Below are 68,458 nucleotides of genomic sequence, written 5' to 3'. Positions count from 1 at the left end.
ATATTTGCAAATGACATATCAGATAAAGGACTAGTGTCCAGAATCTATAAAGAACTTAGCAAACTCAACACCCAAAGAACAAATAATCCAATTAAGAAATGGGCAGAGGACATGAACAGACATTTCTGCAAAGAAGACATCCAGATGGCCAACAGACACATGAAAAGGTGCTCCATATCACTCAGCATCAGGGAAATACAAATCAAAGCCACAATGAGATATCATCTCACACTAGTCAGAATGGCAAAATTAACAAGTCAGAAATGACAGATGCTGCCTAGGATGTGGAGAAAGGGGAGCCCTCCTACACTGTTGGTGGGAGTGCAACTTGGTGCAACCACTCTGGAAAACAGCTTGGAGGTTCCTCAAAATGTTGAAAATGAAACTACTCTATTACCCAGCAATTGCGCTACTGGGTATTTACCCTAAAGATTCAAACGTAGTGATCTGACGGGACACGTGCACCCAAATGTTTATAGCAGCAATGGCCACAATAGCCAAACTATGGAAAGAACCTAGATGTCCATCAACAGATGAATGGATCAAGAAGAGGTGGTATATATACACAATGGAATACTATGCAGCCTTCAAAAGAAATGAAATCTAGGCATTTGCCACGACGTGGATAGAACTAGAGGGTATCATGCTTAGCAAAATATGTCAATCCGAGAAAGAGAACTATCATATGATCTCCCTGATATGAGGAAGTGGAGATGCAACATGGGGGGTTAAGGGGGTAGGAGAAGAATAAATGAAACAAGATGGGATTGGGAGGGAGACAAACCATAAGTGACTCTTAATCTCACAAAACAAACTGAGGGTTGCTTGGGGCCATGGGGTTGGGAGAAGGGGGATGGGGTTATGGACATTGGGGAGCCTATGTGCTATAATGACTGCTGTGAAGTGTCTAAACCTGGCGATTCACAGACCTGCAGCCCTGGGGATAAAAATATATGTTTATAAAAATTAAAAATAAAAATAAAAGACTTGTGATATGTGCTGCCACTTTATAAATTTAATTCGGCTTACTACTCTACTCAAGGGATCTTTTTCATTTTTGATGTTGTAATCTTGCACCATGACCACCAGATGGCACCACCACACAGACCAAGCTCTAAAATCAAGGCACTTAAATTTAGAGAAGTCTTTCATCTAAGAATGAAGTAACATCTATTCTCATAAACTGCCATTGGGAACGTTAGTAGACCCTTAGTGCAAATAAACTTAGGAAAATATATTTTATTTTATTTTATTTATTTTTAAAAAAAAGATTTTATTTATTTATTTGACAGAGACAAAGGGAGAGAAGGAACACAAGCAGGTGGAGAGGGAGAGGGAAAAGCCGGCTCCCCGGTGAGTAGAGCTCCCAGTATGGGGCTTGATCCCAGTACCCTGGGATCATGACCTGAGCCAAAGGCAGATGCTTAATGGCTGAGCCACCCAGGTGCCCCAGCAAAATATAGTATAGTATTAAAAAGTGGTAGTACTTTTTTTTTTCCTCAACACAGTACCAACACACAGTACTGATAGAACTGTTTCTTTCTTTCTCTTTTTAAATTAAATTTATATATTTTCAGCATAACAGTATTCATTATTTTTTCACCACACCCAGTGCTCCATGCAATCCGTGCCCTCTATAATACCCACCACCTGGTACCCCAACCTCCCACTCCCCTCCCCCACCACTTCAAACCCCTCAGATTGTTTTTCAGAGTCCATAGTCTCTCATGGTTCACCTCCCCTTCCAATTTCTCCCAACTCCCTTCTCCTTACTCCCCATGTCCTCCATACTATTTGTTATGCTCCACAAATAAGTGAAACCATATGATAATTGACTCTCTCTGCTTGACTTATTTCACTCAGCATAATCTCTTCCAGTCCCGTCCATGTTGCTACAAAAGTTGGGTATTCATCCTTTCTGATGGAGGCACAATACTCCATAGTGTATATGGACCACATCTTCCTTATCCATTCATCCGTTGAAGGGCTTTTTTAGCTAATGATTCTATTTCTAGAAATCTGTCTTCAGAAAATGATATATGTGAACCAAATGCTACACACTTAGATTTTTATCCCAGCATTATTTGAATTGCCAAATACCAAGGAAAAATCTCATGTCCAACAATAGTGGGAGGGTTGATATATATGATACAACCTTCCAATTGAAAAATATGAAAACCTGAAAATTATTTTTATGATGTATTCAATGATATGACAAATACTTTTGACATAATAGTAATTGAAAAAATTGGATTGCAAAATACTGTGTGATCCCTATCATGTATAAAATATACATGGAAAATATGGAAAAGAAATGTATATTATCAGGGACACCTTGGTGGCTCAGTGGATTTAGCCTCTGCCTTTGGCTCAGGTCATGATCTCAGGGGATCAAGCCCTGCATTGGGCTCCCTCCTAAGCAGAGAGCCTGCTTTTCTCTCTCCCTCTGCCTGTTGCTCTACCTACTTGTGATCTCTCTGTGTCAAATAATTAAAAAAAAATATATATATATATAAAATCAGGCAATTAAAATTTTTTTCCTTCATATTTTCCTTATTGCCCCAATTTTTAACAATGACTAGCTAGAAATAATATTACATATTATCAAGAAGAAGAACTCAAGTGTGAGGACAACAAAACAATGGAATGGAAGTTTTTTTTTCACTTATCATAACTTAAAATTCTTTGTCCTCTACTATGTTAAACCATAAAAATATTTACTTGTTCAGTAATTATCTGGTGTTTTTATATGCCAGATATTGCACTGTGTGCTGGTTATACAGAAGTGAGTAAATCACAATTTCTGCCTTTAGTGAACATATCATCAACTCAGAGAGAGAGAGAGAAAGAGAGAGAGAGAGAAGCAGATATTCTGTAAGGAAAGGTGACAGATGCAAAAAATAACTAATAATGGTATAGTATATTTTTCATAGTTTCAATTCTCCCAAATTGAACTGTCAAATATTCTATTTATGAATGTGACACAGTGAACTTTGTACATATTTTTCATTGACTAAAGATTTCCAAGAGTAGACATGAGTGAATAATACTTGCAAGTATTTATCTGCTGGAAAAGATATTAAGTACCTGTGAGAAAGAGATTATTGGCACTGTTATTCAGGTAGATTACAATACAGAACACTGTTACTAAAAATTCTTGGTTTGAGTTTACCAACATTTGGATTGTGGGACTGTACTCAGTTTCTCTAATGCAGATTTCCACAAGATTGAAAGAAGACCAAAAATACAACAAGATAAAAACAAATTCTGGGTTCAAACACTACATTTTCAAGCATCAGACACTTTAATACAATATCGGATTTTTATATGGATGCTTGTTACTGACCATACTGGAAGAAACCATACCCAAGAAACCAAATTTAAAATAAGCAAAGGATTTAAAGGTAAATATTGAATCAATATTATTTTAAAAATCTAACTTCTGCCTTGTTTTTGGACCTTGCATGCAAATGAGGAAAGAGAGGAGGCCCTTGTCAGGGTCACCACACACTGAAACCTTCTTGTACTGGGCCCTGTGGTACACAGTGAGCATCTTGAGTTTGAGACTTCCTGTGTGGTTTTAGCTCAAATAACTGAGGTAACCCCAGATGCTGGGCTAGATATGTTGATAATCTCTCAGGAAGCATCTGAGTCTATTTTTATATTTTATTTTCATAGAGTATTGTATAGTGCCTTTTATAGTGGGCTTTCATCTATCCTTATAATGGTGGAGGGTTGAGTTGGCAGAGACAAGTAGCAGGTGATTGAAAACTCACTTATGTGTTAATTATATTTTATATTTTACTATTGGGTTGAATACACTTTGACAAAGTAATATCAAATCATGATATTTCTGAGCCTTAACTCTTTGGTAATTAGTGAAGGTAGGCCAAGAAGGACGAGGTGCTGGTAGGAAACCAGGTGAGCATGAAAAAATGCAAATGTCAATCCACTCAGTGGATAAGTCTTTGGGATGCGACACTGAGAGGTGAGTTCAGAGCTACTTCTCTGTAAGCTGTGAATTGAACGCCTCCTGGCATAGTGCTTGCTCTTGGTGTATTACCATTAAGTGAGGGAGGATTCTCTGTTAGCTTGGACCTGGAGGTGACCTATTTTGGTCGTCAAAATTTGGGCATGGAGGCAGAAGCATAAAGTGTAATTGAGCCTGGTTGTTAATTTATAAAAATATAATGAGATGCCACATAGATCATTCAACATAGTCCCATTTTGTGCTAAGTTAAGAAAGAATTTTATGTTCAGGGACATCTTTACTTTCAAACTATAGTCAACCTCTTTGACTTTTTAGTTTCTCTTTGTTATTTATCCCATTCATGGGCTTAAGGTTAGGGACTTTTCACAGCTATGATTCACTTGCTTCTGATGTCAGTACCAGTAGATTTCAAACTTTAGTTTTCCTCAGAATCATCTGGAGAACTTGTTAAAATACAGATCATTGGGCCCCCCTCAGTTCCTGGTTCATTGATTCAGAAACGAGGGCCAAGAATGCATTTAAATAGTAGAGCAGGGAGCCTGAGGTGGGGCTTGATCCCAGAACCCTGGGATCATGACCTGAGCTGAAGGCAGGCGCTTAACCAACTGAGCCACCCAAGCATCCCTGCTCTTGTTTTTTAAAAATTATTTTAAACTGCTGTTAATTTCTTCAAAAAAGTCTCAATTAGCCTTTCCATTTCAGAGCCATATTTTCTGATTAAATGCTGTTTCCCCAACTACAGAAGGAAGGAGTGAATTTTAATGAAGTTTTAAAAAAAATGTAAGCCTTTATTCTGAGATCAGATTCTATTGGGGAAATAGCATTTAATCAGAAAATATGGCTCTGAAATGGAAAGGCTAAGTGAGAATTTTTTTTTGAAGAAATGAACAGCAGTTTCTCTTGTAGAGGAAGCAATTCCAAGGAAGGAATTCAGAGACTAACCACAGGGTATTGGTAAATATAATTAAGGCTTAAACCTCATTAAAGTTCACTCCTTCCTTCTGTAGCTGCCTTGTTCTCAAGGGAATCCCATTTGTGAACAAGTTTAGTTCCATCTCATTTAATGGTCAAAATTATCCCTTTGTGGTTCCAACCCCCTTATATGATGTCCAAGTTCCCTACCTTCTCTGGAGGAGAACTTAGAAGTGACTAGAACTGTTGAGATATGAAATCACCCAAAGACAACAGGTAGGTGGTAGAAAATGCATGACCCAGGCCAGCTGGGTTATTTCCTGCTTTCTTTACCTTTATGTTCAAAAGTTCTCTTGTTGGAATTCATCTCCACATCATCTTGTACTCTGCTTTCCCATCTCCAGTGCCTGGGGGAAAACATCAGTTTCAACAAGCACACTTCTGCTTTAGTCTCTTAGAGTATTTTCCTCATATATTAGTTTCATTTTTGTCCTGGGCTGAGTGAGAAAGAGTGTCTTTCAGGGTATGAGTGAGAGGAAGAGAAGAATTCAGAGGACATGAGAACAGCTAGGGAAATCTTGTAACTCTGTCTCTCTGTATTTATGTATTCACTCATATATTAGTTCATTTATATATTCTTTCTTCATTCAGCAAATGACTCCTGTGTGCCTTCAGTTAACATTACCCACCACTTAAAAAAATTAACATATAATGTATTATTTGCTCCGGGGTAAATAATAATCTGTGATTATTATCTGTGAATCATCAGGTTTACACATTTCACAGCACTCACCACTTTCTACACTTCTTAAGAGACTATTTTCCTTCCCCATATATCATTTTCTAACTAAATTAAGATGGTACATAATTAAAAATATGTGAAATGTGTATATGCAATTTTTTTCCAAGATTTTCTTTATTTATTTGAGAGAGAGAATGAGAGATAGCATGAAAAGGGAGAAGGTCAGAGGGAGAAGCAGACTCCCTATGGAGCTGAGAGCCTGATGCGGGACTCAATCCTCGGACTCTGGGATCATGACCTGAGCTGAAGGCAGTTGCCTAACCAACTGAGCCACCTAGGCGCCTGTGTATATGCACTTTAAATATACATTTAAATGTATAGTATTTAACATATGTCTATCAAGTGTGTAAACACATATGTGTCATGGTCTTTATTTTAAGCTCTAATCAAAGGTACAGAATTGATGATCTGTGGTACAAATGTACATTTCTTTATCTCCTAATCACCAAGAGTCAAAATATATTTTTTCTGCTTTAAAGTACTATATTTATTTATTTAATTAAAATTTTTTTTTTCTCAGCATAGCACATACCCTCCCCACTGTCCATCACCCAACCACTCCATCTCTCCCGCCCTCCTTCCTTCCAACAACTCTCAGTTTGTTTCCTGAGATTAAGAATCTTTTATGGTTTGTCTCCCTCTGTTTTCATCTTGTTTCATTTTTCCCTCCCTTCCCTTATGATCCTCTGTCTCATTTCTCAAATTCCTCATATCAGTGAGATCATATGATAATTGTCTTTCTCTGATTGACTTCTTTCACTTAGCATAATACCCTCTGGTTCCATCCATGATATTGTTTTTTTTTTTTTTTTTTTGGCTGGCTGAGTAATATTCCAGTGTGTGTGTGTGTGCCACATCTTTTTTATCTGTTCATCTGTTGATGAACATCTAAGCTTTTTCCATAGTTTGGCTATTGTGGACATTGTTGCTATGAACATTCAGGCGCATGTGTCCCATCAGATCACTACATTTGTATCTTTGGGTTAAAAACCCAGTAGTGAAATTGCTGGGTTTTAGGGTAGCTCTATTTTCAACTTTTTGAGGAACCTCCATACTATTTTCCAGAGTGGCTGCACAAGCTTGCATTCCCACAAACAGTGTAGGAGGGTTCCCCTTTCCCCGCATACTCACCAACATCTGTCATTTCCTGACTGGTTAACTTTAGCCAGTCTGACTGGTGTGAGGTGGTATATCACTGTAGTTTTGATTTCTGTTTCCCTGATGTCAAGTGATTCTGAGCACTTTTTCCCATGTCTCTTGGCCATTTGGATGTCTTCTTTACAGAAATGTCTGTTTCTGCCTGTTTCTTGATTGGATTATTTATTCTTTGGGTGTTGAGTTTGATAAGTTCTTTGTAGATTTTGGATACTAGCCCTTTATCTGATATGTTATTTGCAAATATCTTCCCTCAATATCTCAGTTGTCTTTTGGTTTTGTTGACCGTTTGTCAACACTTCTAAAATGTATCTGTTCAGTGCTTGCTTTGGCAGCACATATAATAAAATGTATCTGTTCAAATAACTTCTACTGACCCACAATCAGAAGATATTTATTAGTTGATAACATGTGTGCACATCCACAATTTTCTCACTGGAGCTTCACTAAAGTCCCCACATTAGGAATAGCCACAGCTATTACACAGAAGGGAATATAATCACAAACATCTATTGAAGAATGCTAATCAAGTGTTATTTCTTGAAATGTCCTCAAATGAATCAGTAGTGAAATCAGGAGATTCACAATTGTTTCCAAACAAATTGAGAAGAAGTAATTTTCATACTCGACTCAGTTATGAATGAATGATGAGAGGATTCAAACTAATTTTCTGTAATATATAACTAAGGATATTTGTTTTTCAACACTGCTTTATCATGTAGATGATAAGACATGGAATAAGCAACTTAATGAACCTGGGCAAGCTGACTCTTATTTGGAACAGTGACTTCTCTTTTAAGTTGTCTGAATCATATACACAGAGGTTAAGCAATTGGAGGAAAGTATGCTAGGTGTTCTACATGAACTTTATTTTTTTCTATAGATGATAGAGTTTTTGTTGTCTTTGTCTGATTGGAATTTGAAGTATGTGTTTTTACATCTGAGTAAACTGAATGATCTTTTATCTCTGAAGATTATATGTGCTGCCGAAGCGAGCACATTATCTCTGAAGATTAAAAGGAGATGGGTTAGTGTTTCTTTTTCATACTATTTCTGAGAAAGCATGTAAGTTATTCATGTGCATGAAGAGAGATGGCAGAATAGGATTTTCCCAAATATTGGAGATCCGTGGAATTGTTTTCTGCTTGATAAAGTCCAGGTAAATCTTTTAAATGACAGAATCTTGAAAATAAGTTAGATATAATATGTCCTATGCTAAATTATAATGAAATCCTTTAGAAAAATTATTTAACAAGGAACAGAAAATGACATCAGGATTCAGTGAGGATTGGGGAAAAGTACTCACTTTCTTTTTGCATCAGCTTCTTGGAAGGAAGTTGTTTGACCTCTGTATGTGTTCTATGTTTTCAATCATCTTGAAGAAATTTTAATATACAATTCTAGAAGTCAGAGAAAGTGACAGTTTTTATTTTTAAAACTAAGTTTTGAGTTTCAGTCCTTCCTGGGTTTTCTGTATATCACTGAAACTTGTATTTCATGCCGTTAGACTACTAAAATATGATTTTACCTTTGCAATTTATTTCCAACAAAGATTTTTTTTAATCATCACTGACTCTTTTTAAAATTAATTTTTAAAATTTTTAATAAACGTATAATGTATTTTTATATCCAGGGGTACAGGTTTGTGAATTGCCAGGTTTACACATTTCACAGCACTCACCATAGTCCAACAAGATTTTGCCTCAGATTATTTTCTCTTATCAGTGATCAGCATATCTCTTTACTTGCTGAGGTATTGTCATTCACTAACCTTCTCGAGTTTTCTAGATGTGGTCTTTAAATTGATTTTAAAAGAGCAGCAGTCTTATGATCTATGAAGTATTTAAACTACACTTAAAAATTATTCCTATCCAGAACGATGTCAAACAATTTGTATGAGTCATTTGTATTGTAAAGATAAATATGTTACCTAACATATTATTCTAAAATTTTCCCCTCATGACTTTTCCTGATACATTGTTTTCCATTTTCTTTTCTGTTTCTTTCTCAAGACTTAATGACAGTTTTTTTTCACCTTAATCTCCTAAAGGATCATTGTCACCTCTTCCAAATTGTTGTTAAAAAATGAATTCCCTAGGGGCTCCTGGGTGGCTTAGTCATTAAGCATCTACCTTAGGCCTCAGGTGGTGATCCCAGGGTCCTGGGATTGAGCCTCACATAGGGCTCCCTGCTTGGCAGGAAGTCTGCTTCTACCTCTCCCGTCCCCTACACCCAACCCCTGCTTGTGTTTCTTTTCTCACTGTCAAATAACTAAATAAAATCTAAAAAAAAGGTGAATGTCCTATGATTAGGACCAGTATGGTTTAGCTGTGCTTCTGGGGGGTGTGTTGTATTATTTCTATAATATTTTTTCCAGGGCTAGTTTTCTGTTTTTTTTTTCTTTCCTTTTAAAAAAAATTTATTTATTTTTAAAAATAAACATATAACGTACTTTTATCCCCCAGGGTACAGGTCTGTGAATTTCCAGGTTTACACATTTCACAGCACTCATCATAGCACATACCCTCCCCAATGTCCATATTCCCACCACCCTCTTCCCCCCCCTCCCCCCAGCAACCCTCAGTCTGTTTTTTGAGATTGATTCTTTTATGGTTTGTCTCTCTCCCAATCCCATCTTCTTTCATTATTTCTTTTCCTATCCCCTAATCCCCCCACATTGCATCTCCACTTCGTAATGTCAGGGAGATCATATGATAGTTGTCTTTCTCCGATTGGCTTATTTTGCTAAGCATTATACCCTCTAGTTCCATCCACGTCGTCGCAAATGGCAAGATTTCATTTCTTTTGATGGCTTCATAGTATTCCATTGTGTATATATATACCACATCTTCTTTATTCATTCATCTGTTGATGGACATCTAGGTTCTTTCCGTAGTTTGGCTATTGTGGACATTGCTGCTATAAACATTTGGGTGCACTAGCCCCTTTGGAGCACCACGTTTGTATCTTTAGGATATATACCCAGTAGTGCAATCGCTAGGTAGCTCTATTTTCAGTTTTTTGAGGAACCTCCACACTGTTTTCCAGAGTGGTTGCACCAGCTTGCATTCCCACCAACAGTGCAGGAGGGTTCCCCTCTCTCCACATCCTTGCCAGCATCTGTCATTTCTTGACTTGTTAATTTTAGCCAGTCTGACTGGTGTGAGGTAGTATCTCATTGTGGTTTTGATTTGTATTTCCCTGATGCCGAGTGATATGGAGCACTTTTTCATGTGTCTGTTGGCCATCTGGATGTCTTCTTTGCAGAAATGTCTGTTCATGTCCTCTGCCCATTTCTTGATTGGATTATTTGTTCTTTGGGTGTTGAGTTTGCTAAGTTCTTTATAGATTTTGGACACTAGCCCTTTATCTGATATGTCGTTTGCAAATATCTTCTCCCATTCTGTCAATTGTCTTTTGGATTTGTTAACTATTTCCTTTGCTGTGCAAAAGCTTTTGATCTTGATGAAATTCCAATAGTTCATTTTTGCCCTTGCTTCTGTTGTCTTTGGCGATGTTCCTAGGAAGAAGTTGCTGCAGTTGAGGTCAAAGAGGTTGCTGCCTGTGTTTTCCTCAAGGATTTTGATGGATTCCTTTCTCACATTGAGGTCCTTCATCCATTTTGAGTCTATTTTCATGTGTGGTGTAAGGAAATGGTCCAATTTCATTTTTCTGCATGTGGCTGTCCAATTTTCCCAGCACCATTTGTTGAAGAGCCTGTCTTTTTTCCATTGGACATTCCTTCTTGCTTTGTTGAAGATTAGTTGGCCATAGAGTTGAGGGTCTATTTCTGGGCTCTCTATTCTTTTCCATTGATCTATGTGTCTGTTTTTGTGCCAGTACCATGCTGTCTTGATGATGACAGCTTTGTAATAGAGCTTGAAGTCTGGAATTGTGATGCCACCAACTTTGGCTTTCTTTTTCAATATTCTTTTGGCTATTCGAGATCTTTTCTGGTACCATATAAATTTTGGGATTGTTTGTTTTATTTCTTTGAAAAAAGTGGATAGGATTTTGATAGGGATTGCATTAAATGTGTAGATTGCTTAAGGTAGAATAGACATTTCACAATATTTGTTCTTCCAATCCATGAGCATGAAACATTTTTCCATTTCTTTGTGTCTTCCTCAATTTCTTTCATGAGTACTTTATAGTTTTCTGAGTACGGATTCTTTGCCTCTTTGGTTAGGTTTATTCCTAGGTATCTTATGGTTTTGGGTGCAATTGTAAATGGGACTGACTCCTTAATTTCTCTTTCTTCTGTCTTGTTGTTGGTGTAGAGAAATTCAACTGATTTCTGTGCATTGACTTTATATCCTGACACTTTACTGAATTCCTGTACAAGTTGTAGTAGTTTGGGAGTGGAGCCTTTTGGGTTTTCCACATATAGTATCATATCATCTGTAAAGAGTGATAGTTTGACTTCTTCTTTGCTGATTTGGATGCCTTTAATTTCTTTTTGTTGTCGGATTGCTGAGGCTAGGACTTCTAGTACTATGTTGAACAGCAGTGGTGATAATGGACATCTTTGCCATGTTCCTGACCTTAGCAGAAAAGCTTTCAGTTTTTCTCCATTGAGAATGATATTTGTGGTGGGTGTTTCATAGATGGCTTTGAATATATTGAGTTATGTGCTCTCTATCCCTACACTTTTTGAAGAGTTTTGATCAGGAAGGGCTGCTGCACTTTGTCAAATGCTTTTTCAGCATCTATTGAGAGTAACATATGGTTCTTATTCTTTCTTTTATTAATGTATTGTATTACATTGATTGATTTGTGGATGTTGAACCCACCTTGCAGCCCTGGAATAAATCCCACTTGGTTGTGGTGAATAATCCTTTTAATGTACTGTTGGATCCTATTGGCTAGTATTTTGGTAAGAATTTTCGCATCTCTGTTCAGCAAGGATATTGATCTGTAATTCTCTTTTTTGATGGGATCCTTGTCTGGTTTTGGGATCAAGGTGATGCTGGCTTCATAAAATGAGTTTGGAAGTTTTCCTTCCATTTCTATTTTTTGGAACAGTTTCAGGAGAATAGGAATTAGTTCTTCTTTAAATGTTTGGTAGAATTCCCATGGGAAGCCGTCTGGACTTTTGTTTTTTGGAGATTTTTGATGACTGTTTCAATCTCCTTACTGGTTATGGGTCTGTTCAAGTATTCTATTTCTTCCTGGTTCAGTTGTGGTAGTTTACATGTCTCTAGAAATGTATCCATTTCTGCCAGATTGTCAAATTTGTTGGCGTAGAGTTGCTCATAGTATGTTCTTAAAATTTTTTGTATTTCTTTGGTGTTAGTTGTGATCTCTCCTCTTTCATTCATGATTTTATTTATTTGGGTCCTTTCTCTTTTCTTTTTGATAAGTCTGGCCAGGGTTTTATCAATGTTATTAATTCTTTCAAAGAACTAGCTCCTAGTTTTGTTGATTTGTTCTATTTTTTTTTTTTTTTGTTTCTATTTCATTGATTTCTGCTCTGATCTTTATGATTTCTCTTGTCCTGCTGGGTTTAGGCTTTCTTTGTTGTTCTTTCTCCAGCTCCTTAAGTGTAGCGTTAGGTTGTGTAATTGAGACCTTTCTTATTTCTTGAGAAAGGCTTGTACCGCTATATATTGTCCTCTCAGGACTGCCTTTGTTGTGTCCCACAGATTTTGAACCGTTGTGTTTTCATTATCATTTGTTTCCCTGAATTTTTTCAATTCTTCTTTAATTTCCTGGTTGACCCACTCATTCTTTAGAAGGATGCTGTTTAGTCTCCATGTATTTGGGTTCTTTCCAAATTTCCTCTTGTGATTGGGTTCTAGCTTTAGAGCATTGTGGTCTAAAAATATGCAGGGAATGATCCCAATCTTTTGATACCAGTTGAGGCCTGATTTAGGACCAAGGATGTGATCTATTCTGGAGAATGTTCCATGTGCACCAGAGAAGAATGTGCATTCTGTTGCTTTGGGATAAAATGTTCTGAATATATCTATGATGTCCATCTGGTCCAGTATGTCAGTTAAGGCCTTTATTTCCTTATTGATCTTTTGCTTAGATGATCTGTCCATTTCCGTGAGGGGAGTGTTAAAGTCCCCTACTATTATTATATTATTGTCGATGTATTTCTTTGATTTTGTTATTAATTGGTTTATATAGTTGGCTGCTCCCATGTTAGGGACATAGATATTTAAAATTGTTAGATCCTCTTTTTGGACAGACACTTTGAGTATGATATAGTGTCCTTCTTCATCACTTTTCATAGTCTTTGGCTTAAAATGTAATTGATCTGATACAAGGATTGCCACCCCAGCTTTCTTCTTTTTTTTTTTTATTTTTTTTTATAAAGATTTTTTAATTATTTATTTATTTGACAGAGAGAAATCACAAGTAGTCGGAGAGGCAGGCAGAGAGAGAGAGAGGGAAGCAGGCTCCCTGCTGAGCAGAGAGCCCAATGTGGGACTCGATCCCAGGACCCTGAGATCATGACCTGAGCCGAAGGCAGCGGCTTAACCCACTGAGCCACCCAGGCGCCCCCCCCAGCTTTCTTCTGATGTCCATTAGCATGGTAAATTGTTTTCTACCCCCTTACTTTAAATCTGGAGGTGTCTTTGGGTTTAAAATGAGTTTCTTGTAGGCAGCATATTGATGGGTTTTGTTTTTTTTATCCATTCTGATACTCTGTGTCTTTTGATTGGGGCATTGAACCCATTAACATTCAGGGTAACTATTGAGAGATATGAATTTAGTGCCATTGTATTACTTGTAAGGTGACTGTTACTGTATATTGTCTCTGTTTCTTTCTGATATACTACTTTTAGGCTCTCTCTCTGCTTAGAGGACCCCTTTCAATATTTCCTGTAGAGCTGGTTTGGTGTTTGCAAATTCTTTCAGTTTTTGTTTGTCCTGGAAGCTTTTTATCTCTCCTTCTATTTTCAATGATAGCCTAGCTGGAGATAGTATTCTTGGCTGCATGTTTTTCTCGTTTAGTGCTCTGAATATATCCTGCCAGTTCTTTCTGGCCTTCCAGGTCTCTGTGGATAGTTCCGCTGCCAATCTAATATTTTTACCCTTGTATGTTACAGACTTCTTTTCCCGGGCTGCTTTCAGGATTTTCTCTTACAAGTCTTAGTAAGACTTGTAAATTTTACTATCAGTTGATGAGGTGTGGACCTATTTTTATTGATTTTGAGGGGCGTTCTGTGCATCTCCTGGATTTTGGTGTTTGTTCCCTTTGCCATATTAGGAAAATTCTCTTCAATAATTCTCTCCAATATACCTTCTGCTCCCCTCTCTCTTTTTTCTTCTTCTGGAATCCCAGTTATTCTAATGTTTCGTCTTATGGTGTCACTTATCTCTCAAATTCTCCCCTCGTGGTCCAGTAATTATTTGTCCCTCTTTTGCTCAGCTTCTTTATTTTCTGTCATTTGGTCTTCTATGTCACTAATTCTTTCTTCTGCCTCATTTATCCTAGCAGTAAGAGCTTCCATTTTTGATTGCACATCATTAAGAGCTTTTTTTTCAACTTGGTTAGATTTTAGTTCTTTTATTTCTCCAGAAAGGGCTTTTATCTCTCTGGAGAGGATTTCTCTAATATCTCCTATACCTTTTTCAAGCCTGGCTAGAACCTTGAGAATTGTCATTCTGAACTCTAGATCTGTCATATTACCAATGTCTGTATTGATTAGGTCCCCAGCCTTCGGTACTTCCTCTTGTTCTTTTTTTGTGGGGAGTTTTTTTGCCTTGTCATTTTGTCCAGATAAGATTTTCTTTCTCCTCCTCTGGAATTCTGCTGTTCTTCTTGGTGAGTGAAGTTTCTTGGTTTCTTGTTGATCTTCTGAGGGAGGGGCCTGTTGTAGTGATTCTCAAGCGTCTTTGCCCCAGGCAGAAGTGTACCACCCTTACCAAGGGCCAGGCTAAGTAATCCGCTTGGGTTTGCTTTCGGGAGCTTTTGTTCCCTGAGCGCTTTCCGTAGATTCCAGAGGACGGGAATGCAGATGGCAGCCTCCCAATCTCTGGCCCTGAGGAACCAAGAGCTCAGGGTCCCGCTCTTCAGTGTGCCCTTAGAGAAAAGTGCCCAACTGCCCCCATCTCCCTGGCTTCTGGGTGTGCTTGGAGGAAAGCGCTCAATCTGTCACACTTGGAGACAAGCGCCTGGTCGCTTCCATCTCCATGGCCTCCGTCCGTGCTCTGAGCTCACCCAGCCTGGGACTGGTTCCAGGTAAGCCCGAGTTGACAGCTCACTCCTCGACTTTGTTTCTGTAGCTGGCTTCCCTGCTCCAATACCTGCAAACTTTGCGACACTCAGACACCCTCAGTCCTTCTGTGACCCCGTGGGACCTGGGGTTATGCTGACCCCGTGTGGGCTTCCCCCTGGTTTAGCCTCTGGAGCAATGTCCCTCCATGGAGCAGATTTTTAAAACTCCTGATTTTGTGCTCCATTGCTCTGCTGCTTGCCGGGAGCTGGCCCTTCCCCCCGAGGTCTATCTTCCCATCACTTTGGATTCACTTCTCCACAGGTCCTACCTTCCAGAAAGTGATCGATTTTTTGTTTCTAGAATTGTTGCTCTTCTTCTCTTTGATGTCCCGTTGGATTTGTAGGTGTTCACAATGGTTAGATAAGCTATCTAGCTGATCTCCTGCTACCTGATGTGGTCTCAGCCTGCTACTTCTCTGCCATCTTGACTCCTGTCTTTTTGTTTTTTTTTTAACACGTTTTGCCTCCTCCCCCATAACATTTGAAGGCATAGCCTAAAAACAACCAGTTCTCCCTACAATTTTTTTTTCAAGATTTTATTTATTTATTTGACAGAGAGAGATCACAAGTAGGCAGAAAGGCAGGCAGAGAGAGAGAGAGGAGGAAGCAGACTTCCCACTGAGCAGAGAGCCCGATGCGGGACTCGATCCCAGGACCCTGAGATCATGACCTGAGCCGAAGGCAGCGGCTTAACCCACTGAGCCACCCAGGTGTCCCTCCCTACAAATTTTTGAGGAGTTAATTTGTATCAAGTATTTTAAATATTTTAAAATCAAACAAGGAAATTTATTTTTTATTTTTGTATTAAAGATTTTATTTATTTGATAGAGAGTCCAAGCAGTCAAGGGAGAAGGAGAAGCAGGCACCCTACTGAGCAGAGAGCCAGATGTGTGGATTGAGCCCAGGTTTCTGGGATCATGACCTGAGCCTAAAGCAGACACTTAAGGAACTGAGCCACCCAGGTGCCCAAACAAAGAAATTTATATGAAATAGAATTCTTATTCTACAAAAAATTTAAAATCTTATGCTCCCTAGTTTGCCAGTGTACCATCAAATTAAACACTTTTTATATATTTTAATATTTTCAGGGGTTATGCTCTCTTGTTAGCTTTTATAATATAATTAGAACTATATAAGCCTCTATGTGCATAACATTTATTTATGATATTTATGATATTTATTTATCATATTTATGATATTTAATAATTTCTCATTTTAATCATTGATTAAATAGTTAATTACTCATATTCTTCCTTCATTGATGTGATCATTTGCTCTGTTAACTCATGTAGTTAATCCAGGGGATCCAAGAAATATTTGCTAACAAAACCATCAGTTATATTCAGTGGTAAACCATGAAAAATTACAGGAAGTAATTCACCTTGTAACATAATTGTTAAATCAGAATTCATTAGCTTGTCTGCCTGCAAGTCTAATTTGACTGGATTGTATTTAAAAATCTCTATTCTTTGTGTTCTGTATACACAATCAAGCAGCACTAGTACCAGTGAGATGGGCTGAGAGCAAGAACTGCAGATAGAGTTGGTGATACCTGTGTCCGTGGGCTGCAGTTTCTGCAGGCTCTCTCTGATCCAAACAGAAGAGAGGAGCCCCAGCAGGTGGATGGAATAGACGTGGGAACTGGGACCCAGGACAACTCTCCTGGGCTTTATATGTCCTCTGTTCTTGTAACCCAAGAGGCCTTAGTATTTGTAGGCTACATGTAAAAATGTGAGAAAGCAGCTCATACTGAGTTTCTGGTTTCTCATTTGCATCTTTTATTACAGAAGTGGACAGGTTTTTTTTTTTTTTTAAACAGAGAAGATGAAAGGGCACAATAATTTCAAGGGCCATGTCCATTTGTCCATTTTGCACAGAATCCAACACAGCTTATTTAAAAAAAAAACAAAAAAAAAGAACCATTAACATCACTATGACCGTTACCACCAAATACAAAGATTTGAGGTATAATTACTATAATAGACACTCATGTTTGGGGTTCTAAATGGAAACTTTAATGAGATATTTAAATCCATCTTCTAAACTAGTATAGTATCAGTTAACTGAAACTCCATGAACATTTTTTGTTTTTCCTTACAATTATCCGAAAGAGATTTTTGAATAATAAATTCTTCAATCTTAAGGTTTATTAGATTGAGAGCCACACAGTCTCTGGTTTGAAGGCATATAACTAGAGGTGCCTCCACAGGGTGCGGCCCAGAATAAAGATGGCACCGGCTTGCCGTCCCTTCCGGCCAACAAGGCGCCAATTTCACAGTTTCGGTTCCTGAAACCTATGGCACTTCCTCCTCTCGCCCGACACGCCTTACTGCTACTTGGCATAATCTTATTGGCTCTTCCCCCTCTGTCTTCACTTCCCTTCTGCTGCTCTATATAAGGTGTGCCCCCGCACAATAAAGTGAGATCCTGCTTCGACAGATCCCCCGAGCCCGGTGTCTTCTGTGGGTGCGTTCCGGGTTCGCGACACTCGCCATCCCGCTCAGCCCCAAGGAGAGGCCTCCGGCTGGCCCGGGCGCCTCCTCCCCTCGGCGGGGAGCCCAACACTGGTTCCTTTAAAATACATCTGAATTCAATTGCTTTACCTTTTGAAACATTTTCCCCCCATAACATGATCTCTTTGCAGTCTGCTTTTCAGCTCATTCTAGCAATATAGAGTATTACTGAAACTGTATTTCAAGTCTTGATGATTTTTGGTGTCCTTCCCCTGCAGTCTTAATTATAATTATAGTCTTAATTATAAAGGACAGAAATATGTTAGGTTTCTTCTCTGTAGTCTGAGGAAGCATTGCCTGTGGGATCATACGTAGATGGTCACAATGCAGGTGGAATATATGCATTAAAATAGCTTTATCTCTTTTCACATTTAATAATCATAGAAAAACACTGTAAAGGGTTATATTTCAATTGTGGATTTCATGCACACAGAAAAACATTTGGGAGTGGCACATTTGCAGACATCTTTTGTCTAGTTCTAGTCTGGAGAAATCATGTAATGGGAAATCCATTTTCATATTAGAAACAAGGGTTTACAGATATGTTCAAACAGAATGAGTGCAACCTGTGAAACAGTAATCCTAGTTCTGTTCTGGCTGTACATCTTTGTTTTCTATCAGCCATTTTTCATTTGTGTCCTGCTCTCTCCAACTGCTAAAGACCTCACCACAACAACCATCTGGCAAGCTCAGACTCAACACCGATGTGATGGGAATATTAGACCCTGAAATTATTTGGTTAGGCCTCAGCTTCTCACATTTGTAAGTCCGTCAAGTCTTTCTGTTGTGGAACCTGGACTGGATCCTGGCAGAAGAACCAAGTGGCACTCAGAGACTTTGAAGGATTGGAGGTTTATTTAACACTGGTCGGCTCAGACAAGGTTGTTCTCCAAAGGTCTGAGCCCCAAGCACAAGCAGGGAGGGGGTTTATACACTTTTACTTCCACATACTTGGTACTTTTGGCTTGCACAGGGAAGGGGGTAGGAAAGAAGACCTGGAAGGGCTTTGAGACAGGGACTGGAATTCCCTTGCTGGCTTGGTCAGCCATCTTAGAGTATGGTTTTTCCCTATTTCCATTCTTCTTAATTATTACTTTCCTCGACTTAATCAAAAGTCAATTCTCTGCCGCACTTCTTGATCATTTCCTTTTCACCGTTACCCCTTTTTATAGCACTTCATCTTTTTAAACAAATGATAATATTGTAATATTTTCATCATACAACGCATGCCCCATTATTTCTAAATATTCCACTAATTCTTTAATCTTTCTTATTCAACATGGTTCTTTCAGTCTTCACTCTGATTATGTTTCACCTTACAGTGTCCTCAAATTTTTAGATATTAATTCACCAAGATTACTGAACACTTCACAAGAAGTCAGAACAGTACTAAGCACTTTGCAGGTGTTATTTCACTTAAACCTGAAATAATTTCAAATTTCTAAAAAATAAGTGTTGGGTTGGCAGGCTTCAGGAGTGCAGGAGGAGCAATGGAAATGACGGCCATCTTCCAGCCTACCCCCCCCCCCACCCCCCCGCAACCCTTGACTCTCCTGCCAAAAGGATGTATGCCCAGGTCACGTCTCCATAGGTAACCCAATACCTATGCAGGAGACAGATAAAAGACCCCCACCAACTCCCTCCCAGTGAGACTTCCCCCACTCCCCTTTCTGGAGTCGAGGAACCTCAACCGAGGGTGCCCACCTCCTCCTGGTGCAAATTCCAGGCTCCCCTTCTTCTGAGCCCTGAAACTTCGCAGGAGAGTGCCTTTAATAAATCTTGCCTTGCACCCACTTTGCCTGGTGTCATGTTTATCTCGCCTATAAAACCTTACAATAAGTATCAAATTTTTTATTAGTAGGTGATAATACAACCTGTGAGGCATTGTTAGCCCTTTGTTGGTTTTCCTTTCTGTCTGCAAGAATAAGCACATGTAGATAAACACAATACTATCCCAAGCTCACAGTCCTCTTAAGAACCTGCTGTCATGAAAGCCTCAAGTAGCTTTTGTTTGGCATCAAGTTCCCAAATAAGAACTTTAAATAACTCAACATTTGAAATATGGAAAACAGGAGAGTGTTCAGGAAATGTTAACATGGGAACACAATGTTTATCATCTATGAAGTATACTTACCCAGTTGGTGCTACATTTTACAAACTATTCTTTGTGCTTAATTTCTCTGATTACAAAAATTAAGAATCAGAAATAATCAGTTTTATATTTCTGACTGCACTTATACACTAAATATAGTACAGGTCTATTTTAATTTCTCTCTCATTTGATAGTTGAATATGAGCTAAATGGTTACAACCATTAGCAACAAATGTTTTGCTTTTAGAAGAAAGAAAAACTTTTACTATGTAAGTGGGGTTAAAACAAAATTTTAACAAGAAAATAACCTCTCAATAAAACATTTAAATAGTGGACAACAGAAAGATCTTTGTCATGATTTTTTGCACAATTAGTGACAGATTTTCTATCTTCTGTTTTCTTCCAGTGAATAATAGGCCTAAGTATTACATGTTGTTTCACAGGAGCATTTTTTTAAATGTAATTTTTAAAAAAAATAAATTATTTATTTTAGAACAAATTTAGCTTTACAGAAAAGTGGCAGATGTAATACAGAGTTTACTTATAGTACTTATCTCATTTCCTTTAATGTAATTCTCTTGTTTCCACAATCAGAACTCTAACTATGGAACATTGATGCATTACATTATGATAAAGAATCTCCAGATTGTATTAAATTTCATCACTTCTCCATTCCTCTTTTCTGCCTTCCCTTCTGTTCCCTTTCCTTCCCTTTTCTTTATTAAGTTTCAGTTCAGGATACAATGACATTAATCATTACCTTTCCTTTGTTCTGTGACACTTGCTGGCTTTTCTTGTGGTCCATTTTTATGTAAAATGCCTCTCAATTTTCATTCCTTTCATATTTTTCTCAGGCTTGGACTGGAGTTACAGGTTTCTAGAAAAGCTGCTCTAAAGGTCAATTACCCTAATCATCAAACCTCATCAGGGATACATGTTCTCCACATGACATTACTGGGATATTAACTTTATCGCTTGGTTAATTTAGTGTTTTCCAGGCATGCCCAATGTAAAGTTACCATTTTCTGCTTTCCATTCTGTGATCTTTGTACAAAGTCATCCAATCCTGACCACTCTACGGGGCATTAAACCTCCTGGAAAGGGAGTCGTTGTAATTTTTCTGTAAAGAGTTGTCTTTCCCTCTCCCATTTATTTCCCTCCAGTTATTAAATCATAGTAGCATAGGCTCATGGGTATTAATTTTATACTTCAGTTATGATCAAATACTGCTTTGTTTATTTTCTTGTAAATTGTTCCAGTTTTGGCCATTGGGAGGTTTTCAGGTTAGCTTCTGGGTGCCTTTGATTTGCCCCAATCTGTATATTTTTTGAGCTCTTTTAAAACTGTCTAGCCTTATAAGATGGTCTGAGCTTACTTACTCTGTATTTTCTCTACTTTCATCCTTAGAATCAGGATTCCTCCTGGAGTTCTAGTTCTTCAAGGAAATCTAGTTCCTCTCACTGGTGAACAGTATTTAGAAACCACTATCTGGTGCTGGGTCTGTGCCCACTTGTGGGGTTGCATTGCTTCTATGTTGTTTAAGTGGACAGAGCTACATGATATACTAACCCATGTATACACATATATATGAATATTTGTTTATGTGTCAATTGTTTGTATGTATACTAAGCAAAACATGAGTACATACTGATGGCTCTGATTCTGAGCTAGTGGCCAGGATTCATTCTCACCTTCCTTTGTTGCTTACCTGTAACTTGCTTCTGAAAGCGGGGAGCTTGTTTTCTACCAGCCACCACTTAAGTATTTTTTTTCCATGCCTGAGTGGGTCAGCAGTTTGTTTTTTATTTGCTATTCCAACTTTTTATCTACATTTGAGTGAGTTAACTTATAGTGTAATATTAGTTTCAGGAATACAATTTAGTGTTTCATCACTTACATATAACACCCAGTGCTCAGTACAAGTCCTCTCCGTAATACCCATCACCTATCTGACCCGTCCCCCTGACAGCCTCCCCCTTGGTAAACATCAGTTTTTTCTCTATTATTGAGAGTCTGTTCTTGATTTGCTTCTTTTCGCCCCCATGATGTTCATTTGTTTTGTTTCATAAATTCCACTATGAGTGAAAACATATGGTGTTTCACTTTCTCTGACTTATATCTTAGTCTGGTACTCTCTAGCTCCATGCATGTTACTGCATATGGCGAGTTTCAAACTATTTTATGGCTAATATTCCAGTGTTTGTGGTGTGTGTGTGTGTGTGTGTGTGTGTTACATCTTTATTTATTCATCAGTCAATGGTCATCTGGGCTTTTGCCACAATTTGGCCATTGTTCATACAATGTTTATACATATATACATTGTTTATATGTATATATTTGTATAAACAAATGCGCATGTTTTATATTTGTATAAACAAATATATACATATAAACAAATATATACATATATATGTTTATTTGTATAAACATGTATATATGTAATCCCTTCAAATTAGTATTTTTGTATCTGGGTTATATATATCCCTTCAAATTAGTATTTTTGTATCTTTTAAGTAAACACCTACTAGTGCAATTGCTGGATCATAAGGTTGTTCTATTTTTAACCTTTTGAGGAGTCTCCATACTGTTTTCCAGAGTGGCTGCACCAGTCTGCTTTTCCACCAAGAGTATAAGAGGGTTTCCCTTTCTCTCACTATATCTGTGCTCCCTGTGTTGCTCATTTTAGTCATTGCGACTGGTGTGAGGGGATATCTCATTGTAGTTTTGATTTGTGTTTCCCTGAATGAGTGATGTTGAACATCTTTTCATGTGTCTGTTGGCCATCTTTATATCTTTTGTGGAAAAATGTCTATTCATGGCTTCTGTTCATTTTTAAGTGGATTAATTGTTTTTTTGTTGTTGAGTTTTAGAAGTTGTTTATAAATTTTGGATAATAACCCTTTATCAGATATGTCATTTTAAAAATATCTTCTCATATTCTGTAGGTTGCCTGTTAGTTTTGTTGACTGTTTCCTTTGCTATGCAGAAGGTTTTATTTTGATGAAGTCCAAAGAGTTTATTTTTCTTTGGTCCATTGCCTCAGAAGACATACCTAGTAAAAAGTTGCTATGGCCCATGTCAAGGAGGTCATTGCCTGTGTTCTCCTCTAGGATTTTGATGGTTTCCTGTGTCACAATAAGGTCTTTCATCTGTTTTGGATACAGTTTTGGTGTATGATGTAAAAAAATGATCCAGTATTATTCTTTTTCATGTTGTTGTCTAGTTTTCCCAGCAATATTATTGAAGAAACTGTCTTTTTCCCATTGGATACTCTTTCATGCTTTGCCAATGATTAATTGACTGTATAGTTGTGCATTCATTTCTGGGTTTTCTCTTTTAATTCATTGATCTATTAGTCTACTGTGTGCTGGTACCATGTTGTATTCATGGTTACAACATGTAATATAACTTGAAGTCTGGAATTGTGATGCCTCCAGTTTTGTTTTTCTTTTTCATGGTTGCTTTGGTCCCATAAAAAATTTAGGGTTGCTTGTTCTAGCTCTGTGAAAAATGTCATTGGTATTTTGATAGGGATTGCATTAAATGTGTAGGTTGCTTTGAGAAATATAGACATTTTAACAACATTTATTCTTTCAATCATTGAGCATGAAATGTCTTTCCATTACTTTGTGTCATTTCCAATGTCTTTAATCAGTGTTTTATTGTTTTCACAGTACAGATCTTGCACCTCTTTGGTTAAGTTTATTTCTACGTATCTTTTGGATTTTGGTACAATTGTAAATGAGATTGATTCCTTGATTTCTCTTTTTGCTTCTTCATTATTTGTGAACAACAATACAAAGTATTTCTGTGTGTTGATTTTATATTCTGCAATTTTACTGAATTTATGTATCAATTTGAGCTCCTGTCAAAATCTAGTAATTTTTTGGTGGAGTCTTTCAGGTTTTCTTTATAGAGTACCATGTCATCTGCAAAGAGTGAAAGTTTGAGTTCTTTCTTGTTAATTTGGATGTCTTTTCTTTTTTGTTGTTTGGTGGTTGTGGCTAGGATTTCCAGTGCTATGTTAGGTAACAGTGGTGAGAGTGGACTTCCCTGTCTTTTTCATGACCATAGAGGAAAATCTCTCAGTTTTACTCATTGAAGATGATATTACCTGTGGGTCTTTCATATGTGGCCTTCATGATGTTGAGGTATGTTCCCTCTATCCTTACTTTGTTCGGAGTTTTTATTATGAATCGATGTTATACTTTGTCAAATGCTCTTTCTGCGTCTGTTGAAAGGATCATATGGTTCATATCCTTTCTTTTTTTTTTTTTTAATTTTTATTTATTTATTTGATAGAGATCACAAGTAGGCAGAGAGGCAGGCAGAGAGAGAGGGGGAAGCAGGCTCCCCACTGAGCAGAGAGAGCCCGATGTGGGGCTCGATCCCAGGACCCTGAGATCATGACCTGAGTTGAAGGCAGAGGCTTAAACCACTGAGCCACCCAGGCGCCCCTCCTTTCTTTTATTAATATGAATCATCCTTGCAGCCCAGGAATAAATTCCACGTGATTGTGGTGAGTCATTTTTATAATACTGTTGGATTCAATTTGTCATGTATTTTATTGAGAATTTTGAATCCCTGTTCATCAGGGATATTGTTGTGGAGTTCTATATTTTAGTACCTTTGTCTGGTTTGTAATCAGGGTAATGCTGGCCTTATTTAATGAATTTGGACATTTTCCTTTCACTTGTATTTTTCAGAATAGTTGGAAGAATGGGAATTAAGTCATTTTTTTTAAATGTTTGGTAGAGTTCACGTGGGAAGCCATTTGGCCCTGGACATTAGTTTGATGGGAGATTTTTGTTTACTGAATCGGTTTCTTTGCTGGGTATCCATCTGCTCATGTTTTCTACTTCATCCTGTTTCAGTTTTGGTAGTTTACATATTTCTAGATGTTTGTCCATTTCTTCCAGATTGTCCAGTTTGTTGGCCTGTTGTTTTCTGTAACATTCTCTTAATAATTGTTTTTCTGTGGTGTTGATGTTCTCCTCTCTTACTTGTCGACTATTTTTTTTTTTTTTTTTTGGTTCCTTTCTCTTTTCTTTTTCATAAGTCTGGCTAGAGGTTTACCAATTTTATTACTTTTTTCAAAGAACCAATTCCTGGTTTCAGTATTCTATTCTATTATTTTAGTCTCTATATCATTTATTTCTGCTCTAATCTTTATTATTTTACTTCCTTATTTTAATTCTTTCATCACTGCAGTAAGGGCCTTCCTACAGCCTTCTAGTCTTTTCTCAAACCTAGCAAGTGTCCTCATGATTATTTATATTCTCCATTAGGCACACTACTTATATCTATTTCACTTAGATATCTGGCCTGACCTTATTGTGTCATTTTATTTGGGATGAATTCCTTTGTCTTGGAATTAATTTTTTTCTAAGTCTCTCTCTTCTGTGTTTAGGAAAGCCTGTTATGTTTCCTGTTCCTGAGAGGAAAGAAGGCTCTTCCCCTTGGTTGTGAACAGTGTTTGGTCCTTGGCCACAGTCTGGGGAGTTGTAAGTAGGTGTGTTCTTTTGAGTTTGTTAAATGAGACCGGGTGATACTTCCACTAGAACTGAAGCTATGCAGAGCTCTCTGGTTGGGAGATATGGTTTGGACACTTGGCTGGGACTGGGGCAAACTAGGCCAATAAGGACAGTAATCCTTGAAGGCAGGAATGTGGGATATGTGTAAGCTGATGGGCAGTGTTGGAGCTGTGCTGTTTACTGTAGGTGTTAGGTGTTTCTGTGCTTATGCCGACAGGCAGATGTTGGCAATGATGCCAGTTAACTCCTTTGTCCCTGGAGAAGGGTCTCCATGCTTGCTGCACTCAGGGAAGCACTCTGAGCAGAATGAATAAATTCCTCCTGTACGCTCCAGGTATTTTTCAGATCATAGTTCCGAAGCAGTTTTTCTCCAGATTCTTTGCCTGTCTTCTCTCTGGGAGGAAGGCAGTGCCCTCTGGGCTCTATCTCAACAAAGGCTCTGAAGTTTAACACTGTAGGATTTTGTGGTCTGATGTATGAAGTGGCCTGTGCTGGTCTTCTGGGAGTGAGTCTTCCAGTGCTGGGACTGAGGGAGGTTTGACTGAGAAGGGCAGTTGTACCTGAGCACAGTGGAGAAGGACTTGGAACAAAACAGGCTAGGCAGTCAGGGTAGGGGTGAGCCACCCTAAGCAGCTGTCCTTGTGCCTATGGTGAGGGGCAGGGAGGGAAATAACATCTATTGGTTCCTTTTCAATGGAGAAGTGAGTCTGCAAACATCACCTCTCACAGATACACACCAAGAGGGAACAGTTTCTTCCCGTGCACCTTAGGCAAGCCTCAGATTGTGCCATCTGCCCCAGGTTGTTTGCCTGCCTTCTCCCCAGGAGTTGGGCAGTGCACTCAGGGCTCTAACCCAGCCAAGCCCACTGACCTCTAAGGCCCCGGACTTTAAGTCCCATGAGTAGTAAAAACTCATGAAATCCACCCCCTCTTGTTTTCCCTGTCAATGGCTTTGGGGGAGTGTTCTCCTTGGGAATTCCCCTGTGTGGGTCTGTCTCTCACATGTCTCTGTGATCAGGCTCCCAGCCCCCTGCGCCACCCTGAACCATTTCTCTCCCAAACTAGGTCCCATCCCTTCCTAACTTCCTTGCTGTGGCTTCCTGTCTCCCTCTCGTTGTGGAGTTTGTTCTGTCAGTCCTCAGGCCAATTTCTTGGGTTTCAGAATGATTGGATAGTTATCTAGTTGTGTTCAAGAGAGGAGAGGAGCCTCGGGTGTCTTAGCTCCCCCAGCCCTGGCCAGACCATCTTTCTTCTGATTTAAGTCTCAATTGATAATGAGCTCAGTCCCTTTCACATTTTTAGATAAATCGAATATTTAAAAAGGTCTGTTTTGCCTTACTGCCTCTACCAAAATGGCATTAAAATAGGTGACTGGAAAACAAGAGTCTATTTTGATATTTCCTGTAAAAACAACTATTATACGTAATTCTTCTAGATGAGACATATGACAGGAGCACAGCAAAAATGGAAAGTATGAGAGGAAATAACCTTTTTAAAAAAATGATAGTGCTATTTCTGCTGGCAACTTTACTAAACTGAAGAAACTTCTTGAAACTAAATTAACAAAAATGCCAAGAGAAGCAGCACCCGGAGAAGACAAATCAAGGCCTGAGTCTTTAACTACTAAAGGCAAGAGTGTAACCTGAATCCTCCAAAATAATTTGAGATTTATTGTACCAAAGTGTTTTATTGAGCCAAAATTACACATGGAAATATTAAGGATGACAAGTAAAGCAAACTGTTTCCCTTCATCGTTTTTATTTCTGTTTACACAAACTCCTCCTACTTATGGTCAAATTTTATCACTCTTCCCTTTTTCTTGCCTTGTAATATAACCATGAATTTTGGACTCACGATTTCTTCACACTCAACTTTTCCCAATTTTATGATAAAAAAAGCACATAAATGAAAGTAGTATATAAGAAGTACATGATATGAAAAATAAAAATGAAAACCTGTTTTCTCATGGACATTTGTTTTTGGAATATTATTTCAGTATTTCATGTATTCTACCTGCTTTATTATTAATTTCATACAAGTTTATTAGATCCTGCTATCATTCTGGTTTGATCTGTTTATGGATGTTAGCATGAACATCTCTCTCCCTCCCTCTTATTTACAGTTATTTCATTTTGGGGTTAGTTCTTGGTTTCTTCATCTTACAGTCTTTTCCATTAATGTCATTATAGTTTTACTTTTCTTTGACAAAGACCAAGTTTGCTGAATGTAAAAACAGTGAACACGGCTGATGTTTTAGTGAAACCTTACAGGATAAATGAAAGTTGAGGTAGAAGAGAGGTATAGCAAATATTTTAAGATGGACTAAAAATACATTGATATCAATTACAAAATGTGTGGGTTTTTTTTTTTTTTTTAAAGATTTTATTTAGTTATTTGACAGGCAGAGATCACAAGTAGGCAGAGAGGCAGGCAGAGAGAGGAGAGGAAGCGGGCTCCCTGCAGAGCAGAGAGCCCAATGTGGGGCTCCATCCCAGAACACGGATCACGACCTGAGCCGAAGGCAGAAGCTTAACCCACGGAGCCACCCAGGCGCCCCGGGACAGAAGTCCTTTGGGGATAATGTCCTTAAAATGAATTGGTTAATAATAGCCTCATTCTTCAAATTATTTAGAAAATCAAAAGTAAATTTTAAAAAACATAGTCATACACCCATACTCTGATAATGGTACTTTATATTTTTACTTCTTGTAAATATTGTTGATAAAAATATTTAAAGTTATATAATTTGATAGGTTTTAGAACTTATATCTATTTTAGTTATAACACGCTTGGCATCTTATTTAAAAAGCCCTAATAAATAAAATTGCTAGTATATCCTTTTCATTGGTAGTTTGTCCCAAATTTTTAGGGATACATATGTACCAGCTGATCTATTAATATTAAACAATGATAAACATAATCTATACAACTTTAAAAAAGATCAGAGACAATGCATTTCCGTGAATGCATGCAAACTTTAATCAATTTTCTACATGGTCCTTAACATATGCAAATGTTATTCAGTACCACCTACTGGGTTCTGATCCTAAGGCTCAGTCTCCCAGCACACTCATTTGCATGGGAGGTATTCTGGATGCTGCTGAAGAGGCTGGACTTCCAAAGTCAGTCACTTCACTCAGCTGCTGCTTCAGAAGCAGACAAGGGTAAACTACAGTCAGGTCTTCATGCCCCACACCCCAGAAGTCAGCACTGCTCTGAGAGTTTAGAAGTCATACTGTTCACCCTCTCAAACAAACATTCACAGTCAGTCTGATGGTTTAACCATCCTTTATTTGACACAAGGCATAGACAGAGATGTGCAGCTGCCACGTGGAGTCATTACACCAGGACCAGCAAGATCTCAGTTCACAGGCATGCCTAAAGACCATGTTTGCCTTTAAGAGGAAGCCCTGTTGCATGGAGAATTTGCAGACTGCTTTCTTTCTTTATGTCAGAAACCTACTTCCTGAAAACTATTCGTTAGATCTTAGCAAATAAACTGTATGCGAAAAAGGCAAACTGACAAGAAAAAGAGCTAGAGACTCTCACAAGTGCTACTATCATTATTTAGAGGAGGATAAGCCATTTGTGTTTGAGAGTGATGCAAAAGAAAGCTCAAACCATGGGGAGAGCGCTTTTGAATAGACTTTACCTGGTGTAGCTGACATAGAGGTGGATTTCCATTGTTCTTACTACACAGTTCTAAGGATTTTGAAACATCAGAGCATTGGGACCCTGTGGTGCACAGATCAATGTGGTTCATATGAAAAAACAAAACAAAACTTCTTTTGTTCCTGCCTAACTCTGACTTCTAGGGTTAATTAGGGCATAGAGCTGGTCACTGAATTAAATAATCTCTTTTAAAAAATGCTCTGATAGTTTTTGTTTCAATTACTGGGACTGTAATTGTGAATTTGAGTTTCAGAATTATGGGGACAGTAATTGAGTAATTATGAATTATGAAGTAAATGAATTGAGTAATTCATTACTGTCCCGATTACTGGGACAGTAATTGAGAATTTGAGTTTGATGCATTAAAAGGACTGCATATAAACTTATTCAATATTTTAAATATTTCTCTATATTTCTGTCTTCATTTTATTATTTGAAGAGCTGGCTTTTTCAGGCAACTTAAAGAAATAACAGGAAATAAGAGAAAATCACTCATATATCAAATTCTTAAAATCACTCATATATCAGTTTTTAGGTATTTAGATTTACTGTAATATATTAAGCAATATGGCTATCCTTAGGATGTTTGTTAAAAATAGAATCTAAAATTTGAACATATTTTGACAGTCTCTGTTTTTACTATAGGTATGTAACAAGTGGGAACTAACTTTCATTCCATAAAAAGAAAGCATATGAATCATGTCAGGTAGAATACAGACATTTCATTTTTTATTTTCATAATTTTTAAATTTTATTGTTAATTACTTCCTAATCTCATGAGATTTTGAAAAGGCCATTTCCCCCAATCTTCAAGGTACCTACTAAATCCCGGGTTTAAACTGATCCAGAAAATATGTATAAGATTTAGCATTTGAGTTTTCTATGAGTTTTGTCTGACACAGAGTAGAGTACAGGAGTTAATGAGATACTGACACCAGTGGAAACTATGTGGGGGGATATCTAATGTCACATGATCATTGGCTATCTTTCCTCTGACATGGTCTCTCTGAGAGTCAGTGAATCATATCAGCAGGTACCTCCTAGATCAAAGCAGAGGTGAAAGGCCCCAGAGCCGGGACATCGCAGCTGTGTTCCTGACCAAGCTATTTGTCCGGTGGTGAAATCCCAGGTCCTGGAAGCAGGTATTGCAGCCAGAGAGCTTGTGTGCCCCATGCCTGTGCTGTCCCATTGTGGAGCAAAGAGGGATAAAGTAGAATCTGCTACAGGAAAGCTATGTGTGAAGTTGGGAGGGTTTTGGAATGTTGCAGAAAACAATTGACTTTGGGATCCACGTTAATTCATATGTAATGTTAACTTTATTCTACTAGTGAAGACAGGAATGGATCAGAATGAGAGTGGGTCAAAATATTTCCTAGGCAGAATATGATATTTTTAAATTCTTAGATGCTTTAAGAATGATTTAATTCTTTTTTTAGACAATATAAAATGTGTTTTTCCCCTCATCTCTCTAGATATTACTTAACTGGTTAGCAATAAATTATCTAATGGTTAAGTTCTTTCATCTTTCAGTTAAGTGTAATTAAAAATGTTTGATGCTTTGATAACATGATTATTTTATCAAAATAAATCCAGGTTTATATCTGCAAATTTATTTTCTTATTATTTTGTTATACAGACATTCAGGTAAAATACAACTAAAGAAATCCAAGTAGGGAAGAACATATGACCTTAACACAAAATTTAGCTTATAATTTGGCACTTTTATTGAACACCAAATGGAAGTGTGTTTATAAATTTTATCAATATTTGGTAATTGTTCAATCATGTTTCCTGACATTCTAAAGTAAATGAATGTTGAAATATTAAGGTATTTTAAAAACCTGAGTTTCAAATCTGTTTAAGAACAGTTATTTAGTTCTTTCTACACTTACCAAAAATATTTTCTGCACTTTAATCACTATATATATGTATTTTTTTAATTCTACAGGAGAGAATTTATTAGGTAATCTTTGGAAGGTATTGTTCATATGAGTTACGTGTAGGTGAAGGATCATATAGTTGGATAAATATAAATTAGCTATATATAATATACACACTTGAACTAAATATATATTTATATAAATTATATTTAAGTATAGTATTTTAATAATTTATTTATCTGAATCAGGCTATATTTAACATATTATATACCCATTTATTTACTATATTTATAAGATTTATATTTATTTTATTATTTTTTTATTTAAAGATTTTTCTTTATTTATTTGACAGACAAAGATCACAAGTAGACAGAGAGGCAGGCAGAGAGAGAGGAGGAAGCAGGCTTCCTGCTAAGCAGAGAGCCCAATGTGGGGCTCGATCCCAGGACACTGGGATCATGACCTGAGCTGAAGGCAGAGGCTTAACCCTCTGAGCCACCCAGGCGTCCCAGATTCATATCTATTTTAATTAAAGACTATCATTTACTTGCTGTTCTGACCTTGGGAGTGCTGTTTATGTTCTTGGAGCCTCAGTGTTCCTCATCTACAAATAGAAAGGGCCACTGTGCAGCACTGCTGTTAGAGTTACAAGTTATGCCTCCCTCGTGTAATATTACTTCTGTAACTCCCTTTCCTTGGACCCCATGACTTCTGCATGCCCATAAACAGTAGTGGACCATTATTTAATAGTGTAGAATCTCTGTTTAAGTCATTATAAAGAGAAATGTTAAAAAAAAAAATTCCCTAACAGTCCCAGATATTTACTTTAACTTGTTTATTTCAGATGCTCAATGCTTGTCATTTGTTTAGCTGTCAGTGTTACTTCATGATAAATAATGTTATTTTCATGCCTCATGAAACATTGCATAGGACTTGAGCTGTGTTCTTTGCTGCGGCCCTCAAAAATGAGTGAGGAGAGAGTGACATATGCAGAGCTGAATTTACCCAATTCAAGGAAACAGAAGGGCAAAAGACGTCCAAGGAATAAAAAGAGAGGTAAAGGTTTTTCAGTTTATTTTGTTTTCTGAAAACATGATGATGTCAAATAAGAAAAAGTGCAGTCATAATAATCAAGTCTATGCTTATTTGATATTTTATGTCTGGTTTTTTATATATCAATAGGCATATTTAAATGTCATATTCAATGAGTTTTATTATCACAGTGAATAGGGACATTCATTTTAGTTCCAGAATGAATTTCCATTTTCTTCTAATTCTGCGGGTGTTTTTATGCTCAATGCTTACTGTATATTTTGTCTTCTGATTTGTACAGGATTTCCATGGCATATTGTTGCATTATCCCTGGGAGTTATGTGTGTTATCCTCCTGTTGGCAATCATAGGCTTAATATCTATATGTAAGTATCAGACATACATAGTTCTTATGAGAGCGATGAGCCAGAGTGATAAATGATATGTTATAACTACTGGGTTTCTGCAGAGCCCGTGAAAATCATAAAGTCCTATACAGATGTTAATAATGGTGTTGATGATAATATTGATGATGATGATTTTATTATTTGGCTATCAGTTTTTATGCTACACAAAAGAGGGTACGTAATAGTTGTAATAGCACAGAATTTGGCTGAAATGTACAGTGAAGCTTACATATGTATTCATCCTTACATTTTGTGTAGAAGAGGTTTTCTATATAATCAAAGAATTGGAAAAAATCTTTACTTGAATATTACATTCCTTATCATACTGTAATACTGCTTAAATCACAGAGGAATATAAGGTTGATCTATTTTCTATATCACTTATATATTTCATATGAGTTCCTTTTTAAAAAGATTTTGTTTATTTAACACAGAGAGAGAGAGAGTACAAGTAGGGGGAGCAGCAGGCAGAGGGAGAGGGAGAAGCAGGCCTCTGGCTGAGCCTGGAGCCCCCATGACAGGGCTTGATCCCAGGATCCTGGAATCATGACCTGAACTGAAGGGAGAAGTTTAACCTACTGAGCCACCCAGAAGACCCTATTGCATGTCAATTTGTATATCTATACAATATCTATACAACACCTGCTTTTAATATCTTAATATCTTTTCCTTGATGTTTATTAAATCTTTGGTTCATTCATTCAACACAATTATGGCTCAGGAACTATGTACACTAAAGACACAGGAATTTTAAAAGTCAGTTCACAATGAGCTTAGTTTAAAGGGGAAGACTTTTTAAGTGAAGCAGTTTTTAAAATAAATATTATCAGTGCTGGGGTAATGGCACGAAGATATCAGAGCGATGGGATAGTCCCGGAGGTCAAGAAAGTTTTTCTCCAGGAGATAATAATTGATATGATAAGAAGGTTAGGTAGGACTTAATCAGGAAGGTCAGCGAAGAGAAGACTCATCTAGGCAGAGAACAAGATGAACAAAAGAAGCATTACTGTGTGAGATTTAAGTTTCTGGGCAAATAAAAGAAGTAGCTAGAAACAGGATGGCTAGGTATATAATTTATGATAACTTTAATATCATGTTAAGCAATTTTAGACTTGTTCTAAAAACAAAAAGGAGCTTTTGGAAGATATTACAGAGGGAAAACATGATTCATGTCTCATGAACATATAGAGATTTGGGAAAAGTCAATTTGAATAGCCTGGAAAGTGGGTAGAGGGACAAGACAGGAGGATATTTCAGGAATTAGGGTTAGTTAGAATGACTGAATTAGTATCTTAAAAAAAGTGATGTAGAATTGGGAACGTTTATGAGAAATATTTACTATGTAGAATTGTTAGGGTATGTCTTTTATTGATTGTATGAGGGAGAGAAATGAATTAGTGATACCATTTGACGTCAGGTTATATACCTTGACAAATATATTCTACTAAATGTTACGGAAAAAATTAGGCTATGAAGTGTGTGTGTGTGCGTGTGTGTGTGTGTGTGTGTGTGTGAGAAAGAGAGAGAGAGAGAGAGTAATGGTGAGGAGTGAGGAGTTGTGGCATATCAGTGTAGAGGACCAGAAAGAATTAGATTGGTTTGAGTCTCTTAGAGTGAGCATTTGATAGTCCTCGCAGACCATCAGCATGCATATGGTAGGATTAAAAGTCTGGAGATCAAGAGAGATACCTAGATTAGAGATATAAATTGGGCTTTCATCAATTAATGTAACAAGTATTGGTAAACATAATAGAGGAAAGCAGAAGCTAGACCATGCTTTACCTTATGAAACTAGAGAATAGATTTTCTAGAAGGAAAAGGGTGAGGAGGATGATTCTTAGGAAAATTTACATTTAGAATAGGTGGAAGGTGGGTAAACGGTGAAAAACAGTGATGCTTTGGTTAAAGAAGTAGGAGGGAATCCAAAACATTATGGCATCATATGGAAGGAAGGTAAAGATAGTCATGGGTTCCGACTGGTATCAGAAGATCAAGTAAAATAATGGCCAACAGTATGCTTACTATATTTGGCAAGAGAGAGGTCACTGAAGACAATTTGCTAGAGTAGATTCAGTTGAATGGTGGGTATCATCAAAGCCTGATTGCAATGGCTTATACTTCACACATTAGGAAGCAGAGACAATGAACACAGAAAATTATTTTTTTAATTATGGCAAAGCAAAATCTTTACAAAGTTTTGAAAGTATGTGGATCTACATGATCTCATACATTGTAAAGGGACTAGAAACTGATACAACTCTGTTTGGTATTAGCTTCTAAAACTGAACATGAGGTTCACCTGGGTGGCTCAGTTGTTAATATGTCTGTCTTAGACTCAGGTCATGATCCTAGCATCCTGGGACTGGGTCCCATACTGGGCTCCCTGCTCCTCAGGAGGCCTGCTTCTCCCCCTCTTACTCCCCCTGCTTGTGTTCCCTTTCTTGTTGTCTCTCTCGGTCTCTGTGAAATAAACAAATAAAATCTTTAAAAAAAATAAAGCTTAACATGATGAGTCACTCATTCTCACTGATGATTGGTAGTAGCAGAATTGGAAATTAAGATTCTCAGTTGTGTAACAAACTTTAAAGGATTTTTCCTTTAATATTCACACACTTACAGAGAAGTATATTTTATGCTTTTATATTTTTTTTATTTGTGACTTTTGGGAAGATATTGTTATTTCTGCAGAGTTGTTTAACTTTCCTTTTGCATACTGGAAGTAACTAAGTTCTTGGTCTAGGTAAATTCAATGAATCAATTACAAGCTTATTCTAGTAGAGAGTCAGTTGCTAAATAAGTACTAAATACAAAATCTCACCAATGTTGAAATCTTTATTTGAAGAGTGGATGACATAGAAACTGGTTAATGTTTTATTTCAAATTTATATTTTCCAATATATATGTTTGTACGTTTTATATTTTGTGTTGTATAAGTTTTATATAATTGATAGCAAGTTAAAATTTTATTTAAGAGATCTGTTTCATTTTTGATACTTCCAACTATTTTAAACTACCATTTTCTCTGGTTGTATTTTCAATTAGTCAACAACATTCACTATGCCATTTAGAATTAGAGCAAGCAGCAAGTATAATAATGTGATCTATGAAAGGCATTCACAACCATAATTTTATAATATGGATTGAAGTTTTTCAGAAATGTCCTGCACACACGATGCAGAATAAGAATGACACAAAGGAAAAAGATGCTTCCTTAGGAGAGGTTGAAGATGACTCAATTTTACCACCTATTATAGGTATGTACTGAATATGTATGATTTACAATTTTTAATGGCATTATCCAGTCTGTCCCATTTCAATACAGAATTTAAAAACTTTATGTTGTGCTTTGACAGGTCCTTTAATTTTGATCACCCTTTGATTTCTTCTTTTCTTTGTTTTTTGAAATCAAATCCATTTTCTTTATTATAGCTAATTTAACTCTTGACTTTCACAAAGTCATGTGATTTGATTATTTGAGTAACTAATGCTTAAGGAAGAATTTTCCCCAGTACAGATATCTTGGAATGAACATCATCTCTGTGTATTCACTTTATGGATTTTGTCTTGTCAGGATATCTGCTCCACATGGCTGCAGCTTATTTGTCCCGTGAAGGCAAAATTTCTCAGTGCAATTCTAAAAATGGTCTGAGGTCTGTCAGAGACAGTCCCAGGACCCACGGTTTGGCTAAAGAGCTATTACCAGCATTAGACTTTTGGGAAATGGGAAAACCACCTATTTTTTTGGTCATTCAGCCTGAAGTAAGCCAGAAATATGTGTAAAGTGCAGGTCTCTAAGAGGTCTTGTGGTTGAAGATCATGGTGGCTTTTGTTTTCAAGATGAAGACTATGAGTCATTTCAAGGAAATTGGCTCTGCTGTGGAAAAAGCTGTTACTATTTTTCAGAAGAAGAGAAAAGTTGGGACGAGAGTAAGAAGTCATGTGAAGATATGAATTCTAATCTCATGAAGATTGATAATAAAGCAGAGCAGGTATGTCTGCTTTATTAAACTTGATTAAATGCTTTATGAAAAGTCCTATGTCTTGAGTTAGGATCATTGTTTTGACTTTCCTCGCATATTATTTGGCCACTTTGTTTTGAAGCACTTGTTAATCAGTGTAGATTTCTCTAAAGAGGAGATGAAGGTGTAGCATGGACCTAGAAGAACCCCTGTTTTATTTACTTATTTTTTTAAGTAGGCTCCAGCCCAGCCTGGAGCCCACATGAGGCTTTAACTCATGACCCTGAGATCAAGACCCAAGATGAGATCAAAGGTCAGGTACTTAACCAACGAAGCCACCTATGCACCCAAGATCCTTTGTTTTAAAAAACGAACAAGAGAGTCATTTCACTGTTAGTCTTTTTATTGTAAGTGTTGCATCTTCAACATTGTAATGTGCATTAGAGAGTTAGTTTTTACCTTCTCAGGGCTACTACAGGGCAAAAGAAAACTACCTTTAATGGTATGAGCAATGTAAAGTGATAATTCTCATGATCTGAGTTCTGTTGTTCCTTCTTGTTCAGTATTTGGAAGGAGTCACACTTGTAAAGGATGATGAGTCTCTCGCTTTCATGAGTGGCCATGAGAAAAAGGATGAAAAATAGACTGAATATACTGGCATGATTCTTTAAAAATGAACTTTTATTTTAATTTAATTTAATTTTATTTCTTGTCAGTGTTCCAGAATTCATCATTTATGCACCACCCCTAGTACTCACGCAATATGTGCCCTCAATAATACCCACCACCATTGGGGAGGGTATGTGCCATGGTGAGTGCTGTGAAGTGTGTAAACCTGGCAATTCACAGACCTGTACCCCTGGGGATAAACATATATTATATGTTTATAAAAACACAATTAAAAAAATGTAAAAAAAAATAATACCCACCACCAGGCTCACCTCCCAACCTCCCCCCGGACAAAAAAAAAAGCCCTGTTTGTTTCTCAGAGTCCACAGTCTCTCATGGTTTGTCTGCCCTTCCGATTTCCCCCAACTCACTTCTCCTCTCCATCTCCCAATGTCCTCCGTGTTATTCCTGATGCTCTACAAGTAATTGAAACCATATGATAATTGACTCTCTCTGCTTGACTTATTTTACTTTTAATCCAGAATGCCAGAGGAAACATCTTTTTTCTAGAAGAGACAATCTAGATCAAATTTGCCATTCCTTATAAAGTTTAGGACTATAAAGTCAATTGAATGGATTCTGTGGATTTCCTTCTAATAATTCCATTTAGGCACCAAATTCTAGTTACACTGTTTAGTCTTAGCAATGTTACTTCTGATAGTATCTTGTGAAGGATGAGTGAAAAGCCCTGTGTTTGAAAAACAGCAACATCACTCAGGGGTGCCTGGCTGGCTCAGTCAGTGGGGCATGTGACTCTTGATCTCAAGAGTTGTGAGTTCAAGCACCATGTTGGGTGTAGAGCTTACCTAAAAAAAAAATAATAATGATGATGATGATGATGATGATGATGATGATAGTAATAGTATAATGATTAAATAAATAAAACAAAAAGCCTTGTGTTTTCTTGTTCCTAAAATTCTTATTAAAATAAAAATATGGGGGCGCCTGGGTGGCTCCGTGGGTTCAAGCCTCGGCCTTCGGCTCAGGTCATGTTCTCGGGGTCCTAGGATCAAGCCCAGCATCGGGCTCTCTGCTCAGTGGGGAGCCTGTTTCCCTTCCTCTGTCTCTGCCTGCCTCTCTGCCTACTCGTGATCTGTCTGTCAAATAAATAAATAAATAAATAAATAAATTTTTTAAAAAATATGAAGAAATCACTTTTACCTATAAGAAACAGATGAACTAAGAAATCATATTAAGGAGTCAAATTTTAAAAATGCAGCTACATCTTTTTAATACCTTGATTCATTTCAACCTCAATGGTTATCAGTCTGTTTTGAAGTGAATGTTTTTTTCTCTCAGAAATTTACTTTATTTGTAATCTTACTCTCCCTGTAATCTGTAATTTCCAATTCAGTGTTCTTCAGTTTTAGTCCTAGCATTGAAGTTTCTAGGCTTCAAAGTTTCAGTGAAACTTCTTCTACTTGTTGCCCCTGTATCTCCGTGCACTATTCTAGAGCCCTTGAAATTCCTTGTGACTTTTGTCGTGGGTTAGAGCAAAGCTCTGTTGCATAGTTTATAATCTGTCCCTTGGTGTCGGGACCTACCCTGGAATACTGATGCACTGTAGAAACCAGAGACAGACCTTGCTGCAGAGCAGCATTGCTCTGACAGTAATGGTTTTGGATTTTAGTCTTTTGCTATTTTCCAAAGTCTAGAAGTATAATGAAAGCCGTGCCTTAAATCCATTGATGCAGAAAAATGAGATTGGCTTTTATACAAGTAGTTATACCTGTAAATCTAACAAAAATATGTGAGTGAAAGAATCAATGAACATTTACTTTTAGTGTTTCTTCAGAGACCTAGAAATGATAAAGTATATTATATTTTATATAATACTCATCTATCTTCCCTAGTCTAAAAGGGAAACTATTGAGATTTTTTCTTATACAATTTAATTATAGTGAAAAGAATATTGAAGTCTGTGTGTGAGAGAGAGAGAGGGAGAGAGAGAGAGGGAGGAGAGAAAGAAAGAGTGGGAGAGAGACAGGAATAGGATATGAGAGAGAGAGAGAGAGAGAGAGAGAGAGAGAGAGACCAAGAGGCAATAAATACATTGCTTTTAGGAAAGAACATTAACTTGTTGCTTTACATTTGTATCCATAAGGGAACATTCCCACCCCTTTTAAATAATTTTTTAATTTCTTATTTACATGTAATTTATTATTTAGCCCCAGGGGTACAGGTCTGTGAATCGCCAGGTTTATACACTTCACAACACTCACCATAGTACATACCTTCCCCAATGTCCATAACCCAACCACCTCCCAATTCACCTCCCCATGCCAACCCTCAGTTTGTTTTGTGAAATTAAGTGTCTTATGGTTTGTCTCCCTCCCACTCCCATCTTGTTTCATTTATTCCATAAGGGAAAATTTGAAGTGAATAAAATATGCCAATTGGAATAATGATGTTAAAGATATTTTTGACACTGCTTTCATTACTCAGTGCAGAATATTTTCAAAACTAAGATTAGGATTCCCACTTCAGTTATGGAAAATACTATAGGAAGGTTTTTTGTGTTTTTTGTTAGAGCATACATAGCAAATGAATGGCATAAACTGTTTCAACTGTCATAGGCATCGTTTCATCATTTTCACTGCTGTGTATCATTCCACAGTGTGCATATGCTTCGTCCATTCTCTAGATGATGGAATTTGGGTTGTTTCCAGCTCTTGTTGTTATGAATGGTCCTTCATGAAACATTCTGAGACATGTCTCCCATGTGTCTTCTCTCTCTCTTTTTTTTTTTATGATAAATCATCCTAGAGTGGAATCATCGGTCAGTAGGATTTGTACAAGTTCAATTATCTAAAAATTTCTTTTCAGTGTAACAGAATTCATTGTTTTTGCACCACACACAGTGCTTCATGCAATACATGCCTTCCTTAATACCCACCACCTGGCTCTCCCCACCTCCCACCCCTAGCCCCTTCAAAACCCTCAGGTTGTTTTTCAGAGTCCGTAGTCTCTCATGGTTCACCTCCCCTTCCAATTTCCCTCAACTCCCTTCTCCTCTCCATCTACTTATGTCCTCCATGACAAGTTCAATTTTATATGACAATTCCAGATCATTTTTAATATGATTTTAACATCGGTTTTAAAGATATCTTTGATCTCTACTATCCCACAATCTTGATATTGAATATTTTTACTTTCTGCCAATTAAAAAGTTGTAAAATATCTCCTGATCTATATTGAGCTTGGCTCTCTCCTATTTATTGGTTGTATGATATATTTATTTGAAATATGTTCTTATGTTTTATCCATTTTTTTCTTATTGGATAATTTTATTTTGATATTGCTTGATAGAAATATGTGTTTGTACTTTAAGTTACTGCAGATGTCTCCAGATTTGAAGCTTGTATTTTCACATTCTTTAAGGTAGAGAGAAGTTCTAGGTTTAGTGCAATCCTATTTACCTATTTACTTTATCACATGTGAAATTTTTTAAGTCCATCATGTCCCTTTCTGGGTATCTTTCATTCAGTCATAAAGAGTTGAGTGATTTGTTCATTAAATCCTTTCAGTATCCATTTCTTCTGTGCACATGGAGAAATTAGTCTGCCTTCTTCATTGATCAGAGTGGCATTGGAAGATAAATGTGCCAGGTATTTTACAAGTCCTCTGTGGGTGATGTATTTTCAGTGATGTTATGAATAATACCTAATTCTTCTTTCCCACAGAACTTGATTCAATCAAAAATAAGATACAATTACTGGATTGGATTATGTAAAGTAAGAGATAAGCATCCCTGGAAGTGGCTGGATGGTACATCCCTATCTCAGACGGTGTAAGTTTTCATGTCACTGTTTCCCATTTCCTCTCTTGCTCAGGAACTGCCTGGTGGATCATAGGTCAAGAAGAGGAGAGGATCCTTGGGGACTTAGAGAATATCTTGAATTCCATGTGATCTCACTTCTCAGCTAGGCAACCAAATGCAAATCTCAGGCCTCCAATAGACCAAAAGAGCATTATTTATTCTCATGTTCCTCAATGAAGGGTCCTTCCAAACATGGGAAAGAGACATTTTGCTTTTATATCGTTCTCTTGTATGTTCTGTGATACTAGCATGTTCACTAGTTTGGGTGCAGGAAATGGTAAAAGTATAATGAGGAAAGAAAAGTTGTATCTAAACCCAGCTCTCTCTGTGAGTGCTACTTGTACCTATTTAGTTGGTGTCATTCAAGAACTAAAAAGAAAAGAGCTTTTTCCATTAAGTGACTTGGTAATCTTGCATCTCTAATGTGGTCCCTTAGTGTCTTTCTTGCTATTATTTCACAGAAGTCTGCATAATTTCTGGCAATCCTGTCTCATTGGTAAATCCCATCCATTTGTTGGTTGATGTCCCGGAAACTAGTTTAGAAAAGGAAGCAAATGATCTTACTAAATCTAAGTAACATGGGGGACAGTATGAGAGACATTGGGTTATTTAACATGTTTATTGATTGCCTGTAATATGTCAGGCACTGCTCTAGGTATTGAAACTACAGTGATGAAGAAAACAGGCCACAGTATCCTCCCCTTATGGATATTACAGTCTAATGCAGGCATGATAGTGTTAGTGGGACGAATGAGGACAATACAAAAAGGCTGAGTAAATGATGTGGCACATTAGATAAATGCTATGGAATGTTGTGAAGTCTCTTATTTTTTTGCTATATGGCAGTGTTGTCTTTTGTGTATGAAGGTAAGAGAAAGAGATTTCACTATTTTAAATGGGATGGTCAGAGACAATCTCCTGGAGACATGTTTGTACAGTACCTTGAATGAACCAGCCATCTGCATTACCTGATGGGATGGCTCCCTAATAGTAGACACAGCTGGTGTAAAGACCCTGAGGTAGGAGTGTATTTAACATGCTTGAGGAAATAGCAAGAGGGCCTACAATGCTAGAACAAGGTGAACAAGGGGTAGGGGGAGATGTAGGTTAGAGACTTAATGACAGTGGGAGTGTGTAGGACATCAGAAAAGTATAAGAACTTGGATTTTTTCATGAAGGCATGAGAAGCTATTAGAGGGTTTTGAGAAGAGGAGGGACAAAAACAGGCTTCTTGTTTTAGGGTGCCTCTGGACACTCTGTTGAGATTACTTGGTGTGCTTTCTTTTGGGGGAGGGAGCAGAGAGGCTAAATGAGGATGGGGAAGGCTGCTGAAGACTCTGTTGCAGTCATCCTGCTGAGATGTTGTGACTTAATGATGATTGGCAGGATTGAAGCTGGTGTAAAGTGGCCAGATTCCACACTTCTTTCAAAGATGTGTGAAAGAGGGGCACCTGGGAGGCTCTGTGGGTTAAAGCCTCTGCCTTCAGCTCAGGTCATCATCCCAGGGTCCTGGAATCCAGCTGGCATCTGACTCTCTGCTTGGCAGGGAGCCTGCTTCCTCCTCTCTCTCTGTCTGCCTTCTGCCTACTTGTGATCTCTGTCAAATAAATAAATAAAATCTAAAAAAAAAAAAAAAAAAAAAAAAAAAAAGGTGTGTGAAAGAGAGACAAATCAGGGATGGCTCCAGGGTTTTTGGTCCAGAAGTTGTAAGAGTGATGCTGCTATTAATGTTACTAGAGCATAATTGGAATTCAGTGTTAGATACAATTTGAATGACTCTCTTCAACATTTAGCTATGTCTGCAGGTGTCACACGCATTGTGACACATGATCATGAAGCTCACATGAGGTCAGTGCAGGGAATGCAGTTGTTGTACACAGCAGTGCACATTGAAATAAATAAGAGGGTGGAAGTGATTCTCAGGAAATCTAAGGTCCTTGGACACCCGAGTGTTTAAGATAATGATAAGATAACGGGGAGATAAGGATAACCAGAAAATATCATTGAGAAAAGTGCTTGGAGATACAAAAGTAAAACCATGAAGGGAATGAAGGGACATGTAGGGTGATGAAATCCTTGTAAAAGAAGTACTACTGAAGTAATAGAGGAATTTAAAATGTTGGTGAGTTCTGACTGATAAATTTTACTACTTGAAATTGTTATTTCTTGTCAGTTACATTCATGAACATTTGAAGGGAAATGAAAACTAAGTAACATTATTTTTTCTGTATGCTGTAGCCGAATCACCAAAGTTAAAATCCAGGTATTTTATTCTTATAGCCCCAATTTCACAACCTTTGAGCATTTTGTTTGGTGTGGTAAACAGTAAGGTGTGTGGGGAAAAGTGCACTCTGTTTTAAATGCGTAGAAACACCCTGTATGATTAAAGTAAGGCTAGCGTTTTAAATGCATAGTTTGTGCACATTAACCTGAAATAGGAAACTGGAATATTTTTATATATAGTTACAGCATGTCACATAATGAATTTATTATATTTGGTCACTTTCCAGAAGTTTCAGGAGTTTTAGAAGACGAATTTTTCATGTGTATATGTCTAACTTATGTATACTTCCCAGTCTAAACTAGTTTTTCTACTTCTCCCCTATCTCCAGCTGTCCACTGACATTTCCATTAGTTTTAGATACAATTACACTTCATAATCTTATAGCTATATGTCTGTCACACGATTTGTATGTCTACCGAAATCATTGCACTTCTGTTGTAAATTTGTGATACATTTTGCCTGACAATTGACTTGCTAAAATAAATATATTCTCTGATGCAGGCATTTCCAGCAGAGTAAAGAGGATGTAAAATGTGGACACCTCAAGCCATCAACTATTTTTACCGCTGATTGTCAAAAACACTTTCGTTACATTTGTGAAAAGCCGTTCCCTGGCCCTTGTTATTAAAAGATTTTTGTCATCAAAATTTTAGTATTTTCTTTCTTTAACAGCTATTAGGGAAAAAACTTAGGGTATTCACTTAAATTAGTTTACTCTGCCTGACTTATTAAGGGTAATGATCTTTCAAACATTCCTCGGCAAGGTTAAACACTAAGACTTATAAATAGGAAAATTATACATCCAAAAAAACAAGTTTATTGTTTAGAAATTTGAAGAATGAATCCATCAGGGAATGTGAAAAAAATTCCTTTTGATTGAGTGTAAGATTTTATATTCAAAAATAATTAAATGATCCTGATACAAGTAGGTAATTAATATTCACATTGTTCAAAAAATAAGAAACAGATAATGATGAAAAAATTCTCTTAACCTATCTTGTTCCTTATTCACCTAGTTCCCTTCTTATAGGCAAACATGTAATAGATAGTATTCTGAAAATATTCTAGGGAAGTACAGCCATATGCATGCTATCTGCTAAGCAAAATGTTACATAACTACAGAGAATAGTATTGCTTCTTTACATTTTTGTTTAGAAATATATCGTGTAGTTTGTTCCATTTCATTACATAGGAGCTTCATCAGTGTTTGTAAGCAGCTGCAAATGTTACACTAACCAGATGTACCTAAAATTTATCTACAAGATTTTTTTTTTTAGGTTTTCAAGCATTTATTTTTATTTTTTATTTTTTTAAAAATCATATAATGTATTTTCATCCCCAGATGTACAGGTCTATGAATCGCCAGGTTTACGCACTTCACAGCACTCACCATAGCACACACCCTCCCCAATGTCCATAACCCAACCACCCTCTCCCAACCACCGTCCCCCTAGCAACCCTCAGTTTGTTTTGTGAGATTAAGAGTCACTTATGATTTGTCTCCCTCCCAATCCCATTGTTTCATTTATTCTTCTCTTACTCCTTTAACCCTTCCATGTTGCATCTCCACTTCCTCATATCAGGGAGATCATATGATAGTTGTCTTTCTCTGATTGACTTATTTCGCTAAGCATGATACGATCTAGTTCCATCCACGTTGTCGCAAACGGCAAGATTTCATTTCTTTTGATGGCTGCATAGTATACCATTGTGTATATATACCACTTCTTCTTTATCCATTCATCTGTTGATGGACATCTAGGTTCTTTCCATAGTTTGGCTATTGTAGACATTGCTGCTATAAACATTCTGATGCACGTGACCCTTCGGATCACTATGTTTGTATCTTTAGGGTAAATATCCAGTAGCGCTATTGCTGGGTCATAGGGTAGTTCTATTTTCAACATTTTGAAGAACCTCCAGGCTGTTTTCCAGAGTGGTTGCATCAGCTTGCATTCCCACCAACAGTGCAGGAGGGTTTCCTTTCTCCGCATCCTCGCCAGCATCTGTCGTTTCTTGACTTGTTAATTTTAGCCATTCTGACTAGTGTGAGGTGATATCTCATTGTGGTTTTGATTTGTATTTCACTGATGCCGAGTGATGTGGAGCACTTTTTCATATGTCTGTTGGCCATCTGGATGTCTTCTTTGCAGAAATGTCTGTTCATGTCTTCTGCTCATTTCTTGATTGGATTATTGATTCTTGGGTGTTGAGTTTAATAAGTTCTTTGAAGATTTTGGATACTAGCCCTTTATCTGAATATGTCATTTGCAAATATCTTCTCCCATTCTGCAGGTGTTTTTTGGTTTTGTTAACTGTTTCCTTTGCTGTGCAAAAGCTTTTGATTTGATGAAGTCCCAGCAGTTCATTTTTGCCCTTGCTTTCCTTGCCTTTGGAATGTTCCTAGGAAGACGTTGTTGCGGCTGAGGTCAAAGAGCTTGCTGCCTGTGTTCTCCTCAAGGATTTGATGGATTCCTTTCTCACATTCAGGTCCTTCATCCATTTTGAGTCTATTCATGAGTGGTGTAAGGAAATAGTCCAATTTCATTTTTCAGCATGTGGCTGTCCAATTATTCCAGCACCATTTATTGAAGAGGCTGTCTTTTTTCCACTGGACATTCTTTCTTGCTTTTCGAAGATGAGTTGACCATGGAATTGAGGGTCTGTTTTTGGGCTCTCTATTCTGTTCCATTTATCTATTTGTCTGTTTTTGTGCCAGCATCATGCTGTCTTGACAATGACAGCTTTGTAATAAAGCTTAAAGTCTGAAATTGTCATGTCACCAACTTTGGCTTTCTTTTTCAATATTCCTTTGGCTAGTCGAGGTATTTTCTGGTTCCAAATAAATTTTAGGATTATTTGTTCCATTTCTTTGAAAAAAATGGATGGGGTTTTGATAGGTATTGCATTAAATGTGTAGATTGCTCTAGGTAGAATAGACATTTTCACAATATTTGTTCTTCCAATCCAGGAGCATGGAACATTTTTCCCTTTCTTTGTGTCTTCCTCAATTTCTTTCATGAGTACTTTTATATTTTTCTGAGTATAGATTCTTTGCCTCTTTGCTTAGGTTTTTTCCTAGGTATCTTATAGTTTTGGGTGCAATTGTAAATGGGACTGACTCCTTAATTTCTCTTTCTTGTGTCTTGTTGGTGGTGTAGAGAAATGCAACTGATTTCTGTGCATTGATTTTATATCCTGACACTTTACTGAATTCCTGTACAAGTTCTAGCAGTTTTGGAGTGGAGTCTTTTGGGTTTTCCACCTATAGTATCATAAGATCTGCTAAGAGCGATAGTTTGAGTTCTTCTTTGCCAATGTGGGTGCCTTTAATTTCCTTTTGTTGTCTGATTGGTGAGGCTAGGACTTCTAGTACTATGTTGAATAGCAGCGGTGATAATGGACATCCCTGCCGTGTTCCTGACCTTAGCAGTAAAGCTTTCAGTTTTTCTCCTTTGAGAATGATATTTGTGGTGGGTTTTTCATAGATGGCTTTGATAATATTGAGGTATGTGCCCTCTATCTCTACACTCTGAAGAGTTTTGATCAGGAAGGGATGCTGTACTTTGTCAAATGCTTTTTCAGCATCTATTGAGAATATCATATAGTTCTTGTTCTTTCTTTTATTAATGTGTTGTATCACATTGATTGATTTGCCGATGTTGAACCAACCTTGTAGCCCTGGGATAAATCCCACTTGGCCGTGGTGAGTAGTCCTTTTAATGTACTATTGAATCCTATTGGCTAGTATTTTGGTGAGAATTTTTGCATTTATGTTCATCAAGGATATTGGTCTGTAGTTCTCTTTTTTGATGGGATCCTTGTCTGTTTTTAAGATCAAGGTGATGCTGGCCTCATAAAATGAGTTTGGAGGTTTTCCTTCCATTTCTATTTTTTGGAACAGTTTCAGGAGAATATGAATTAGTTCTTCTTTATATGTTTGGTAGAATTCCCCCAGGAAGCTGTCTGGCCCTGGGCTTTTGTTTGTTTGGAGATTTTTAATGACTGTTTCAATCTCCTTACTGGATATGGTTTTGTTCATGTTTTCTATATCTTCTTGCTTCAGTTGTGGTAGTTTATATATCTTTAGGAGTGCATCCATTTCTTCCAGATTGTCAAATTTGTTGGCGTAGAGTTGCTCATAGTATGTTCTTATAATTGTTATCTCTGGTGTTAGTTTTGATCTCTCCTCTTTCATTCATGATTTTATTTATTTGGGTCCTTTCTATTTTCTTTTTGATAACTGGCCAGGGGTTTATCAATCTTATTAATTCTTTCAAAGAACCAGCTCCTAGTTTTGCTGATTTGTTCTTTTGTTTTTTTGGTTTCTATTTCATTGATTTCTGCTCTGATCTTTATGATTTCTCTTCTCCTGTTGGGTTTAGGGTTTCTTTCTCGTTCTTTCTCCAGCTTCTTTAGTTGTATGGTTAGGTTGTGTACTTCAGACATTTCTTATTTCTTAAGAAAGGCTTATACGGCTATATATTTTTCTCTCAGGACTGCCTTTGCTGTGTCCCACAGATTGTGAACTGTTGTGTTTTCATTATCATTTGTTTCCATGAATTTTTTCAATTTCTTCTTTAATTTCTTGGTTGACCTATTCATTAGAAGGATGGTGTTTAGTTTCCATGTATTTGAGTACTTTACAAATTTCATCTTTTCTTTGATTTCTAGGTTTAGAGCATTGTGGTCTGAAAATATCGTGTGAATGATCCCAATCTTTTGATGCTGCTAGAGGCCTTATTTAGGACCCAGGATGTGATCTATTCTGGAGAATGTTCCATGTGCACTAGAGAAGAATGTATATTCTGTTGCTTTGGGATGGAATGTTCTGAATATATCTGTGATGTCCATCTGGTCCAGTGTTTCATTTAAGGCTTTTATTTCCTTGTTGATCTTTTGCTTGGATGATCTGTCCATTTCAGTGAGGGGAGTGTTAAAGTCCCCTACTATTATTGTAATATTGTTGTTGTGTTTCTTTGATTTTGCTATTAATTGGTTTATATAGTTGGCTGCTCCCACGTTAGGGTCATAGATCTTTAAAATTGTTAGATCTTCTTGTTGGACAGACCTTTTGAGTATGATATAGTGTCTTTCCTCATCTCTTGTTATATTCTTTGGTTTAAAATCTAATTGGATTGCCACCCCTGCTTTCTTCTGATGTCCATTAGCATGGTAAATTGTTTTCTACCCCCTCACTTGAAATCTTGAGGTGTCTTTGGGTCTAAAATGAGTTTCTTGTGGGCAACATATAGATTTTTTTTTTTTAAATCCATTCTGGTACCTTGTGTGTTTTGATTGGGGCATTTAGCCCTTTAACATTCTGGGTAACTATGGAGAGATATGAATTTAGGGCCATTGTATTTACTGTAAGGTGACTGTTCCTGTATATTGTCTCTGTTCCTTTCTGATCTACTACTTTTAGGCTCTCTCCTTGCTTAGAGGACCCCTTTCAATATTTCCCGTAGAGCTGGTTTGGTGTTTGCAAATTCTTTCAGTTTTTGTTTGTGCTGGAAGCTTTTTATCTCTCCTTCTATTTTCAATGATAGCCTAGCTGGATATAGTATTCTTGGCTGCAAGTTTTTCTTATTTAGTGCTCTGAATATATCATGCCAGCTCTTTCTGGCCTGCCAGGTCTCTGTGGATAAGTCAGCTGCCAATCTAATATTTTTACCATTGAATGTTACAGACTTCTTTTCCTGGGATGCTTTCAGGATTTTCTCTTTGTCACTAAGACTTGTAAATTTTACTATTTGGTGACGGGGTGTGGATCTATTCTTGTTGATTTTGAGGGGGGTTCTCTGCACCTCCTGGATTTTGATGCTTGTTTTCTTTGCCATATTAGGGAAATTCTCTCCAATAATTCCCTCCAATATATCTTCTGCTCCCCTCTCTCTTTCTTCTTCTGGAATCCCAATTATTCTAATGTTGTTTCGTCTCATGGTGTCACTTATTTCTCCAATTCTCCCCTCGTGGTCCAGTAACTGTTGGTCTCTCTTTTGCTCAGCTTCTTTATTCTCTGTCATTTGGTCTTCTATATCACTAATTCTTTCTTCTACCTCATTTATCCTAGCAGTGAGAGCCTCCATTTTTGATTGCACCTCATTAATAGCTTTTTAAAATTTCAACTTGGTTAGATTTTAGTTCTTTTATTTCTCCAGAAAGGGCTTTTATATCTCCCGAGAGGATTTCTCTAATATCTTCCATGCCTTTTTCGAGCCCGGCTAGAACCTTGAGAATCATCATTCTGAACTGTAGATCCGACAAATTACCAATGTCTGTATTGATTAGGTCCCTAGCCTTTGGTACTGCCTCTTGTTCATTTTTTGGTGGTGAATTTTTCCGCCTTGTCATTTTATCTAGTTAAGAGTATATGAAGGAGCAAGTAATATACTAAAAAGGTGGCAAAGACCACAGGAAAATATGCTTTAACCAAATCAGAAGAGACGCCAAATCATGGGGAGGGGGGAGAAAGAGGATAAAAAGAGGTCAGAAAAAAAAGAAACAATTAGAAAAAGAAAACAAATATAGAAAAAATATTGGGGAGGGTATGAGCTTTGGTGAGTGCTGTGAAGTGTTTAAACCTGGTGATTCACAGACCTGTACCCCTGGGGATAAAAATATATGTTTATAAAAAATAAAAAATTAAAAAAAAAGAAAAATATTAAAAAGAAAAAAATATATATATATTAGGGAAACTAGTTAAAAATGTTAAAAAAGAAAAGGTAAAAGTTAAAAATAATTTAGCAGAAGAAGGAAATAATTGAAAAAAAATTAAATTAACTGCAAGACTAAAGAATCATGGGAAGAAAACCATTAGTTCCGTGCTTTGCTTTCTCTCCTTTGGAATTACCTGCTCTCCTTGGTATTGAACCTGCACTCCTTGGTAGGGAACTTGGTCCTGGTTCGATTTCTTTTGAATTCTGAGGGAGGTGCCTGTTATAGTGATACTCAAGTGTCTTTGCCCCAAGCAGAATTGCACCACCCATACCAGGTGCTGGCTGAGTAATCCGCTCGGGTTTGCTTCGGGAGCTTTTGTTCCCTGATTGCTTTCCGTAGAGTTCCGCAAGATGGGAATGAAAATGGCAACCTCCCAGTCTCTGGCTGGAAGGAGCTGAGAGCTTTGGGCCCCACTCCTCAGTGCGCCCTCAGAGAATAGTGCCCAATCTCTCCCATCACCCTAGCCTCTGGCCACACTCTGAGCTCACCCAGGCTGCGACCGGCTCAAGGTAACCCCGAGCTGAGAGCTCACTCCTCGCCTCTGTCTTTGCAGCCGGCTTCCCCATTCTAATACCTGGAGGCTCTGTGACACTCAGACACACCCGATCTTTCTGTGACCCTGCAGTAGTTGGGGCCACGCTGACCCGGCGTGGGCTTCACCCTGGTTTTGTTCAGCCTCTGGAGCGATGTCCCTCAGAGAAACAGACTTTTAAAAGTCCAGATGTTGTGCTCCATTGCTCCGCCACTTGCCGGGAGCCGGTCCTCCCCCTGCCGTATAACTTCCCGTCACTTTGGATTCACTTCTCCGCCAGTCCTACCTTTCAGAAAGTGTTAGATTTTCTGTTTCTAGAATTGCTGTTCTTCTCTTCAATCCTCATTTGGATTTGTAGGTGTTTGCAATGTTTAGATAAGCTATCTAGCTGATCTCCTGCTACCTGATGTAGTCTCAGCCTGTTACTTCTCTGCCATCTTGATTCCTCCTTCCTCATCTACAAGTTTTATTTCCAATGGATATTTAGGTGTGTTCCAGAGTTTTACAGTTGTAGAAAAATGCTAGAATGAATAGTACTTAAAAAAGTATCATTGATATATATATATTAATATAATATATATTAATATATATATCAATGTATGATATATATGAGATATATATGACAATATATATAGAAATATATTTAGCATATATTTATATATATGGTAAATCTCTAGCAGTGAAATCTCTTCATCAAATGATGTGTACATTAAATTTTAATAGGCATGTAATATTTCAGTAGAGGTTGTACACCTATCATCTCCACACAGCAGTATTCAAGGGTTCCTGCTTCCTCACTTCTTTGTCACCATGTGTGATCAATCTGTTTGATTTTGCCGATAAAATCTTCACCAGTATAATAGGGGTTATCTTGTATCATTTTAAATGTATATTTTCCTATTACTTGTGAGGCCAGCATCTCTTTCTGGTATTTCTTTAATTTAAACTATCTGTCCGTGTCTTTGTTGATTGATATCCCAAACACAATTTTGAGCAAAGATACCAGACACAAAATAGTTTATCTTATAAAATTCCCCTATTTATGAGGTTCAGCACCACTAATCTCTGTGATTAGAAATTAGGACAGAAATTCCTGCTGTGTGGATTTATTCTTAAAAGGAACAATAATAGAGAATGAATACTATTTGCTACGGTGCAGAGTTATTCTTGGAAAGAAACATGGTCCAAGGGACAATTCTCAGGTGTTAGTTGATAATAATGGGTGTAATAATCTGGGTGCTGGTTGTGTGGGCGGTATATTTATTCCTTCTCCTGCCATGACAAGTACCATAACCTGGGTGTCTTTGAATAATATACATTTACATATATATATATATGTATATATATATACATATATGTATATATATATATTCGTAGTTGCGGAGGCTAGCTATTAAAGTGAAGTTGTTAGGACCAAGTTCCATTTGAGATATTTTACTTGTTTGATATTTACTTATTTACTTATTATGTTAGTCACTATACAGTGCTTCCTTAGTCTTTGATATAGTGTTCCATAATTCATTATTTATGTATAACACCCAGTGCCCATTGCAGTATGTGCCATCCTCCTTCTTGTCTCTTACCAGTTTCTGTCAGTTGTGGGCAATTTTTTGTTTCCTCGTTCCTCTCTGTATCACTCCAATCTTTGCTTCTATTATCACATGGCATTCTTCTTCTGTGTCCCTGTTAAAAATTCCTTCTCTTTGTAAGAAGACTCTTAGGCCTCTTCCTAGGGACCTCATTTTAATTTGATTACATCTGTAAAGACCTTATTTCCAAATAAGGTCATATTCACAAGTAATAGGAATTATAATTTCAGCATATTATTTCATGCCTTTGTTTCTTGTCGTTTTGGTGTCATTTCTAAATGATACTTCTAAAAAAAAAAATAACGCTGCCAAGCAGAGTTTTAATGGTTTTAGGTTTTACATTTATGTCTTTAATATATTTTAAACTAATTTTTGTGACTAGGTTAAGATAGGGTCCAATTTCACTAGGCTGCAAATGGTTATCCAGTTTCCCCACACCATTTGTTGAAGACACTATCGTTTTTCCAGTGACTCTTCTTGGCTTCTTTGTCAATATTATTTGTCCATATATAGATGGGTTTATTTTTAGGCTCTGTGTTCTGCTCCATTTGTTAATTACTATGCCAGTACTATGCTGTTTTGATTACTATAGCTTTGGAGTATAGTTTAAAATCAAGAATTTGGATGCCTTTAATTTTGTTCTCATTCTTGATTGCTTTGCATAATTTAAGGTTGTGTGGTTTCATGTAAATTTTAGAATCGCCTTCTTTATTTCTGTGAATAATGCTGTTGGAATTTTGATAGGCATAGCCTTGACCTGTAGATGGCTTTTGTTTTTGTTGTACGTTCCTTTGTAACACAAAACGACCCCCTATTAGGCTATGGATGGATTTTTCAGCAAAAATTTTACAGGCCAGAAAGGAATGAGAAGATATCTTTCAGCATGGTGACAGAGAAAAAGCCAACCAATTACAATCTATATGGCTAGTGTATTTTTCAGAAATGAGAGAGGGACATACTTTCCTAAACAAAGAAAAGCTAAGGGAGTTTATCATCACTAGATCTGACTTACAGAGAAATCAGACAGAAGGTCAGTAAAAAAGTAGAGATCCTGAACAACACTTAAGACCAATTATACCTCACAGTTTTATAGAGAATACTCTGACCTCAAGGGAATACACATTTTTCTCAATTAAACATAGAACTTTCTCCAAGATAACAGATAGACTCTCAAAGGAATATCTGTAGTCAAAACAATCTTCAAAAAGAAGAACACAGTTGAAGGCCTTACACTTCCTTATGAAAACCTCGATGTTGCAATTCTCAAAATACAGTCATTCTTGAACTTATGATGGTTATGTCCAATAAACTCATGGGAATTTGAAAATATTGCAAGCTGAAAATGTATTTAATACATCTAACTGACTGAAATCAACACTTAGAGTAGCCCACCTCACACATGATTAGAACACTTACAGTAGCCTGTAGTTAGGCAAAATCATCGAAGACAAAGCCTCTATTATAATAAACTATGTCATGTAATTTATTAAATATTGAATTGAAAGTGAAAAGTAAGAATAGAGTGGTTTTATGGGTACTGAATAGTTGTAAGAGCATTGGTTGTTTACCTTTGTGATCACCTGACTCTCTGGGATGTGTGCCCTGCCATGCCCGGCATTATGAGAGTGCAGCAGAATTATTGTTCGCCTGGGAAAAGGTCAAAATTCAGAACTCAGAGTGTGGTTTCTATTGAATGCATATCATTTTTTCACCACCATAAAGTAAAAAATCATAAGTTGACCCATCATAGGTCCATTGATTTTAAGTTTGGTTCTGCTGTAGGATGGTACTGCCATAAAAACAGACATACATGCCAGTGGAATAGAATAGAGGGCCCAGAAACAAACCTTTGCGTATATGATCAAGTCATTTTTAACAAGAGTCCCAGGACCATTTGATAGAGAAAAGGACAGTTTCATCATCAAGTGGTGCTATAAAACTGAATTATTCACATGCAAAAAAAAAAAAAAAAAAGTTGAGAGAAAAAAGATATTTGACCCTTACCTTGTACCATATACAAAATAAACTTAAAAAGATCAGAGCACTACATGTAAGACATGCCATTATCAAAATCTTAGGAAAAAACATTAGAAAATTTTCATGGCATTGGATTCTGCAATTATTTCTTGTACATGACACCAAAACATAGACAAGAAGAGTTAACACAAATTAATTGGATTACACTGAACCTGAGAAATTCTTGCATCAAAAGATACCATCAACAGAATGAAAAAACCTTACAGAATGAAGAAGTTGGCAGGTTATTTATCTGGTAAAGATTTGTATCCAGAATATATGGAGATTTCCAACAACTCAACAAGCACATAGAAAGTAACCTGATTTTAAAAATGGACAGAGAATTTGGACAAACATTTCTAAAGAAAATATATCCAAATGCTCAACAGGGATATGAAAAGATACTCAACGTCACTAATCATTGGAGAAATGAAACTCAAATGCAGTAAGATATTACCTCATACTGATTAGGATGGCTTCAGTGAAACAAAGGAACAAACAAAGCCAAAAGAAAACAAAAAACTCCACAAGAGATGAGGTAGAGCAAGGGCAAATTGCAAGAAGGTCATCAAAAGGTACAAGCTTTCATTTATAAGACAAATAAGTCCTGGAATCATAACGTACAACATGATGGTTTTAGTTAACTCTGCCATATGGTGTATTTGAAAGCTGTTAAGAGAGTAGAATTGACCAATTACCATCATAATGAAAAAAAAACCCATATTCGAGCATCTGGGAGATGTAGTCAATTAAACATCTGACTCTTGGTTTTGGCTTAGGTCACCACCTTAGGGTCATGAACGTGAGCCCCTCATCAGACTCTATGCTCACCACAGAGTCTGCTTGGGTTTCTGTCTCTTCCTCTCCCTCTGCCTATACTTCCCTGGGCATACCCACTCTCTCTCTCTCTCTCTCTCAAATAAATAAATCTTAAAAAATTCCCTTTTAAATTTTTTTTCTTTTTTGGATATCTATATGAGATGATGTATGTTATCAAAATTTATTGTGGTAATCCTTTCACAATATGTGTAATGAAATTATTCTGTACATCTTATACTTATAAGCTTAAACTCTATTATATGTTAATAAAACTAGAAACTCAAATAAAATGGTGAAATATGAATGTTATATTTCTGCTATCAATGTCAATTTCCATATTTTATATCATATATATTTTTATGTAAGTTGTTATGCAAACACTAGAAAAGTTATACAAGATGCTGGTTTTGTGGAAACTTGGTGTAGTACCTGATATCTCTGTATATTTTTGTAAGTTCTTGTCAGTCTGTAATTATTTCCATACAAAATGGAAAAAAATTGAGGAAGACATTTGTAGTGCTTATAACAAAAACAGCAATAAAGAGATGGCATTAAGAATATATTTTTTAAAAAACTTGTTTATTGGAATAAGAAAAAAGGTAACCCAAATGTCAGAAAATTCTGATTGTATGAATAGTCAGTTTCACTCATTGCCATAGAGTTGTTCACTGCACTATTGATAGTGAAAAATGAGAAATACTCGAGATGTCTGAGATTAAAGAAATAGATGAGTGAGGTGTAATATATTTCATACAATGGAATTCTAGACTAAAGTTAAAATGAAGTTCTAGACCCACTTGTGTCACTATTGGGAAAAGATGGAAGACCTAGTGCAGAATAAAATAGCATTATAGATCATATACTGCAATGGCTCCGTTTAGGTATACTTTCCCTCTGTATATTGTTCATTCATGATTATGTCATGTATATAAATCAATATACAGTAGTATATATGTAATCATACAAAATATAAAAGTTGCCCATATGTCATCAAATACAAAATTACAGACAAAAATACACAAATTCAAGGTTGGGTTGTGTCCCTATAAAGGGAAGAGGATGGGCTTGAGAATGAATACAAAGTCCTTCCCACTACCTCTGGATCTAAAGCACATAGAATACTAGATTTCTTTCGCAAAAGAAAAAAGAAGGAAAGAAAAAAGAAATAAAGAAAAAGAAAACCTTGTCAAAACACTTTTGAGAAAAGACAAGGAGGGGAATTCACATTGTCTTGCTTGAAGATGTATGTAAAGACACAGTAATCAAGATATTGGTGAAAGAAAATAGATATTCAGATAAATGGAACAGGATAGAGAGTTTAGAAAGAGATTCACACGTCAATGGTCAATTGATTTTTGACAAAAGCATCCTATATTTCCATAGAAGAAAAGTGCTTTCAAAGAGTGATGTTCAACCTCTTTGACCTGAGCCACAACAACTTCTTTCTAGAAACATTGCCAAAGGCAAGGCAAGCCAGGGCAAAAATGAACTATTGGGACTTCATCAAGATCAAAACTTTTGCACAGCAAAGGAAATAGTCAACAAAACAAAACAACAACAACAAAAAAACTGACAGAAAGGGAGAAGATATTTGCAAACGACATATCAGATAAAGGGCTAGTATCCAAAATCTTCAAAGAATTTATCAAACTCAACACCCAAAGAATCAATAATCCAATCAAGAAATGGGCAGAAGACACGAGTAGATATTTCTGCAAAGAAGATATCCAGATGGCCAACAGACACATGAAAAAGTGCTCCGCATCACTCGGCATCAGGGAAATACAAATCAAAACCACAGTGAGATACCACTTCACACCAGTCAGAATAGCTAAAATTAACAAGTCAGGAAAGGACCGATGTTGGCAAGGATGCAGAGAAAAGGGAGCCCTCCTATACTGTTGGTGGGAATGCAAGCTGGTGCAACCACTCTGTAAAACAGCATGGAGGATCCTCAAAATGTTGAAAATAGAACTAACCTATGACCCAGTAATTGCGCTACTGGGTATTTACCCTAAAGATACAAACGTAGTGATGTGAAGGGTCACGTGCACCCGAATGTTTATAGCAGCAATGTCTACAATAGCCAAACTATGGAAAGAACCTAGATGTCCATCAACAGATGAATGGATAAAGAAGAGGTGGTATATATACACAATGGAATACTATGCAGCCATCAAAAAATGAAATCTTGCCATTTGCGATGATGTGGATGGAACTAGAGGGTATCATGCTTAGTGAAATAAGTCAATCGGAGAAAGACAACTATCATATGATCTCCCTGATATGAGGAAGTGGAGCTGCAACATGGGGCTTAAGGGAGTAGGAGAAGAATAAATGAAACAAGGTGGGATTGGGAGGGAGACAAACCATAAATGAGCTTAATCTCACAAAGCAAACTGAGGGTTGCTGCGGGGAGGGGTGGTTGGGAGAGGGGGGTGTGTTTATGGACATTGAGGAGGGTATGTGCTATGGTGAGTGCTGTGAAGTGTGTAAACCTGGCGATTCACAGACCTGTACCCCGGGGGATAAAAATATATTAAATGTTTATAAAAAATTAAAAAACAACCAAAAAAAAAACCAAAAAAAAAGTGTGTGGGTGTTTTATTTTTTATTTTTATTTTTATTAAGATTTAATTTATTTATTTACGGACAGAGATCACAAGTAGGCAGAGAGGCAGGCAGTGAAGCAGGCAGAGAGAAAGAGGGGAAAGCAGGCTTCCCACCCAGGAGATAGCTTGATATGAGCCTCAATCCCAGGACCCTGAGATTATGACCCGAGCTGTAGGCAGAGGCTTTAACCCACTAAGTCACGCAGGCACCCCATGTGGGTGTTTGAAAGACAGAAAGATCTTTGTGTATAATGTGCTTATAATTAACTAATTAATAATAACCTCATTCCTCATAGTAGTTAGAAAATTAAAGGTCAATCTGAAAAAGTGGTATATGTCCATTTCTGACAATAAAACTTTATTATATTTGTTTGCTAAAAATACTGTTGATAAAAGATTTAAAGGTATACAGTTTGATAGGTTTACTGAAACCTATTATATCTATTTTAGTTATGATAAACCTGCCATCTTGTTTAAAAAGCTCTAACAACTAAAATTGATAATAAGTGCTTTTCATTGGTGGTTTGTCCCAAGTTTTTAGGGATATATATGTACCAGCTGATCTATTAATATTAAACAATGATAAACATAATCTATACAACTTTAAAAGATCAGAGACACGCATTTCTGTGAATGTATACAAACTTTTAGTCAATTTTCTACGTGGTCCCTAACATATACAAATGTTATTCAATACCACCTACTGAGTTCTGATCCTAAGGCTCAGTCTCCCAGCACACTCGTTTGCATGGGAGGTATTCTGGACACTGCTGAAGAGGCTGGACTTCCAAAATCAGTCACTTCACTCAGCTGCTGCTTCAGAAGCAGACAAAAGGGTAAACTACAGTCAGGTCTTCATGTCCCACACCCCAGAAGTCAGCACTGCACTGAGAGTTTAGAAGTCATACTGTTCACCCTCTAAAACACACATTCACAGTCAGTCTGATGGTTTAACCATCCTTTACCAGTAAGGTGTATAACATTTAGTAAAATAAAAAGAGTAACCAATATATTTCTGCTAAATGACATATTTTAGAACTGGGGATTTGACACAAGGCATAGACCGAGATGTGCAGCTGCCACGTGGAGTCTTTACACCAGGACCAGCAAGATCTCAGTTCACAGGCATGCCTAAAGGCCACGTTTGCCTTTAAGAGAAAGCCCTGTTGAATGGAGAATTTGCAGACTGCTTTCTTTCTTCATGTCAGAAACCTACTTCCTGAAAAGTATTAGTTAGATCTTAGCAAAGAAACTGTATGCGAAAAAGGCAAACTTACAAGAAAAAGAAATAAAGACTCTTACAAGTGCTACTATCATTATTTAAAAGAGGATAAGACATTCGTGTTTGGAAGTGATGGAAAAGGAAGCTCAAACCATGGGAGAGAGTTTTGAAATGAAAATACTTCACTAGGTGTAGCTGGCATAGAAGTGGATTCCAGTTCTTATAACTACATATTTCTAAGAAGAATTTTAAAGCAGCAGAACGTTGGGAGCCTTGAGGTACATAGATTAATGTGGTTGATATGAAAAACAAAGCAAAACTACTTTTGTTCCTGGCTAACACTGTGTTCTAGGATTACATAGGGCTTAGAGCTGCTCAATGAGTTAAACTCATCATATATTTTTAAACATGCTCTGATAGAAGTTATAGAACAAATGAATTTGATGTTGATGCTTTTAAAAGGTTACTGTGAAAACTATTCAAAATTTCGTGTCTCTATGTTTCTGTCTTAATTTTATTAAAGAGGTGGTTTCTTCCAGCAATTTGATGAGAACACCAGAATTAGAAATATGATGTTTTTCAAATTGTTTATATCTCAATTTTTAGGTATTTAGATTTACTGTAATATTTTAAGCAATCTGACTACCCTTTGGATGTTTGTTAAAAAATAGGGGGTAAAATGTGTACCCATTTTGGCATTCTCTATTTTTACTATATATATGTAACACCTGGGAACTCACTTTCATTCTATGAAAAGAAAATGTATGAATCATGTCAGGTTGAATATGGATATTTCTTTTTTATTTTTACAATTTTAAAATTTTATTGTTAAGCATTTCCTAATCTTATGAGATTTTGAGAAGGCCTTTTTTTTTTTTTTTAATCTTCATGTTAATGCTAAATCCCAAATTTAAAGTGATCCCAAAAATGTGTATAAGATTTAGCATTTGAATCTTCTATGACTCTTGTCTGACAGAGAGTTAAGTGCAGGAGTTAATGCTGACACCAGTGGAAACTTGGGCGGCAGGGTGGGGGGATATCTAATGTCCTGTGATCATTGGCTCTCTTTCCTCTGACATGGTCTCTCTGAGAGTCCGTGCAACACATCAGCAGGTACCTCCTAGATCAAAGCAGAGGTGAAAGGCCCCAGAGCCAGGACATTGCAGCTGTGTTCCTGATCAAGCTATTGTCCGGGTGGTGAGATCCCACGTCCCAGAAGCAGGTATTGCAGCCAGAGAGCTTGTGTGCCCCATGCCTGTGCTGACCCATTGTGGAGCAAAGAGGGATAAAGTAGAATCTGCTACAGGAAAGCTATGTGTGAATTTGGGTGGCGGTTTGAAATGTTGCATAAAATAATTGACTTTGGGATCTGCATTAATTCATAACTAATGTTAACTTTATTCTACAAGTGAAGACATGAATGGATCAGAATGAGAGTGGGTCAGAATATTTCCTAAGCAGAATATGATTTTTTAACCTTTAGATATTTCAAGGAATATTTAATTCTCTTTTAGACAATATAAATCTGTGTTCCTTCCCCTCTTATCTCTATGGGTGCTACCTAACTAGTTAGCAATGCATTATCCAAAGCTTAAATTCTCTCACCTTTCAGTTAAGTGTAATAAAAGAAAAAATTTTTATTTTGAGAATATTATTATTTTTCTATTACAATAAAGCCAGTTTTATATTCATATATTTATTTTCTTTTTATTTTGTTATACAGATATTCAATTAAAATACTATTAAACAGAAACTATTAGCTAAGAAAACATGACATTGAGACAAGGTTTACTTTATGATTTGGCACTTTGGTAGAGAGAATATTCATTGAAAAACAAATGGCAATGTGTTTATACATTGTATCAGTATAGATGATAGTTCAAATAAAGTTTCCTGATATTATAGAGTAATTAAATGGTAAAATATTAACCCAAGAATCACATTTTGGAAACCCAGGAATCAAATCTATTTAGTAAAAACAGTTAACTGCTTCTTTCTCCATTTACCAAAAATATTCTCTTGGGCAAATGTTTTCTCCTCTTTAATCACTATGTATTTATTTATATTTTAAGGGAGAGAGTTTATTAAGTACTTTTTGAAAGGTATTGTTTATACAAGTTAAGTTGGGTGAAGGATCATTTATTTATTTAAACATACACAAGCTCTCTCTATGTAATATGCATGCTTGAACTCAATATATATTTGTATATACCACATGTCTCGGAGACTCAGTTTTCTTCATTTCCCAACAGAAATGAAAGCACGCCTGTGCAGCATAGTTGTTAGAATGACATGTTACGCCTCCCTCATTTAATATCACTTCCTAAACTCCCTTTCCTTGAATCCCATGATTTCCACATTTTCTTCACAGTTGGAAATGGAGTCATGACCCAGTGAGTATGAAGTTCCTGTGAATGAATGAGTGGGGTCTGACATAAGTAAGGTGGCAGGTACAGAGTCTGTCAAATTGGGACATGGGTGCCCTTACTAAAGAGGGAGTTAACTCTTTTTGGTGTCAGTGTATTACCCATTGGAGCATAAAACAGGCACTAAGTGATAAACATAATTTTTCCAAAGATGTTATAAATCTAGACTTTTAGGTGAGTGTGGAATATAATGTACATTTTAAAATTGTGGCAGTTAATTCAATATTTATGAAAACAGTGAAAGCTTAGCATAACATGTCCATAAACATAATGTACCTTTATTTAATTGTGTAGCATCACTGTTGTAAGGCCTTACAAAGAGCAATGATAAAAATAATTTTCTTTCTAATGTTCCCAGATAAATATATACTTTGACTTGCTTATTTCAGATGATCATGCTCATCATTCTTTTAGCTGTCCCTGTTCCTTCATGATAGATCATGTTATTTTCATGCCTCATGAAACATTGCATAGGATTTGTGTTCTTTGACTGCGGCCCTCAAAAATGAGTGAGGAGAGAGTAACATATGCAGACCCTAAAGTACCCAATTCAAGGAAACAGAAGGGCAAAGGAGGACCAGGTGATAAAAAGAGAGGTAAAGGTTTTTCAGTTTATTTTGTTTTGTGAAAACCTTATGATGTCAAATAAGAAAAAGTGCGGTCATAATAATCATGTCTATACTTAGTTGATATTTTATGTCTGGCTCTTTATATATCAATGGACATATTTAAAAATCATATTCAATGAGTTTTATTATCACAGTGACTAGGGACATTCATTTTAGTTCCAGAATGAATTTCCATTTCCTTCTAATTCTGGGGGTTTTGTTATGCTCAATGCTTACTGTATATTTTGCTTTCTGATTTGTACAGGATTTCCATGTTATATTGTTGCATTATCCCTGGGAGTTATGTGTGTTATCCTCCTGGTGGCAATCACAGGCTTACGATCTATATGTGAGTATCAGACATACACAGTTCTTATGAGAACGACGAGCCAGAGTGATAAATGATATAACTACTGGGTTTCTGCAGAGCCCGTGTAAATCATGAAGTCCTATACAGATGTTAATAATTGTGTTGATGATAATATTGATGATGATGATTTTATTATTTGGCTGTCACTTAGTTTTTATGCTACACAAAAGAGAGTACATAATAGTTGTAATAGCACAAAATTTGGCTGAAATGTATAGTGAAGCTTACATATATATTCATCCTTACATTTTGTGTAGAAGGAGGTTTTTTATATAATCAAAGAATTAGAAAAACCTTTACTTTAATATTACATTCCTTATCATACTGTAATACTGCTTAAATCACAGAAGACTGTAAGGTTAACCTATTTTCTATATCACTTATATATTTCATATCAGTTCCTTTTTTTAAAAGATAGCAGTGGGCAGAGGGAGAGGGAGAATCAGGCTTCTGGCTGAGCTTGGAGCCCCTGTTACAGGGCTTGATCCCAGGATCCTAGAATTATGCCCTGAACTGAATGAAGGGAGAAGTTTAACCTACTGAAACACCCGGTAGCCCATATTGCATGTCAATTTGTACAATATCTATACAATACCTCCTTTTAATATCTTTTCCCTGAATTTATTATCCAGACAGGAGGATATTTCAGGAATTAAGGTTAGTTAGAATGATTGAATTAGTGTCTTAAAAGAAGTGATGAGGCATTGGGACCATTTGTGAGAAATATTTACTATGTAGAATTGTTACGGTATGTGTGAGGAAGAGAAATGAATTAGTGATACTATTTGACGTTAGACAATATACTTTGGCAAATATATTGTGCTAAATGTTACAGAAAACATTAAGTTATGGTGTGTATGTGTGTGTGTGTGTGTGTGTGTGTGTGTGTGTGTGTGTGTGAATAATGGTGAGGAGTAAGGTGTTGTGACATATCAGTGGAGATGACCAGAAGAATTAGATTGGTTTGAGTCTCTTAGAGTGAGCATTTGATAGTCCTCGCAGACCATCAGCATGCATATGGTAGGATTAAAAGTCTGCAGATCAAGAGAGATACCTAGATTAGAGATATAAATTGGGCTTTCATCAATTAATGTAACAAGTATTGGTAAACATAATAGAGGAAAGCAGAAGCTAGACCATGCTTTACCTTATGAAACTAGAGAGAATAGATTTTCTAGAAGGAAAAGGTGAGGAGGATGATTCTTAGGAAAATTTACATTTAGAATAGGTGGAAGGTGGGTAAACGGTGAAAAACAGTGATGCTTTGGTTAAAGAAGTAGGAGGGAATCCAAAACATTATGGCATCATATGGAAGGAAGGTAAAGATAGTCATGGGTTCCGACTGGTATCAGAAGATCAAGTAAAATAATGGCCAACAGTATGCTTACTATATTTGGCAAGAGAGAGGTCACTGAAGACAATTTGCTAGAGTAGATTCAGTTGAATGGTGGGTATCATCAAAGCCGGATTGCAATGGCTTATACTTCACACATTAGGAAGCAGAGACAATGAACACAGAAAATTATTTTTTTAATTATGGCAAAGCAAAAACTTTACAAAGTTTTGAAAGTATGTGGATCTACATGATCTCATACATTGTAAAGGGACTAGAAACTGATACAACTCTGTTTGGTATTAGCTTCTAAAACTGAACATGAGGTTCACCTGGGTGGCTCAGTTGTTAATATGTCTGTCTTAGACTCAGGTCATGATCCTAGCATCCTGGGACTGGGTCCCATACTGGGCTCCCTGCTCCTCAGGAGGCCTGCTTCTCCCCCTCTTACTCCCCCTGCTTGTGTTCCCTTTCTTGTTGTCTCTCTCGGTCTCTGTGAAATAAACAAATAAAATCTTTAAAAAAAATAAAGCTTAACATGATGAGTCACTCATTCTCACTGATGATTGGTAGTAGCAGAATTGGAAATTAAGATTCTCAGTTGTGTAACAAACTTTAAAGGATTTTTCCTTTAATATTCACACACTTACAGAGAAGTATATTTTATGCTTTTATATTTTTTTTATTTGTGACTTTTGGGAAGATATTGTTATTTCTGCAGAGTTGTTTAACTTTCCTTTTGCATACTGGAAGTAACTAAGTTCTTGGTCTAGGTAAATTCAATGAATCAATTACAAGCTTATTCTAGTAGAGAGTCAGTTGCTAAATAAGTACTAAATACAAAATCTCACCAATGTTGAAATCTTTATTTGAAGAGTGGATGACATAGAAACTGGTTAATGTTTTATTTCAAATTTATATTTTCCAATATATATGTTTGTACGTTTTATATTTTGTGTTGTATAAGTTTTATATAATTGATAGCAAGTTAAAATTTTATTTAAGAGATCTGTTTCATTTTTGATACTTCCAACTATTTTAAACTACCATTTTCTCTGGTTGTATTTTCATTTAGTCAACAACATTCACTATGCCATTTAGAATTAGAGCAAGCAGCAAGTATAATAATGTGATCTATGAAAGGCATTCACAACCATAATTTTATAATATGGATTGAAGTTTTTCAGAAATGTCCTGCACACACGATGCAGAATAAGAATGACACAAAGGAAAACGATGCTTCCTTAGGAGAGGTTGAAGATGACTCAATTTTACCACCTATTATAGGTATGTACTGAATATGTATGATTTACAATTTTTAATGGCATTATCCAGTCTGTCCCATTTCAATACAGAATTTAAAAACTTTATGTTGTGCTTTGACAGGTCCTTTAATTTTGATCACCCTTTGATTTCTTCTTTTCTTTGTTTTTTGAAATCAAATCCATTTTCTTTATTATAGCTAATTTAACTCTTGACTTTCACAAAGTCATGTGATTTGATTATTTGAGTAACTAATGCTTAAGGAAGAATTTTCCCCAGTACAGATATCTTGGAATGAACATCATCTCTGTGTATTCACTTTATGGATTTTGTCTTGTCAGGATATCTGCTCCACATGGCTGCAGCTTATTTGTCCCGTGAAGGCAAAATTTCTCAGTGCAATTCTAAAAATGGTCTGAGGTCTGTCAGAGACAGTCCCAGGACCCACAGTTTGGCCAAAGAGCTATTACCAGCATTAGACTTTTGGGAAATGGGAAAACCACCTATTTTTTTGGTCATTCAGCCTGAAGTAAGCCAGAAATATGTGTAAAGTGCAGGTCTCTAAGAGGTCTTGTGGTTGAAGATCATGGTGGCTTTTGTTTTCAAGATGAAGACTATGAGTCATTTCAAGGAAATTGGCTCTGCTGTGGAAAAAGCTGTTACTATTTTTCAGAAGAAGAGAAAAGTTGGGACGAGAGTAAGAAGTCATGTGAAGATATGAATTCTAATCTCATGAAGATTGATAATAAAGCAGAGCAGGTATGTCTGCTTTATTAAACTTGATTAAATGCTTTATGAAAAGTCCTATGTCTTGAGTTAGGATCATTGTTTTGACTTTCCTCGCATATTATTTGGCCACTTTGTTTTGAAGCACTTGTTAATCAGTGTAGATTTCTCTAAAGAGGAGATGAAGGTGTAGCATGGACCTAGAAGAACCCCTGTTTTATTTACTTATTTTTTTAAGTAGGCTCCTGCCCAGCCTGGAGCCCACATGAGGCTTTAACTCATGACCCTGAGATCAAGACCTGAGATGAGATCAAAGGTCAGGTACTTAACCAACGAAGCCACCTATGCACCCAAGATCCTTTGTTTTAAAAAACGAACAAGAGAGTCATTTCACTGTTAGTCTTTTTATTGTAAGTGTTGCATCTTCAACATTGTAATGTGCATTAGAGAGTTAGTTTTTACCTTCTCAGGGCTACTACAGGGCAAAAGAAAACTACCTTTAATGGTATGAGCAATGTAAAGTGATAATTCTCATGATCTGAGTTCTGTTGTTCCTTCTTGTTCAGTATTTGGAAGGAGTCAAACTTGTAAAGGATGATGAGTCTCTCGCTTTCATGAGTGGCCATGAGAAAAAGGATGAAAAATAGACTGAATATACTGGAATGATTCTTTAAAAATGACCTTTTATTTTATTTTAATTTAATTTAATTTAATTTTATTTCTTGTCAGTGTTTCAGAATTCATCATTTATGCACCACCCCCAGTACTCACGCAATATGTGCCCTCAATAATACCCACCACCATTGGGGAGGGTATGTGCCATGGTGAGTGCTGTGAAGTGTGTAAACCTGGCGATTCAGAGACCTGTACCCCTGAGGATAAACATATATTATATGTTTATATAAACTAAATTAAAAAAATGTAAAAAAAATAATACCCACCACCAGGCTCACCACCCCCCTCCCCCCGGACAAAAAAAAAAAAAGCCCTGTTTGTTTCTCAGAGTCCACAGTCTCTCATGGTTTGTCTGCCCTTCCGATTTCCCCCAACTCACTTCTCCTCTCCATCTCCCAATGTCCTCCGTGTTATTCCTGATGCTCTACAAGTAATTGAAACCATATGATAATTGACTCTCTCTGCTTGACTTATTTTACTTTTAATCCAGAATGCCAGAGGAAACATCTTTTTTCTAGAAGAGACAATCTAGATCAAATTTGCCATTCCTTATAAAGTTTAGGACTATAAAGTCAATTGAATGGATTCTGTGGATTTCCTTCTAATAATTCCATTTAGGCACCAAATTCTAGTTACACTGTTTAGTCTTAGCAATGTTACTTCTGATAGTATCTTGTGAAGGATGAGTGAAAAGCCCTGTGTTTGAAAAACAGCAACATCACTCAGGGGTGCCTGGCTGCCTCAGTCAGTGGGGCATGTGACTCTTGATCTCAAGAGTTGTGAGATCAAGCACCATGTTGGGTGTAGAGCTTACCTAAAAAAAAAAAAATAATAATGATGATGATGATGATGATAGTAATAGTATAATGATTAAATAAATAAAACAAAAAGCCTTGTGTTTTCTTGTTCCTAAAATTCTTATTAAAATAAAAATATGGGGGCGCCTGGGTGGCTCCGTGGGTTCAAGCCTCTGCCTTCGGCTCAGGTCATGTTCTCGGGGTCCTAGGATCGAGCCCAGCATCGGGCTCTCTGCTCAGTGGGGAGCCTGTTTCCCTTCCTCTGTCTCTGCCTGCCTCTCTGCCTACTCGTGATCTGTCTGTCAAATAAATAAATAAATAAATAAATTTTTAAAAAAATATGAAGAAATCACTTTTACCTATAAGAAACAGATGAACTAAGAAATCATATTAAGGAGTCAAATTTTAAAAATGCAGCTACATCTTTTTAATACCTTGATTCATTTCAACCTCAATGGTTATCAGTCTGTTTTGAAATGAATGTTTTCTTCTCTCAGAAATTTATTTTATTTGTAATCTTACTCTCCCTGTAATCTGTAATTTCCAATTCAGTGTTCTTCAGTTTTAGTCCTAGCATTGAAGTTTCTAGGCTTCAAAGTTTCAGTGAAACTTCTTCTACTTGTTGCCCCTGTATCTCCGTGCACTATTCTAGAGCCCTTGAAATTCCTTGTGACTTTTGTCGTGGGTTAGAGCAAAGCTCTGTTGCATAGTTTATAATCTGATCCCTTGGTGTCGAGACCTACCCTGGAATACTGATGCACTGTAGAAACCAGAGACAGACCTTGCTGCAGAGCAGCATTGCTCTGACAGTAATGGTTTTGGATTTTAGTCTTTTGCTATTTTCCAAAGTCTAGAAGTATAATGAAAGCCGTGCCTTAAATCCATTGATGCAGAAAAATGAGATTGGCTTTTATACAAGTAGTTATACCTGTAAATCTAACAAAAATATGTGAGTGAAAGAATCAGTGAACATTTACTTTTAGTGTTTCTTCAGAGACCTAGAAATGATAAAGTATATTATATTTTATATAATACTCATCTATCTTCCCTAGTCTAAAAGGGAAACTATTGAGATTTTTTCTTATACAAATTAATTATAGTGAAAAGAATATTGAAGTCTGTGTGTGTGTGTGTGTGTGAGAGAGAGAGAGAGAGAGAGGGAGGAGAGAAAGAAAGAGTGGGAGAGAGACAGGAATAGGATATGAGAGAGAGAGAGAGAGAGAGACCGAGAGGCAATAAATATATTGCTTTTAGGAAAGAACATTAATTTGTTGCTTTACATTTGCATCCATAAGGGAACTTTTCCCCCCTCTTTTAAATAATTTTTTAATTTTTTATTTACATGTAATTTATTATTAACCCCAGGGGTACAGGTCTGTGAATAGCCAGGTTTATACACTTCACAGCACTCACCATAGTACATACCTTCCCCAATGTCCATAACCCAACCACCTCCCAATTCACCTCCCCATGCCAACCCCTAGTTTGTTTTGTGAAATTAAGTGTCTTATGGTTTGTCTCCCTCCCTATCCCACCATGTTTCATTTATTCCATAAGGGAAAATTTGAAGTGAATAAAATATGCCAATTGGAATAATGATGTTAAAGATATTTTTGACACTGCATTCATTACTCAGTGCAGAATATTTTCAAAACTAAGATTAGGATTCCCACTTCAGTTATGGAAAATACTATAGGAAGGTTTTTTGTGTTTTTTGTTAGAGCATGCATAGCAAATGAATGGCATAAACTGTTTCAACTGTCATAGGTATCGTTTCATCATTTTCACTGCTGTGT

The 68,458-nt window shown here is 36.8% G+C and overlaps 2 protein-coding genes across 4 annotated transcripts in view; both read left to right on the top strand.

Annotated features, from left to right (window-relative positions):
* Nucleotides 1–31,718: 31,718 nt before the first annotated feature.
* Nucleotides 31,719–43,601, top strand: LOC309870365 (C-type lectin domain family 7 member A-like). Its single transcript, XM_082742495.1, has 6 exons — nucleotides 31,719–31,840; nucleotides 32,118–32,201; nucleotides 35,369–35,476; nucleotides 36,060–36,211; nucleotides 40,534–40,640; nucleotides 43,456–43,601. The coding sequence occupies exons 1-6, from the start codon at nucleotides 31,750–31,752 to the stop codon at nucleotides 43,580–43,582; spliced, it is 669 nt and encodes a 222-aa protein (XP_082598621.1). The 5' UTR covers nucleotides 31,719–31,749; the 3' UTR covers nucleotides 43,583–43,601.
* Nucleotides 43,602–59,529: 15,928 nt separating this feature from the next.
* Nucleotides 59,530–68,458, top strand: part of LOC309869580 (natural killer cells antigen CD94-like) — a 13,077-nt gene continuing 4,148 nt past the window's right edge. The window contains exons 1-5 of one of the 3 annotated variants that reach the window (XM_082740960.1): nucleotides 59,530–59,686; nucleotides 61,365–61,486; nucleotides 61,764–61,847; nucleotides 64,381–64,488; nucleotides 65,138–65,223. In XM_082740960.1, the coding sequence (XP_082597086.1) occupies nucleotides 61,396–61,486; nucleotides 61,764–61,847; nucleotides 64,381–64,488; nucleotides 65,138–65,223 (369 nt within the window). In that variant the 5' untranslated portion in view covers nucleotides 59,530–59,686; nucleotides 61,365–61,395. Of the gene's footprint in view, nucleotides 59,687–61,279; nucleotides 61,487–61,763; nucleotides 61,848–64,380; nucleotides 64,489–65,071; nucleotides 65,224–68,458 lie in introns of those variants that run through there. The other 2 variants (XM_082740961.1, XM_082740959.1) reach the window with 2 other exon arrangements.

Source organism: Mustela nivalis (assembly GCF_964662115.1).
Source record: "Mustela nivalis genome assembly, chromosome: 7".
Lineage (NCBI taxonomy): Eukaryota > Metazoa > Chordata > Mammalia > Carnivora > Mustelidae > Mustela > Mustela nivalis.
Note: the sequence above shows the minus strand (reverse complement) of the source record. Positions and strands in the feature narration are given on the sequence as shown.

Bases quoted from the DNA above. Each gene is read 5' to 3' on its own strand.
- LOC309870365 (XM_082742495.1), top strand. From the start codon at position 31,750: ATGAGTGAGGAGAGAGTGACATATGCAGAGCTGAATTTACCCAATTCA. The intron at 31,841-32,117 runs GTAAAGGTTTTT...TGATTTGTACAG, and splicing joins TCCAAGGAATAAAAAGAGAG to GATTTCCATGGCATATTGTT. The intron at 40,641-43,455 runs GTAAGTTTTCAT...TCTCTGATGCAG, and splicing joins ACATCCCTATCTCAGACGGT to GCATTTCCAGCAGAGTAAAG.